Source organism: Erinaceus europaeus, chromosome 2 (assembly GCF_950295315.1).
Source record: "Erinaceus europaeus chromosome 2, mEriEur2.1, whole genome shotgun sequence".
Taxonomy (NCBI): domain Eukaryota; kingdom Metazoa; phylum Chordata; class Mammalia; order Eulipotyphla; family Erinaceidae; genus Erinaceus; species Erinaceus europaeus.
Genome location: NC_080163.1, coordinates 108,480,905 through 108,552,106, shown reverse-complemented (window position 1 = coordinate 108,552,106; position 71,202 = coordinate 108,480,905). Strand labels below are relative to the sequence as shown.

At 45.7% G+C, this 71,202-nt stretch overlaps 1 protein-coding gene and 1 long non-coding RNA gene across 5 annotated transcripts; one reads left to right on the top strand and one right to left on the bottom strand.

Moving 5' to 3' along the window:
- Positions 1-29,097: 29,097 nt before the first annotated feature.
- Positions 29,098-64,911, bottom strand: SCARA3 (scavenger receptor class A member 3). 3 transcript variants are annotated; one of them, XM_060184880.1, is made up of 7 exons: positions 64,586-64,911; positions 56,137-56,355; positions 47,885-47,983; positions 45,480-45,599; positions 40,005-40,103; positions 36,334-37,377; positions 29,098-30,828 (listed from the first exon to the last, which is right to left on the bottom strand). In XM_060184880.1, the coding sequence occupies exons 3-7, from the start codon at positions 47,910-47,912 to the stop codon at positions 30,389-30,391; spliced, it is 1,731 nt and encodes a 576-aa protein (XP_060040863.1). In that variant the 5' UTR covers positions 47,913-47,983; positions 56,137-56,355; positions 64,586-64,911; the 3' UTR covers positions 29,098-30,388. The 3 variants fall into 3 exon arrangements, with proteins under 3 accessions (XP_060040863.1, XP_060040864.1, XP_016041115.1); XM_060184881.1 differs by having other exon boundaries at positions 56,137-56,291; XM_016185629.2 differs by lacking the exon at positions 56,137-56,355.
- LOC132536720 (uncharacterized) lies at positions 43,239-70,037 on the top strand. 2 transcript variants are annotated; one of them, XR_009548207.1, is made up of 3 exons: positions 43,239-43,475; positions 63,937-64,041; positions 69,708-70,037. It is a non-coding gene; the product is annotated as an uncharacterized LOC132536720 (long non-coding RNA). The 2 variants fall into 2 exon arrangements; XR_009548208.1 differs by lacking the exon at positions 43,239-43,475 and adding an exon at positions 48,962-49,072.
- Positions 70,038-71,202: the final 1,165 nt, after the last annotated feature.

The window sequence follows — 71,202 nt, the reverse complement described above, 5'->3', positions numbered from 1 at the left end:
GCCCTTGTTTTATTTTTATTGCTGTAGTTATTGTTGTTGTAACTGATGTCGTCGTTGTTAAGACAGAGAGAGATGGAGAGAAGAGGGGAAGACAGAGAGGGGGAGAGAAAGATAAACACCTGCAGACCTGCTTCACCGCCTGTGAAGCGACTCCCCTGCAGGTGGGGAGCCGAGGGCTCAAACCAGCATCCTTACACGGTCCTTGTGCTTTGTGCCATCTGCACTTAACCCACTGTGCTACCGCCCCCAACTCACAGGCTGTCTTTGTTCTTAAATAAATGTAGATAATTCTTTTAAAAGATTGAAAAAAGTTACAGAGGACATTGGAAAGAAGAAAGGGTTCAGTTAGGGAGGTTTTCTGACTGGCACAGTAAATAAAGGCCTAGAGATTGAAGTGTATCTATCTATCTATCTATCTATCTATCTATCTATCTATCTATCTATCTATCATCTATCTCTATCTCTCCATAGAGACACAGGAAGATCTCTATCTCTCCATAGAAACAGAGGAAGAGAGAGAGTGAAAGAGACCACAACACCAAAGCTTCCTTCCATGTGTTGGGAGCCAGGCTTGAACCTGTGCAATATCCAAGTGAGCTATTTTACTGACCCAAAGTGCTGCCTTTGATCAGATCTTCCCTGGGAGATGCCCCTAGCAGAGAAGTTTACAGGTAAGTATCTTTCAAAGCTTACCTTCAGGGACCCTGCCATGAAATCAGCCTTTTGCGAAAGACGTATTTAAGGGTGGTAGAGATTTTTCCTCCCCTACATAAACAAGTTATTCAAGGTCACCCAACTGCGATCTGCATGAAGTCCCTCTGGCTCCAAAGCTGAAGAGTTTCTGGCTAATAGTCTGTCATCTCTCAAGCTGCAATTACTTTCCTAGCCCCTGACCTTGGCTCAGAGATGGTGACCTTGGCTCCTCTGACAACCAGGGGATTAAATTTCTAGGGCCCCGGGGATGGCTTTGTCATCAGCATTAATGCTCAGCTGCTCCTGCTTGGGTGTGCCAGGGCTGGGCAGTGGGTTTTTACAGCCAAAACCTGGAATCAAAAACACTGACCCAGAGTGAGCTGAGTGGAGGTGTCCCTACCTCCTATTCAATTCCTGGGATAAGACCCTCTTTCCCCTGAGAAACTCTGAGGTTTTCCTAGGGGGACTATGGTTGGGGAGTGAGAGGGAAGTAGCTTGTTGTGCTCCTGTTAAATGACTCCTAATGAGCAGGGGTGTCAATTTCCCTTTGGCCAAGTTCACAGGATGCTGTCATCTGGGGAGCATCCAGGACCAAGAGTTCAGATGATGTTACAGCCTTTAAAGCAAACATCTACTCAGGAAACATGATGTCAACAAGGAGGGTGTGGCTACTTGGTGGGGTGCTGGTGGCAAAGCTCTGCTCCCATGTCTAGCTGATCCTCTTTGCAGAGAGGCAGGAAGATCACTGTTTTCTAAGTGAGAATGATGCTTCTGATGGGGCTGACCCAGTATCATCGTGTGTGTGTGTGTGTGTGTGTGTGTGTGTAAGAGAGACAGAGCTAGAGTGAAGGGTGAGTGAGAAGAAGGAAACAAACAGCAGAGAGAGAGAAAAGTAAAGGAGAAAAGAGCATAGAGTAGAGAAATAGGAGGGAGGGAGGAAGGGAGAGAGACAGAGATAAATAGCACAAAGTGTGGAGATGTGGCCTGGGAGGTGGCATAGCATAGTAGAACACAGGACTTGCAAACACATATAAATGCTTCTGTTAATTTTAACCATAGCTAGTTCAGGAAACTTCCCTCTTGTCCAGCCCCACCCAAAGTCTTTCTTTCTGACCTCAAAGAAACCATGGGGCAGACAGCTGGCAGATCCTTGAGCTCCAGGAGTTATAAGGGGAACACTGACTGCATGTCTGTTCGTCCTTTCCAATTTCTCTCCTATTCTTTATTGCCATTCCTTCCTCTTCAGTATTCCTCTTCCTTCTCTTTCCTCCTCCTTCTCTTCTCACCTTAAACTAGTAACTCCCAGCCTTTATCCATGATTGGAGGCTGGTTCCTTCATTTGCTTAAAACACCTAATGAATCATTTAATCAAAATTCCATTTTTCCTTTTAATGTTTCACATCAAGATTTCCTAGAGAGAGAGAGAGGGAGGGATGGATGGAGGGAGGAAGAATGAGAAAGAGAGAGAAAGAGAGAGAGGTGGTGAGAGAGGGAGGGAGAGGGAGAGGGAGAAGAAGAGGATCAGCCTGGCAAGATAGCTCACTTGGGAGGTTCCCTGCTTTGTGAAGCACATGACCCAGATTCAAGCCCAGCCCCACTGCACTGGAAGAAAATTTTTATTATTGTTGTTGTTATTGATGTAGTCGTTGTTGGATAGGACAGAGAGAAATGGAGAGAGGAGGGGAAGACAGAGGGGGAGAGAAAGAGAGACACCTGCAGACCTGCTTCACCACTTGTGAAGCGACTCCCCTGTAGGTGAGGAGCTGGGGGCTTGAACCGGGATCCTTGTGCAGGTCCTTGGGCTTTGCGCCACGTGTGCTTAACCTGTTGTGCTATCACCCTACTCCCTGGAAGAAATTTTATTGCTATGGCATCAATCCCACTTTCTCTCCGTCTCACTTGCTCTCTGTGTTGGCCCTGAGTGGTGAGTAAAAGATAGCACATGTGATTAAAAGCACAAACCAATAACAAAGTTAAAGTCTCACTTTAACTTTAGTTAAAGTCTCACTGCAGACATGGATGTATGTTTGCATAGATATCTCTGTGACAAGAAGCCCTTCAGAATTTCCTAGGAGATTCTTGCCAGGGCAGTAGCCCTGACAGTTTGGAGCTGTGGCTCAACCTCAACCAATAGCAACCTCAGTTTTCTCCAAGATTAAGAGCAATTTGCACCTGCAAGTTGACCACACCCAGCCTTCTCCCCCCAAAAGCCCCCCAACTTGGTGCTTTCTGCCTCTCTTTCCACATAAGGTCTGACTGATTTTTGACCCAGCCACCACACCCTCTTCCTATTCCCTTGGGCCTCACCACTGACTTCTCAACTTTCTGTTTTTCTGCTAACACCTTGGAAATTGCTTTTCTCCTTTCCTCTCCACCTGCACTAACACACAAAGTGCTGCCCCAAGCACTGTGCCTGTCTTCTGGGTATCCACTGCCAGACACAGGTGCTGTGGAGTGGCTGAAGGGTCTCCTCTTTCCACTGACACACTGCTGTTCAGGAGGCTCCTTTTCTGCGTGGCTCAGGGCTCTTTCTTCCCCTAGAGCCTCCAGGCCAAATTTCCACAGTTCTGTGTTCAGGGCCCCAGGGCCAGGCTGTGGGTGTGGGCAGTTTTGAGTTCCATGTGGGTTCTCCGAAGGAAGGCCTTTCATGTGGGTGCCAGCTGGACTCCTGGGCCCTGGCAGGGCATGGGGGGGGGAGCGCTGCAGGGCGAGCATGAAAAACACTCTGTGTTTGGGAGCTGGTGGGTGGAGAGGGAGGGCAGGTCTTTCGCATTTGTCCTGGCTAAGAGGACAGACCACCTTCTCCCTGTAGAAATAAGACAAGAGAATGCCTTTTTCCACACAAGCGGGGGCCTTGGCAGTGAGGTGGGGAGGAAGGGTTTGTTGGGCAGTGATGGAAAGAACAGTTTGTAGAGTCTGCCTCTGTTCCTTGCCTCTGCCCAGGCTCCCAGCAGCTCCCAGCAGCAGTATCATTTAGTGCCCAGCCCTCTGCCAGCTCCTCATTGAGTTCTGAGGAAGGAGGCCCTGAGGGGACTGACCTGAGAGGGTAGAGGCCAGGTCTGGGAGGTCACTCACTCACCTTCACTCCTCCCTCCCATGGCTTATTTTTCTGCCTGAGGGGAAAACAAGTTAGGCCTCTGGAAAACCTGAAGGCTGTTTTTTGTTTACCTAAAGGCATTTTTCCAGCAAACTACTCCCTGAAAGGTCAGGCTCTAACAGGTTTAGGAGGGAGGCTTGGGAAGAGAGCAAGTGAGGGCCACTGGGGGCACATGACATCACCAAGTAGAACAGGAAGTGTTACAGGGAGGGGAGCTTCCTGGAGAAGGGGATCTGAGGGGCATACCTCAGAAATAACTTTGTATCTGCCTTCCAGAATATCTAGCGGCATGTACCAAGCCCACTACCAAAGGCAGGATACCCATGAGTGTGGGCCTCTGAGCTATTCTCTCTGCCATCACCTCTCCAGGCTGCCAATGTAGAAGGGCCTGGAGATCCCTGTTACCTCTATATTCTAGGCTTTCAGCAAACATTAGAGCATCTAGGTTGGAGCTCTGGTCCCTACCTGCTGCAAAGGAGAAGCTTCATGAGCAGTGGAGCAGTGCTGTAGATGTCTCTCCTATTTCTCTGTCTCCATCTCTCTTTCTATCTCTTTCTGCCCCTCTATCAAAAAGAAAGAAAAATAAAAGAGGTCACTGGGAACAATGGAGTTGTGCAGGTGCCAAATCCCACTGATATCCAAATCAACTGAAGTAAAGTATACACCGGCTGGAATAAACAGCACATTAACAATGGGAAAAAAAGTGAACTTGAAGAGGAGCATGAGGAGGAGAAAAGAAAGGCTAGTATAAGGGTCAACAGAATTTTAATGAAGAACTAAATTGAAGGGCTTATATTTCTTTTTTCTTTTTTATTATCTTTATTTATTTATTGGATAGAGACAGCCAGAAATTGAGAGGAAAGGGAGTGTTAGAGAGGTAGACGGAGAGACACCTGCAACACTGCTTCACTACTCTCAAAGCAGGTGGGGACTGGGGGCTCAAACCCAGGTCCTTGCACATTGTAATGTGCGCTCAACCAGGTGCACCACCACCTGGGCCCTGAGCTTATATTTCTTGATTTCAAAACTTACTCTAAAAGTCTTAAGGTAACAGTAATCCAAACAGGATTATGATATCCATATGCCATTGTATAACCCTAGCAGACCACTTGTCACATATTATTCAGCTGTTGTTTCCAGATCATAAGCTTCTAAAAGTCTGAGACTGGCATGGCCAACCATCCAGATTTTCAGTCCTAAAACTGGGAGATACTGGAGAGATTGCTGAGCCATAGAGTACAGGACTTGCATGTGTGAAGTCTCAATTTCAATCATTAGCAGAAATGAGTGATGCTCTGATCTCTGTACTCTTTCATTAAGATAAAAGAAATATGGAGGTAATAATGCTGTCATGAGTGGCTTTAAGGTGAAGAGAGGATTAGATTAGGGAGAAAAGGGGGCAATTATGTATAAATGTGATCAAATAGTTGCAGAGATGATGGTTGGCCCATGTCTACAACCTTAGGGGGAACTGTGGTGGATTGCAGTGGGGAGACTGAAGATTCAGAACTCTGGTGGTGGGAGAGGTATGGATTTAAACCCCTGTTGACATATTTTGTAAAATAAAAAAAATAATAAAGGAAAAGGAGAGAGAAGGAGAGAGAAAGAGAGACACCTGCAGACCTGCTTCACTGCTTGTGAAGCCTCCCCTGTGCAGGTGGGGAGCCGGGAACTTGAACCCAGATCCTTGTACTAGTCCTTGAGCTTCATACTCTGTTCACTTAACCCGGTGTACCTCTACCCAGCCCCCCCAAGATGATGATTTTTTCAAAATAAAGATTTAAATAAGAAAAAAATGATAAAATAAATAAAAACAAGAGGGCTAGAGAGATAATCCATTGGGCAGGGTATGTCTCCTGGCATTCATGTGGTCCAGGTTTTAGTTCCAACACCACATAGGAGTGCCACAGTAACACCAGGAGAAGCTCTGCTGCTGGGGTGTCTCTCCCTCCCTCTGTCCCTTAACATGTATACTCTACCAGGTACATCACCATCTGGGTATCCTCTCTGTTTCTTTTTTTTTTTTAATATTTTATTTATTTATTAATGAGAAACATAGGAGGAGAGAGAAAGAGCCAGACATCACTCTGGTACATGTGCTGCCGGGATTGAACTCAGGACCTCATGCCTGAGAGTCCAATGCTTTACCCACTGCGCCACCTCCCGGACCACTCTCTTTGTTTCTTATCTGAATGAAAAAAGCCAGGCTGGGAGCAATGAAATACCATAGTGCAGAGTCCAATAAATAAATAAGCAAACAAATAAATCACTGTGATACCCAGAAAACTGATTCATATTATCTGGGGCCTTGGGTGCTATCAGTCCCACAGTATCTTCTCTTTTATCTTTCAAGCAAACCTTCTAAGTTTCCCAATTTTCAGTTTAAAATTTTCCATTTATTCTTTTTTATTGTTTTAATTTCTCAACTAAGATTTTCTTTTTATTTTTTTAAATAGTTTATTTATTAATGAGAAAGATAGGAGGAGAGAAAGAATCAGACATCATTTTGGTACATATGCTACTGGAGATTGAACTCGGGACCTCAGGCTTGAGAGTTCAACACTTTATCCACTGCACCACCTCCTGTACCACTCTACTAAGATTTTCTACCTTGTCACTCATTATGGCTTTATTTTCCTTTAGTTCTGTGAATACATCTTTTATTACATTGTTAGTCTTTAATAACATTTGGATCACCTCTCAGTTTCTGTTTCCTGTATTTGTCTTGACAATGGGTCAGTTAGAGGAGGAGTTTTGTTCCTTTGGAGAAGGGAGAGAATTAGCTAGCAATTTTTTATTCTCCATTAGACCTTGCCAATGATGCATATTAAAGACTATAGAATCTCAGGAGTCAGGCGGTAGTGCAGTAGATTAAGCACACATGGTGCAAAGTGCAAGGACTGGTATAAGGATCCCGGTTTGAGCCCCGGGCTCCCCATCTGCAGGGGAGTCACTTCACAGGTGGTGAAGCAGGTCTGCAGGTGTCTATCTTTCTCTCCTCCTCTCTGTCTTCCCCACCTCTCCCCATTTCTCTCTGTCCTATCCAACAATGACGACAACAAGAATAACTACAACAAAAAGAAACAAGGGCAACAAAAGAGAATAAATAAATAAATAAATAAATAAATAATGATAGAATCTGTTCTATTTCTTTGAAGAATGTTTATTTTTGTTCTAGCAAGTAGTTTAATCACTATTTAACCTTCTTGAATTTGTATTAACTTGTTTTAATGCTTCACTACAGCAAATCTATAAAAAAAAAATCCAAGTTATTTTCTAAGCCCTTTGACTTCATGGGACTCCATGCCTTTTTAAAAAGTTTCACTCATTCATTAATGTGTGTGTGAGAGAGAGATAAAGAGAGAGAGAAAATAGAGAAATCACCAGAATATTACTCAAACACAGGCAATACCAGAGATTGAACACAGGACCATATGAATCCAAGTTCAGTGCTCTCGCCACTGCACCACTGCCTGGACTGCACATACTGTTTGTTAGGGTGCATCTACAGACGTAGAATACAATCCTTCCCCGCTGGACATGGGCATTGGCAGGTCAATCCATACTACCAGTCAGTCTCTCCCTAGTGAGGAGGGGCTCTGGGGAGGTGAGGCTCCAGGACACAACAAGACCTTTCACCTTCTGCACCCGATAATGACCCTGGGTCCATACTCCCAGAGGGTTAAAGAATAGGAAAGCTATCAGGGGAGGGGATGGGATTCGGAGTTCTGGTGGTGGGTATTGTGTGGAGTTGTACTCCTCTTATCCTATGGTTTTGTCAGTGTTTCCTTTTTATAAAAAAAAATAAAAAAAAAATACAGTCCTTATTCTTCAGTTGAAGTTTTCCTGATGTTTATGTTGAAAATATTAACAAAGTATTAATAACCTTCATCCCTTGTTTCCTTCCTTTGTCTCTCTCTCTCTCTCTCTTTCTCCTTTTTCTTTTTGTTTTTTTTTCCCACCACAGTTATTGCTGGAACTTGGTGTCCACACTATAAATCCAGGGCTCCTGGCAGCAATTCCCTCTATCCTCCCTTTTCCCTACTTTTTTTTTTTTTAAAAAACTTGACTGGACAGAGAAAAAAAATTTTTCCTTTATTGGGGGATTAATGTTTTACATTCGACATTAAATACAATAGTTTGCACATACATATAACATTTCTCTGTTTTCCACATAACAATACAATCCCCACTAGGTCCTCAGGACAGAGAAATTAAGAAGGAAGGGGAGATAGAGAGGGAGAGAGAAAGATAGACACCTGCATACCTGCCTCACAGCTTGTGAAATGCCTTCCCTTCTGGTGGAGAATGGAGGCTGGATCCTTGCACATTGTAATATGTGTGCTTAACTAAGTCCACCCACCCGGCTCCCTTAGTGGCATTTCTTTACTCTGGCTGATCTCCAGTATCACCTGAGCTTGACCTTTTATAGCACTGTTCCATTTTCAAGTTATTGAGTTCTTATCAACCTCACAATGTAGTTTTTTTGTTGTTGTTTTGTTTTGCTTTGTTTTGTTTTTGCCTCCAGGGTTATTGCTGGGGCTTGGTTCCAGCACTATGAATCCACTGCTCCAGGAGGCCATTTTTTTCCTTTTTGTTGCCCTTGTTGTTGCGTTTGTTGTAGTTGTTATCGTTGTCACAGCTGTTGTTGTTGTTAGATAGGACAGGGAGAAATCTAGAGAGGAGGGGAAGACAGTGAGGAAGAGAGAAAAATAGATACCTGCAGACCTGCTTCACTGCAGGTAGGGGAGCTGGGGGCTCGAACTGGGATCCTTATGCTGGCCCTTGCGCTATGTACGCTTAACCAGCTGCGCTACCGCCCAGCTCCCTACTGTGTAGTTTTAACCTATACATGAACAGACTTCATGCAAAGCCCCATGGGTAACCCAGACACAACTATTAGACTTTACACCTGCACTACTATCTCTAATTCAGTGCTCAACCCTGCAGATAACAGTTCCTTCAGTAATTCCAAACTCTGAATCCTGACTCCTGAGCTCTACGAGACTACTATGCCTCTCTTGGACTTTAAATCTTTGCCCTGCAGCAACAGAATTCTCCCCAGGCTGTTCAACTTCTTGGTTTTCTTTTTCTCAGGACCCAGAATGATGATTTTTTAAAAAATCATTTTGTACTGCCTATCATCCACTATCTGAAAACTGTTGTGTCTTATACTCTGTCCAGTTTTATGGTAGTTTTTGGTGGGAGCACAGGTCTGGTACCAGTTGCTCTGCTATGTTCAGAAGTGTATTTCAGAGAAGGAACTCTCACAATCACTTCTGTGGTGAGGCATTAATGGAGATTACTTTGGAGACCCTTAACCTATTTTGAAGAGGATAGATTATTTTACCCAGCTCCACCATGTTCCCTTTTTTTTTTTTTTTTTTTTTTAATACCTCTCCAGCACCACTCACCTGGAGAAGCTGTTGTGGATGCCAACTATTGCTTTCTCTCCCTTCCCAAACAAACAGCCCTCCCTTTTCATTCATCACTTTTCCCAGTCATGGTTCTGCCCTCTGGTGATCTGATCCTGCTGGGACCTGAGGTGACACTCAGGTGTATTTAGTTTCACTGGCTCAGTGTCACTTCCCAACAGCCCATATCTGATGGGAGATATGCCTGCATCTGTTAGTGAGAGTTTATGGGTCAGAGTTTCTGTGGCATGAAATTGACAAACTGAGGCTGGAGAGCATCCAAAGGGAGAGAGCATGGCATTTATTAGGTATTGACTCTGAGTCAAGCACTAAAATGTCAGTACCCTTTCCATACAAATTTTATTTACACCTCATTGCTTCTCTGTGAAGGAAGGATTCTGACACTTTTTTCAAAAGAAAGCTGGTGCTCAATAAGGTGAGAGTCCCTCATCCAAAACACTGCTGGTAAGCAACAGAGCAAGGGTTTAAATCAGCTTCTCTTGGGCTCAGATCTGGACTCTTTAATAGATAATCTCTTAGCAAAGGGGTGTCTAATGATAAAGGTGCTCAGTGTGTACATAATTAATTCCCTGACTCAAAAGGTTATAATGGAGGGTAGAAGTTACAGTGGGAAGTAAACCCATGGGTTAGCCAAAGCCTTGATGGGAAATGTCAGACTGTGAATCCTCAGTCCAGGAGGTTAGAGATTGAAGTCACTTAAAAATTGCAGGAAGGACTCACAAGGAAATTTACTCAAGATATAAGAGGAGGAGGGATTGAGGGTGAGGTCAGGAAGAGAAATTGAACCCTCAGGTGACAAGAGGGTCATTCAATCTGAAACTTACAGGAATCAACGGGGCACGGAATTAACAGAGCAGAGAGCCTTCCTAGAAGTCACTGACGTGAAGATGCAGGAACATGGTGAGTGCAGTCATCTTTCCCTTATCTCAGCAGGGGCCTGCTAACACTACTTCTGACCAAGAAGAAATGAGTGCTCGTGCTATGAACGTGTATTAAAATATTAGCATGATGTCACAAGTGCAAGAAGAAGGACAGGAGTCTTTGGGAAAGAAAGTAAAGGGAGGTGAGAATCTCTGGAAGATTCTATCACTCTGGCTAAAGGAGAGAGATGGAGTTGGGAGATTACAAATGTGGTCTCTGATGTGAAGGCGGCACAGGCTTATATGCAAAAGACTTTCATGCCTGAGGTTCTGAGGTCCCAGGTTCAATCTCTGACACCTCCATAAGTCAGAGCTGAGCAGTACTCTGATAAAACAGACAAACAAATAAACAACAACTAAAGAAAAAGTGGTCCCCAGGGAACTGGGAGATAGCTTAACCAGTGGAGTACACACTTTCCATGCTTGAGGACCTGAGTTCAAGCCCCTGGATACCACATGAGAACACTGCCAAAGGAGAAGTTTCATGAGTAGTGGAGTAATGCTATTGTGGTTCTCCTCTCTCTGTCTCTCCTCCTCTCTCTGGGGGGAAAAATGAAATTGTGTATGTGGAATTGTGTACACAAAGCCCCAATGAAGCCCATGTATCACAAATGAGATAAAAAGGGGGCTCCTAGAAAGCTATATCCTCTGATGAGTATTGATGATTTGCTAAATTTGCATTAGCCTATATTAAATGTAAATATTCTTGTTTTGGAAAGACATCTTCTTATATTTTAATGTAAAACAGTTTTGAAGCCAAGAGATAATTCATGTGATAGAATGTATACCCTGCTGTGCATGAGGCCACATGGAAGTATGGTGGACAACACTCAGGGACTCCACAGGTGGTGAAACAATAGTGTGGTGTCTCTCCTCTCACTCTTTTTCTCTGTCTTCCTTGCTAAGCTTTTCTCTCTCAAATGAATGGAGTGGGAGGCAGGGAGACCACTCAGCCATATTGTACATGCACAAGGCATGGGTTCATCCCTGGGGTTACACAAAAAATAACCAATTAAAATAAATAAAACAATTACTAACATATTCTCAGAAGGTGCAAAAGAATTTCAAGTTCAGTCCCTAGCACCACCATAAGTCAGAGTTGAGCAGTACTCTGATAAGAAAAGAAAAAAAAAAAAAAAAGCCAACATAGAAGGTGAAAGGGTATTGCACCAACGTAAAAGACACTGAGGTGGTGGGTGGGGAGGGTTCAGGTTCTGGACCATGATGGCACAGGAGGACCTAGAGGAGGTTGAATTGTTATGGGGAAAACTGAGAAATATCACACATGTTCAAACTATTGTATTTTACTGTTGACTGCAAACCATTAATCCCCCCAATAAAGAAGAAGAAGAAAAAGAAAAAAAAAAGACGGTGAGAGGGGCTGGGAAGTGGTGCACCTGGTTAAGTACACATATTACCAGGCACAAGGAACTGGGTTCAAGCTCCCAATCTCCACCTGCAGGGGAAAGCTTCACGAGTGGTGAAGCAAAGATACAGGTTACCCCCTCCCTCTCTCTCTTTCTCCCTCCCTCCTCCACTTCCCTCTCAATTTCTCTCTGTCCTATCAAATTAAATACATAAAATAAGAGACAGAGAAATATGGACACCACAGCACTGCTCCACTGCATGTGAAGCTTCTCCTCCCCCCTGCATGGAGCTCCCATGTAGTGACAGGGGCTCAGGCACAGTTCCTCATGCATAGCAAAATGTGCACTCTACGAGGTGAGCCAACTCTGGGTCTCTCTGCCTTCTTAAATTTTAATAGTCATATAACTTTTTTGTATTTATTTATTTATTCGTTCCCTTTTGTTGCCCTTGTTGTTTTATTGTTGTAGTTATTATTGTTGTTGTTACTGATGTTATTGTTGTTGGATAGGACAGAGAGAAATGGAGAGAAGAGGGGAAGACAGAGAGGGGGAGAGAAAGGCAGACACTCGCAGACCTGCTTCACCACCTGTGAAGCAACTACCCTGCTGGTGGGGAGCCGGGGGCTCGAACCGGGATCCTTCCGCTGGTTCTTGCACTTTGTGCTACATGCGTTTAACATAACCTTTTATCTTATCTATTGACCCTTTGTATCTTCAACTTCTGCATCCAGGATTCATCCAACCTGGATGAAAAATGTAATGAACAGACATGGTTTTTGTCATTATTTCCAAGTAATACAGTATGCCAACTATTTACATTGCACTTGATGATATGGTGTTGTGATCAACTTGACAAGATTTAAAGAGTATGGGAGAGGCACCTGCAAGGTGGCACAGTAGATAAGGCTTTGGCAGTTCAAGCCTCAGGTCTAGAGTTGGATCCCCAATAGCACATGTGGCAGAGTGATGCTCTGGTTCTCCTCTCTCTCTCTCAGAAATAAATAAAAGCTTTAAAAAATAAAGTGGACATGAGAAAGTGTGTGTGCTACATGCAAACACTGTACCACTGTACGTAGAGGCCTCTGATTCTCCAGGAACTGCTGTGGACACGTCATGATTTAGTTAGTCTGTGAGTAGTGATTTAGGTGATTTTCCAATCTGTTACTGTTGCTTACTGATAACAAACATCCTTGAGCATACATTGTCATTCTAAGTATTTGGGTGTGAGAGGAAAGAGGACCCTACCCTTTTGGGGATATGGGGAATTGCCCTCTCCCTCCCCTCATGCTGCAGCTCCTTTGTGGATAGGAAAGGTTGCTTGCAGACTCTCTGATGGGGTGGGGAGGGGAGTGGGGAGCTGGGGGAGAGGACATCAGTCAGAGTTATTTCACATGCTGCCTGTTTGCCAATCGGGCTGTGAAGCATGGAAGCAAATCACTTCAACATTTGCCAAAGACAGTCAAGTGCAACAAGGGGCTGGTCATTCCTAAGTAAATGGGCAACCTCTGGTGGGTTTCTTGGGTGCTCTAATCCTGAGAAAGTTTTTAATCTCTCTGGTAAAGGGTAGAGATACTAGATTTCTTTTTTTTTTAATTATTTTATCTTTATTTATTTATTGGATAGAGACAGCCAGAAATCAAGAGGGAAGGGGGGGAGGGATAGAGAGGAAGAGAGACATGGGCAGCACTGCCTCATCACTAGTGAAGCTTTCCTCCTATAGGTGGGGATCTGGGACTTGAATCTGGGTCCTTGCACATTGTAACATGTGCGCTCAACCAGGTGCGCCACCACCCAGCCCCAGAGGTATCTTTCATGATACATAACATACCTCACATTCTGGTCACACTTGGTCTTTAGGATAGGCCCTGGATCCTCTGGATTTTTTTTTTTTTACCACATTTGAATGTGGTAATAAATATATGTGTGACTTGGAGAAGAAGAGAAAATGGGATCATGGGGGGGGGGCAAATATACATAACTACAGACAGATAGTTGTAGAAATAATAGTTAACCCATATCTGCAACCTTAAGAGAACTACTGTAACTTACAATGGAGGGGCTGGGGATTCAGAATTCTGGTGGTAGGAACAGTGCGGTGGTGTACTTCTGCTCTCTTGTAACTTTATAAATCAATATTAAATCACTAATAAAAATTAAAAAAATAAACATGTGTACTCAACCAGGTATGTCACTGTCTGGTCTATTTATTTACTTTTAATAAAGAGAGAGAAATGCCGGGGGGGGGGTGTCTTAGTTACTTGCAGTACTGCTCCACTTGTTGTAAAACTTCCTGCAGATGGGAACTGGAGGCTTGAACCTGGGTCCTTGCACATGGTGATGTGTGCACTCTACCATGTGTACCATTGCCCAGCTCCTGCATCCTCTGTTTGAACAGAGGTCAGAGCACACACCTGGACCTGCCTCCACCCTACCAGTTACTGGAAAGTCCCATGGTCCTGAGATGACCAGGCATGGCCATATCCAAACACAAAAGAACTTTGTTCCCAAAGACAAGACCTTGGGTAACCTCCTCGGTCCAGCTGGGCCCCTCTGTGGCGTGGGAAGATTATGAGGTATCAGGGAGACACAGGCCCAGTTCATTATTAGCATCGTGCTGGCCATTTGGAACAGGCACAAAACAATCATGCTCTTGATCAAGAGCTCCTATTTTACTTCCTCATTTTAGGGAGTTTCCACCCCCAGCCTGGCTGAATGCCCATTCCCTCTTTTCTTTCCAGAGTCTGAGGAAATAAAACCTGTCCTGCCCCCACACACCAAGTCAACCCTTTTGTTAGAATCCAGGAGTCTGCAGACACCCAGACCCAGAGAACAGTTCTCCTGACACTTTCTGAATTAGTTGGTCAAATTCTCTCTAAGGATCCTCTAGGTTATCTGGATAGACTGCTTTGAGGCCTTGCTTCAGAATTTGTTGTTGTTGTTTTTTGTTTTTGCTTTTTTTGGTAGAGGTGAGACAGAGATGGATGGAGTATGAGAAACCAATAGTACGTAGTACTGTTTCACCTACTTCACTGAAGCTTTTTCTCTGCAGGTGGGCATGTGTACTCAACTGGTCATGGTACCACCTGGTATCTCAGGCCTTTTCTGATGCTGGGGTGATCATAAATATTTTCATAATATTCCTGATGGAACTCCATTTCTAAGGAGGTGTCTCTTTAGTCACAGAGTTGCCAACACCACTCCCTTAAAAAATATGGACTATGTTATCCAAGAATGTACATATATGCACAGTTGAATAATGATCATATAACCTATACCCATGTTGACATTACCTGGTCAAGAAGTACAATATTGCCAGTACCATAGAAGCCTACTCTGTGGTCTTCCCTAATCTATTTTTAAGACTTAATTGTGAAAGAGAGAGAACAGTTGCTAATCACTCCAACAAATGTGATGCCAGGGACTGAGCTCAAGATCTTATGTCTGTCAGTCCTGCACTTTGCCCCTGTTCCAAGTCCCTACTCTGTTTTATCAAATAAAAATCAGAGGAGATTCATACTCCTAAGCAAATCTAAAGAATACTTAGTAATGGTCCTTTCTTAATACCCTGACATACATAATCAGTGCTTCATCATACATATTGACTCCTTTCAGATATGTGAAACTGGATTTAAAAAAATATTTATGTATTTTATTTTTTCCCTTTTGTTGCCCTTGTTGTTTTATTGTTGTAGTTATTATTGTTGTTATTGATGTCATCGCTGTTGGGTAAGAGAGAGAGAAATGAAGAGAGATGGGGAAGACAGAGAGGGGGAGAGAAAGATAGACACCTGCAGACCTGCTTCACCACCTGTGAAGCGATTCCCTTGCAGGTGGGACTGATAAAGGTCCAGAGTTTCTAGCGCGAAGTGCAAGGACCAGTGTAAGGATCCTAGTTCGAGCCCTGGCTCCCCACCTGCAGGGGAGTCACTTCACAGGCAGTGAAGCAGGTGTCTTTCTCTCCCGCTCTCTGTCTGGGGAGCCTTCCCACAAAGTGTCTTATCTAAGTACCAGTAATCCATTAGGGTTCTGTTTTTAGTTCCACTTCACAGATGAGAAAATGAATTTTGGATAGTCACCTGGTTGTAGGAGCTGGGAACAACTCTGGAACTTAGGTAAGTGCTTTTTCCATGCCTCATTTCCCCCACATGCTGCAGCCTTGATCATCCAGTCGGAGAGATATAAGCAAAGAAAAATCTCAAGGAATGTCAGTAAAGGGGCAGTGATAAAATCAAGGGCATAGGCAGGCCGATCCATAATCCCAGCCTGTCCCTATCTTTCCCTACTGGTACAGGTCTCTGGAGAGGTGGAGGTCCAGGGTACATTGGTGAGGTCCTCTGTCCGGGGAAGTCAGGTTAGCATTATGCTAGCATCTTGGTAGCTGAAAAAGCATTAAGATATAAAGAAGAACAAATTGTTTAATAGTCAGGAACCTAAAAGGCAAGAATATAGCAGATGAGTTTTGGGATCTCTGTTTTGGAAAAAGCTAGTGGGTCTATTTTAGGTATATTCCAAGGGGTCCATAACTTTACTAATTTTTGCCTGAGCACAACAGCTAACATGCAGGTGGACCAAAGGTAAGGGATAGTCTGAGAAAATTATGTCAGAGTTGGAAATAGGACTAGAAAGCTGGATCAGGGCAGAGAATAGCTCCCATATATGGGAAAAGTATATAAGTATCATTTTACAGTGTCTTTTTTTCTGGTCTTTCTACTTGCCTGCTATTTTGGGCCACCACAAACTTGGGCACTTTATATGTGTATAAAGATGTGTATTGTCCCCTAACTTATGGGTACATGTGCACATGTGTTCTGTCTCATGGGCCCTGATCTATATCTAGGTTCTGTGGCTGTGTTAGGAGGTGCACCACCTGATAGGGAATTGAGGAGTCTTATGAGCTAGAAACAGTCTCACCAGAGTGCTGGAGCTGAAGAAACACCATGCTTGGTGTTTCTGAACACAATCCGAAGTGAAACATATTGAAGTGGTACTGGTTGCACTGATTTGGTTGAACTCAGCAGATGCAATGTTAAATGGCTCCCCACCTGCAGGGAAGTCACTTCACAGGCAGTGAAGCCGGTCTGCAGGTGTCTGTCTTTCTCTCCCTCTCTCTGTCTTCCCCTCCTCTCTCCATTTTTCTCTGTCCTATACAACAAACCACATCAACAATAACAATAATAACTACAACAAGGCTACAACAACAAGGGCAACAAAAGGGGGAAAATGGCCTCTAGGAGCAATGGATTCATTGTGCAGGCACTGAGCACCAGCAATAACCCTGAAGGCAAAAAAAAAAAAAAATGGGAAAAGAAAGAAAAAAAAAGGTAAAATCAAGGGCATAGACTGGACTAGCCCAATGTTGTTAAAAATGCTGGATGAAAAGGTCTCAGATACCATCTACTCATACCACTTATTATCATGTCAGCCTGTGATGCTTTTTATTATTTCTTTCTTCTTAATTTACTGAAATGTACCGGACCAGTTCAGTGTTGGATACAAATGGTGATACAAATGGTGTCACCTTCTTGCTGATCCTTGAGAGTATGTTCCCAGACACAGAACTCTGGTGGTGGGAACTGTATGGAGTTGTATCCCTGTTATCTTCTAATCTTGATAATCATTAGGTTTTCTTTTTCCTTCTTCTTTTTCTTCTTTTTAACCAGAGCACTGCTAAGCTCTGGCTGATGGTGGTACAGGAGATTGAACCTGGCTCTTTGGAGCTTCAGGGATGAGAGTCTCTTTGCATAATCATTATGTTATCTACCCTTGCCCTTGTTACTCATTATTAAATCACTTAAGGAACCAGGTGGTGGTGCACCGGGTTGAGTGCACATGTTACAATGCGCAAGGACCCAGGTTTGAGTCCCTGGTCCTACCTGTAAGGGGAAAGCTTCTCAAGTGGTGAGGCAGTGCTACACCTGTTTCTCTTTCTCTCTCCTTCTCTATCTCTCTCCTACCCTTTTCATTTATGGCTCTCACTAATAAATAAAGATAATTAAAAATAATTAAAAAACCAAGTCACTTAAAAATCTAAAAATGGAAATACCAAATGATCTTGCAATATCACTCCTAGGCACTTACCCATGAATATGAAAACACGAATTTGAAAGGATATCTGCACCTGTCTATTCATAGCAACAGTATCCACAATAGCCAAGACATGGAAACAACCTAAGTGTCCATCATGGATGACTGCCTGGAGAAACTGTGGGAGACAGACTAAATGGAATACTACTCTCTCATTAAAGTGATGAGGTCATTCCTTTTGGGACATGGATGGGAACTGAGGTAATAATGCTAACTGAAATAAGGAACTTATAGGTATCTCAGCTATGGAACATAAATAAAGCATGCCATCACCAAAATAATCCTTATAGATTTGATGAGAAATTTGGTGGATACTGAGAAGGAGGGAAAGACAATGGAAGGAAAGGAAGGAAAGGATAGCAATGTTAGTAATGATGTCACAGAAGTTTGGTGGTGAGTACAGCAAAACTTATATACAGAGGTATGAAACTTGTACTCCCAAAATTTTATAGAATTGTAAACCAACAGTAGGGCTAGTGAAATAGCTCACCTTGGAGGGTACCTGCTTTGCCATGTATACAACCCAGGTTTGAGCCTGGCCTGGTGCTATTCTTTCTCTCTTTCTCTCTCTAAAAAAAAAAAGTCACCTGGAACAATGAAGCCCCAGAGCCATCAAAAATAAAGAGAATTTTAAACAAATGATGAATCAGTAAAAATTTTATTGAAATAAGGTCCCTCCTACTCCCTTTCTCCCTCCTGCTCCCCCTCCTCCTATCTCTCCCTTTCCTCCCCCCCCTCCCCTCCCTGTTGCCCATCTCTCTTTCCCCTTCCCCTTCTCCCTCTCCCTCCTCCTTCCCTCTCTCTCTTTCCCTCCTCTTTCCCCCCCCTTTCCCCTCCCCTCCTGCTCTCCCTCCCATTCCCCTCCCCTTCCCTCTCTTCCTCCCCCTCCCCTTTCCCCTCTTCTTCTCCCTCTCCCTCTCCCTCTCCTACCTCTGGAAAATGAAGGGAATTGGTTTCAGGGGAGGGAATGTGACCATTCAGTAGCAATAATATTGTCACTGGGCTTTAAAGTCTCTGCTTTCTGGATAGTGGATTCTTCCTTTAACAGGAACTTCTCCCACTTTTAGGCAAATGGACACAGCAATGCCAGGCTTTCAGGCTTACGATAATGAATCTATCCCTCCCTGAAAGAGGACATGCCTCTATCCTAGTATTTCCAACAAGAGGCTGGGGCTGATGCTCATCCTGTCACCTAGTTTCATGCCCATTCTGCTGTCACTGTGGCCACAGTGATGTGTTCTCATTGGCCACAGCTGAGTCAGGAAGATAGAAACCTCTGAACCACATGAAGTGATGTCAGGTGTTTATCAGAGGAAAGTGGTGTTGGCACCTGAAGAAGAGAGAGTAAACTAACCAACAGTCACCTGTTGCAAAAAAAAAAAAAAAATATATATATATGTATATATATATATTATATATATATAATATATATATACATACTGGGTTTGCAGGAGAGATAAACAGGAAAAGCATTCTGGGAGAAAGAAATGAGGAGGTTCAGCCAGGGAAGAGAGGGCTGGACAGAGCTGGGCACAGGCTGATGCACTTGGTAACATGGAGACCCCATGTTACTGAGAAAGGACTTTCATCCTCATTTTGTTAAATGGCATTTGCTAAAGCTTTTATCATCATCATCAACTTTGTTCTTTGTATTTAAAATTTTTATTATGGAAGACTTCCAATGCACCCAAAGATAGAGAATAAATAATGAACCTCCAAGTACCCACCCACCCCCACCACCCAGTTTCACTATTGTCAACAATTTGTCAGTCTTGTTTTATTTATCTTATCCCAGGCCGTATTGTAAAGCATATCCCAACCATTCAAGCATTTCACCCCCTAAATATTTCAGGCATGTGTGTGTAATATGCTGAGGCTTTCTATAAAGCATAATCACAATATAGTATCACAGTTAGTCACCTCTTAATATGGTCTACTAACAATACCACCTTCAAGTTTATATGATTTTCCCCAAACTGTATTAGTAAGGTGGCATGCTTGAAGTCTCCTACATGAAAAGATTTTATCTGAACATTTATTTTAAGTCTCTTTTCATCTAGACAATAATCTCCATTCTTTACTTTTCTCATGCCTTCTATTTGTTGAAGAAACGGAGTCATTCTGAGTTGGACTGACCAACACCTGGAGATCATGAAGATAATGTTAAAAGCTAATGAACTGTCTTCCATTAACTGTCATCCATTAACTGGAGATTAGATCTAAAAATTTGATTAGAACTAAGGCTAAATCTCTTTTTATTTTCTTGCTTTTTATTTTTTTTGAGGTTAAGTTTACCTAATGGGTGGTGCTGTGGGTTTACTATTATATCAAGTCAGAGGTATGTAATGTCTGGTTCTTGTAAGTGGAATCATTTCAGTTTTCATCCTGATTTAAAATGCTTGTTGTGCACTTCTTTGGTAGATGCTATAACTTAGATTTAAATTTAGGTTTAAATGATCTCTTTTATTCCTAATATGATGCTGTTTTTAGTAGTTAAAAGTGAATGCTTAAGTTACAGAAAACTTATTCTACACCTGTATGCCAATTTTCTTTTTAGTTTTGGCAACATTTTCTGTTCTCATAGAGTCAGTTTGGGAATGCTCTGTATTTTTTTTTTGCCATTCTCCAAAAGAGTTTGCATTGGATTGGATTTTTTTTTTCTTCTTTGAATGTTTTAGAAGAATTTGCCTAGCTCTTCTGCATGAGTCTGATGTTTCCTTTGAGAAAGTATTCTGAACTACTGATTCAGTTTTTTTAATGGTTTCAAAATATCCAGGTTTTCAACTTCTTGAATCGTTTTGATGAGTTGCTTTTCCCCATAAATTTGTTTGTTTAAAGTTTTGAAATTTTTTGGCATCAAGTGATCATAATATTTTTTTGTTTAAATTTATATTAGTGATTTAATAGTTGTTTACAAGATCATAAAATTATAGAAGCATGGTTACACACCACACCCACCACCAAAAAAATATTTTTCTATTTTCTTTTTTTTTTTGGCCATGAGAATTTTCAGTGGGGCTTGGATCCCACACAATGACACTACTTTTCTTTCTCTCTCCCTTCCTTCCTCCCTCCCTCTGTTCCTCCATTTCTGCCTTTTCTTATAGAGATATAAATAGAGGCAGGGAGGAGAGGTAGAAAGAGATATACCTGCAGTGCTGCTGCACAGCTTGTGAATCTTCTCCCCTGCAGGTGGGAACTGGGCGCTTGAAGCCAGGTCTTAGTACATGGTGACATGTACATTCTACCCATGTACCATGTACCACTGCCTGGTCCCAATATTTTTCTTTATCGCAACTTGTTTCATGTCTAATGTTATTTCTCTATTATTCTTTTTAATTTTCTTAGTTAATATAATCTTGCTTCATGGGTTGTATTAGTCTTTTTTAAAGAGACAACTCTTTATTCTTTCTCTTTTCTATGTTAAGACTTTTCTCTTTTCTCTATTTCATTTGTTCCTTGATTATATATATATATATATATATATATATATATATATATATATATATATATATATATGTATTACTTTTTTTTTTTGCCTCCAGGTTTATCACTGGAGCTCAGTGCCAGCACTACAGATCCACTGCTCCTGGAGGTTATTTTTCCCATTTTTTTTTTTTGTTGACCTTGTTGTGGTTGTTATTATTGTTATAGCTGTTGTTGTTGTTGGATAGGACAAAAAGAAATCAAGAGAGGAGGGGAAGACAGAGAGGGGAAGGGAAAGATAGACACCTACAGACCCGCTTCATAGCTTGTGAGGCGACGCCCCCTGCAGGTGGGGAGCTGGGGGCTTGAACCGGGATCCTTACACCAGTCCTTGTGCTGGTCCTTGCACTTTGCACCATGTGCACCTAACCTGCTGTGCGACTGCCCAGTCCCCCCCCCATTCTATTTTTCTTTATATGTATTCTGGTAAACTTCAAATGTCTTTAGTTGCACACTTAACTCAGTAACTTTAGCTTTTTTTCCCCTTTTTGATCACTTTACTGAGGAAATGCTGACTTTCAGGGTTGTTGTCATAATATTAGAATACAAGTATGTAAGACTATTGGTTTTTCTCACCAAGTACTGTCATGACTACATTCTTTGACTTTTAAGATTTAGTCTTTACACTGTAAATGGCTTTAAAATATAATCTGATGGGGGGAGTCGGGTGGTGACTCACTTGTTGAGCGGACACGTTATCATGCTCAGGGACCTGGGTTTGAGCTCTCCCCTGCTCTTTACCTGCAGGGGGTGAAGCACATCAACAGGTGTCTCTCTCCCTCTCTGTCTCCCCTTCCCCTCTCAATTTTTCTGCCCTATCTAATAAAAAAAGAAAGGAAAGAAAACAAAAGGGAAAAATTGCCACCAGGAGCTATGGTAGTGCCAGCACCAAGCCCCAGCAATAACCCTGGTGGTAAATAAATACTTTTTGATGACTGGGGAAATAGTTCAACTGGTAGAGTGTTGGGCTATCAAGTCTGATGTCTCCGGTTTGATTCTCAGCACCATATGTACCAAAGTATGCCCTGGCTTCTCTCTCTCTCTTTCTCAATACTTTTTTTTTTTCTAATTAGTGATTTAATAATGAGTGGCAAGATTGTAAGAAAACAGGGGTACAATTCTATACAATTTACACCACCAAAGTTCCATATCCCATCCCCTCTATTGGAAGATTCCCTATTCTTTTTCCTTCTGGGAGTATGAACCAAAGACCTTTATGAGGTGCAGGAGGTGGAAGGTCTGGCTTCTATAATTGCTTCTCTGCTGGACATGGGCATTGACAAGTCAATCCATATCCCCAGCATGTTTCTATCTTTCCCCAGTGGGGTGAGACTCTGGGGAGGCAAGGTTCCAGGACACATTGGTGACGTTGTCTGCCCATGAAAGTCAGGATGGCATCATGATAGTTTTTGCAGTTTGGTGCCTGAAAATCAGTAAGACTTAAAGCAGGACAAACTGTTTAGTAAGCAGGAACCTAAAGGTAAAAATGCAGCAATCTATGGCCATAACATCCTGAATATGCCTGATCTCGTCTGATCTCGGAAGAATATAGCAGATAAAATTTGGAGCCTTCATGTTGGAAGAAGCTAGGAAGTCTATTTTAGGTACATTCCAAGGGGCCCATGATTTAGTAATTTTTGCCTTAGCCCAATAGTTAGCATGCAGGTGGGCTGCAAGTATTGTCTAGGATGATGATGTCAGAGTTAAGAAAATAAATGACCAGAAAGCTGAATCAGGGCAGAGAGTAGTTCCCAAATATGAGAAAAGTATATAAATATCATTAACTGTAAAACTCATTCATGTGATCTAGGGTGGGACCAATTCAATGGGATGCCCACATTTACTAATCAGCTTTTTCATGCTTTTGTGTCTGGAAGAAGAGAGCTCTGGGAAACTGAAATAAGGATGATGGATCTGTGTGTTTCTGACTTGTTTCTGACTAGGTCTAGGAGAAGGCCTGCAATCTCCATTTATGGGGGGAACTGAGCTATTTGTCCTGCCAAAAGCACTGCACCAAGACTTTGCACCAACTACTACATCAGACACAGAGCCTTGCCCTTGGAAGTGGGTATATGAAAACAAAAGGACTGGTCAGGACAAGGTATGGGGAGAAGGACCCCCACCCCCACCTCTGCAGGCCAAGTAGTCCTTGTGAGGCTGCTTGGTGGGCCACCACCTGTGGGTCACTTACCAGCCCGGCCCTGCTGGTTTGTCAGCTCTTCATCCTCCTTTCATGCATCTGTTTTGATGGGTGTATCCAGTGCTGGCACTAGAGCCGTTGCCAGGTCACCAGCTCAGTTCTGGCCAGGGAAAAGGAGTTGGGGGAAGAACTAAGTGTTCTTCCCAACTCCCTACCCCAACTAGAGGGGTAATGAGCTAGAGGGGGAGAAATGGGCTAGGACTTGGAGGTGTTTAGAGAGGCCCAAAGGATATGCCCCAAGCCTGCAGCCCACCAGAAATCTCCTTAATCTCCATAGAGGGAGAGTCAGGAGTCCCAGTCAAGATTTTGCAAAACTGGTGGAGACTGGGAGTCAGGCAATGGAGACTGGGAGTCGGGCAATAGCACAGCGGTTTAAGCGCAGGTGGCAAAAGTGCAAGGACCCGCGTAAGGATCCTGGTTCTTGCCCCTGGCTCTCCATCTCCAGGGGCGTCGCTTCACAAGTGGTGAAGGCAGGTCTGCAGGTGTCTATCTTTCTCTCCCCCTCTGTCTTCCCCTCCTCTTTCCATTTCTCTCTGTCCTATCCAACAACAACGACGACAATAATAACTACAACAATAAAACAAGGGTAACAAAAGGGAATAAATAAATATTTTTAAAAAACTGGTGAAGAGTATATCACCCAGGAGCTGGTTTGTGATTAGAATCCAGTTACTACGGTCTCTTCTCAGCCTGGGCTCAGACTTTACTGCCCCTGTCCTGGTAAGTTCCAGGAAGGCAAGCAAACAAGACGAGAGAAATCTGGTTAGAATTGTAGAACAGAAGTCTCTGTCCCTTTTGGCCTTAGATAGAGTCAGGATTTGGCCACTCTTGTTTGTTTTCTGAAGAAGTGACTGAAGGTCAGAGTGAGGCAGCCCTGTACCAAAGAGTTCCACTTCCACTCCCACACCCTTTAAAGGTGGAGAGCCTGGCCAGGCAAAAACAAACAAGAAAGACCTGCTCAGGTTTTATGTCTGGGGTGGTGGTGAGGGACCCCATCATGGGGCTCCTTCTCCCAGCAGGCTGGACCTGTTTCACCAAATAAATTTGTTCCCAGCTTTATGGCTTTGACAACCCACCCTGCAGAGCCCAGGACTAGCCCTTGAGATTTTCAGTTGCATCTGAAACAGGCTATCTTGCTGAATGGTGACATGGGATGAAAAGTGGAGTGGAGAGAGGGTACTTTCTTCAAAAAATTTGTCCTACCCACCAGGAAGCAGCTGAGGTACAGAGACAGGAGAAACCATTTTGCCCGTGACCTAGAGCTCTTTGTTCCTGTCTTAGATGTGCCACAGCCCCCACACTCTCTCCCCACTGGCAGCCCTTCTCTAAGAATAACCAGAAGCATCACTCTATCACATGCAATGCCAGGGGTCAAGCTTGAGACCTCATGCTTGTAAGCCCAGTATTTCAGTCACTGTGCCACTTCCTGAGCTGCAAGACCTCCCTTATTTGCTCTTCTTATTGCTATTGTTAGACCCTTGATCCTCCACAGCCAACTTCAGACAGGTCTTTACAGAGGCTGAGTCCTGAGGACACATAGACCATGCCTGGACTAGACACACCAGCAAAGTGGGGTTGGGATTTGAAGGGGGCAGAGAAGTGTAGAGGCTCCAGTGATATCCTGGAGCTCTGGCACTAGAGATGGAAGTGTGTCTCTGCAGAACCCCAATCCCCACTGTAACTGGCAATAGGGTCTTACAGGGTAATTAAGGTTAAATGAGGTCATAAGAGTGGTCTAATCTTCAACGAAATAAACCCAGTTACAAAGAAGACTAAATAAAAAATAAACCAATGGAACTACATCAAATTAAAAAGGCTTCTGCACAGCAAAAGAAACCACCACCCAACCAAAAAGACTTTCCAAAGAATGGGACATGCCATATATTGGACAAGAGGCTAATAACCAAAATATATAAAGAGCTCACCAAACTCAGCAACAAGAGAGCAAATTGGGAAGAAGCTATGAAAAAAAATATTCACCCAAGAAGAGATTTGAAAGGCCAACAAACATGAAAAAATGCTCCAAGTCGTTGATTGTCAGAGAAATGCAAATAAAGACAACAATGAGATGCCACTTCACTCCTGTGAGAATGTCATACACCAGAAATGATAGCAGCAACAAGTGCTGAAGAGGTTGTGGGGACAAAGGAACCCTCCTGCACTGCTGGTGGGAATGTCAATTGGTCCAACCCCTGTGGACAGTAGTCTGAAGAACTCTCAGAAGGCTAGAAGTGGACCTACCCTATGATCCTGCAATTCCTCTCCTGGGGATATAGCCTAAGGAACCAAACAAACCCATCCAAAAAAGTTTGTGTATACCTATGTTCATAGAAACACAATTTGTAATAGCCAAAACCTGGAAGAAATCCAGGTGTCCAACAACAGATGAGTGACTGAGCAAGTTGTGGTCTATATGCACAATGAAATACTACTCAGCTATTACAAATGGTGAACTTACCTTCTTCACCCCATCATGGATGGAGTTTGAAGGACTTGCTAAGTGAGATAAGTCAGAAACAAAAGGATGAATATGGACAGTCTAACTTATAGACAGAAGCTGAAAAACAAGATCAGAAGGGAAAACACTAAGCAGAACTTGGACTGGAGTTGGCGTATTGCACCAAAGTAAAAGACACTAGGGTAGGCGGGAGGGTTCATGTCTTTCTCTCTCTCTCTCTCTTTCTCTCTCCTTCCCTTCCTTCCTCCTTCTTTTCTTCTCTATTTTCCCCCTCTTTCTTTTTATCCCCCCCTTTTTTGCCTCCAGGGTTATCACTGAGGCTATCGCTGGGGCTCAGTGCCTACACTAGGAATCCACTGCTCCTAGAGGCTATTTTTCCAATTTTTTTGTTGTCCTGGTTATTGTTATTGTTGTTATTGCTGTTGTTATTGTTGGATAGGACAGACAGAAATGAAGAGAGGAGGAGAAGACAGAGAGGGAGAGAGAAAAATAGACACCTGCAGACCTGTTTCACTACTTGTAAAGCAACCCCCCTGCAGGTGGAGAGCCAGGGGCTAGAAGTGGAATCTTTAGCTGGTCTTTGTGCTTCTTGCCATATGTACTTAATTTAACCCAATGTGTTACCGCCATGCCCCCCCCCAACTTTTTTTTTTTTTTTTTTTTTACTTTTTTGCAATGTCAGGGATCGGATACAGATTCTGATTCATGTACATTACTACTAAGGTGACTCCCTGGCCTACTTTTTGTTCTCTCTCTATTTTTAAGATGTACTTATTGATAGAGAACATTCTAGCATGTACAGTGTCAGTGATTGAACACAGACTCTCAGGCATGCAAGTCCAATGCTCTACCACAGTGAAATCTCTTGAACCATTATTCTTTGTATATTGAGTTATCAGAGAAGTCATGGCATAATTTTCCTGTTTTCCTATGCAAAACTTCATGACTCTTTTGTTCTTCTGACAACCCAATATTTTGCGCGCGCACACACAGACACACACACACACACACACAGAGAGAGAGACAGAGAGAGAAAGAGAGAGAGAGAGAAATACCAAAACACCACTGTTTCATCATTCATGGAGGTCACTTTGGCATTTCCCTGTGGTCCTGGGGATTGGACCCAGGGCCCTGTGCCTGGAAGGCATGCACTCTGCCTGCTGACTTCTCTCTCCAAGCCCACCCTCTCCCCCTTTCCTTTCCTTCTGCCCTCACTTCCCTCACTACCTATCATGTGGGGTCATAGCAAGAAGGTGACCATCTACAAGCAGGAAGAGCTGGCATCTCTATCTCAGACTTCCCAGCCTTCAGCACTCTGAGAAATCAAAAGTCTCCTAGTCTGTGCTGTTTGCTGTGGCAGCCAAAGTCAGCCAGGACTTCCACACCAGGCAACCAGCCAAGAGAGTCACTTTTATCTTCTTAGCAACCAACCTGGCAGGGAAGGAACAGCTGCAATGCCCATTTTGGGATAACAAGGGAGAACACAGAGAGACTAAGCAAAGTGCCCTGGGCTGCATTTCACCAGACACAAAAATAAAAATAACCATTATGTGTGCCTGGGTGGGGGGGTGAGTTAATGAAGATCTCCAAACCTCAACTTTCCCCTCTATAAAATGAGAGCAATGACAGGACATACAGATGTAACACCTAGATTGATGGACAGCTATGTAGATGTAATAACTTTATAAATAGCTGTGAGGGTTCATGGAGCATGTACATATGAAGTACATAGGGCACTGTTTCATTGTGATGCCTCCATTATAATTTTCTTTTTTTAATGATACACAAAGAGAGAATGAGAACCAGAGCACTATTCTAATCCTTGCAATGTTAAGAACTGAACTTGGAACCTCATGCTTACAAGTCCAGAATGCCAGTCACTGTACCACCCCGCCTCCTGGGCTGTACCCCCACCATTCTTTTCTTTTTTATTTTTTTATTATCTTTATTTATTTATGTGATAGAGTCGGTCAGAAATTGAGAGGGAAGGGGAAGAGAGAGAGAGAGAGAAGAAAAAAGAGACACTTGCAACACTGCTTCACCTCTTGTAAAGCTTTCCTCCTGCAGATGGGGACTGGGGGCTCAAACCTGGGTCCTTGTGTATAGTAATATCTGCACTCAACCACGTGCACCACCACCTGGCCTCATTATTTGCTTTTCATATATACATTATATTATTTATTTTATTTTTGAGGGAGACACAGAGATAGAGGAGAGAGAGAGAGACAAAGAGAGACAGAGAGAGAAACACCAGAGCACTGCTCAGCACTGGCTTATGGTAGTGCAGGGGATTGAACCTGGGATTTAGGAGCCTCAGGCATGAGAGTCTGTTTGCATAACCATTATGCTATCTTTCCCTACCCTATTATTTGCTTTTCTTATAGCTGTTGGTAGGCTCCTCTTCCTTCCATTGCCAACCTCAGATTTCACAGCCAGTTCTGCTCATGGCGGCTCTTATGCCTTTAGTTTTCCCATAGGACACCCCTCTCTCTCTGGGGCCACAGTCTCCTGGGTCAGGGTGTCCACCCCAGATTCACTAGGGGGTTAGCAACCAGATTGTTCTCCAAGGACTGCACTGGTGTTGAGCAGGGGCCTTCTGCAGCTGGAAGGTGCTGGTCAAGGGGGAGGGGACAAAAAGAAGCACTGACATTGGGGGGGGGGCTTGGAGGAGAGGTGGGGGCTTCCTACAGACAGTAGCTTGAGATGCCCCAGAGAGTACCCTCCTTCATCATCCTGCCTTCAACTGAGCAGTCTGAGAATAGGGCTATCTCTGAGCTAGGAAAGGGGCTCTCACCAGACATCCCCCAGAAGGGGGAAGCAAAATGTATCTACCAAGCATCAAGACTGCCTCATTTTCCATCTCATTTTACTTAGCCCAAGAGCAATTGAGCTCTGCTGTAAGATTAATAAAGGTCAGGGGCTGGGTTGGTGGTGCACCTGGTTAAGCGCACATGTTACAATACACAAGGACCCGGGTTTGAGTCCTCGGTCCCCACCTGCAGGGGGAAAGCTTTGTGAGTGGAGAAGCAGGGCTGCAGGTGTCTCTCTCTCTCCCTCTCTATCTCTCAAACCTTCTTGATTTCTGGCCATCTCTATCCAATAAATAAAGATAATAATATAAAAGAATAAAAATAATTTTTAAAAAAGATTAATAAAGTTCTCTGTACCTGCTTTCTCACGCATTCCTGACACCAGCAGTCCCACCACAGACCCCCAGGTGAGCTCTGTATTCTGGTAGTGAAGGGGCCAGACTCCACAGTGAGACTGAATATCTAGGGAATATCCCTTTTCCACTGGTTCCCCTCCAGAGGTATCATGCCCCCCAAGTAGAGAAGAAAGGATCAGAAGACACACCCCTCCTAGAAACAACTCTTTACTGGGGTGTTGATACAATGCCATGCATTATCATGGGTGCACAGTCTCTTGGCTATGGGGTAACTCGAGTGAGCAAACCAGTTACACATCCAGTACGAGAAAGGAGGTGGTGGTGGGTCACAGTCTGTTCTCAGGGTCTGGTTGGAAAGCAGAGAGCTCCACGCCTTGCCCAGTGGAGGAGGGGCTGCTGGAACGTAATGGCTGGGCATCTCTATGACAAATTTCACTTCGGAGAGGCCTTGGCCCCGCTGCGAGGAGCTTCCCAGTGCCCACCTCTACCAGCACGCACAGTCAAGGCGGACCTCTGGTGGTTGACGTTCAAGGCCTCCCTCCTCATCTGATTGTGTTGCTGGTTTGGAGAAGTCCCAGGCCCTGTACTGGCACAGTGGGCCCACTGCTGTTCAGTCAGCTGGTGGCTGCAGGCCAGAAAAGAGCCAGCTGAAGGAGGGGAGAACTCTTCTGTAAATCAGAGATCCTCTTTCAGTCTGGTCTACCAGTCATCATAGAGGGGTTACCTCAGGAATGGGTACCTGGATCATAGTACCTTCACATTCCTCCCTGCCTCCCCTCCACTCCCAACTCCTGCAGTTTCTGGCAGGTGTGTCATTTTGTTAGAATCTTCTAGAACCTGGACAGCTTGGAAAGTGACCCTCTGCAAATGCAACAAATTCCTGCTTGGCTTCTTCTGAGAAGCAGAACTGAGGAATTTCTTGGAGATACTGGCACCATGAATGATGTCCCCAGTGGTCCCTCTGTCCTGTGTCGGATGGTACAGCTCCCAGGTTTACAAGCAAAGACACAAAATTGCCAGATTTTTCTTGTCACTGGAATTTGGACCCACTTCCCCTGTAAAGGTTGTTCCAGGTCTTTTTCAAGCTCTGGGAGTCCAGGAAACTGCCAGCTGGGATGGGCGTGAAGATGCTGGAGAGATGAGCTGGTTGCCAATTCAGAGATAGTCAAGACCTTCCTCCCGAGATAGCCACCTCCTCAGCAGGTGCAGTCATAGGAGAGGGGGGATACCCTGCTCTCTCCTCTGGCTCAGCCAGGGACACCCAGTCAGTCCCCCGGCCAGCAGGGGTGTGTGTGTGTGTGTTTCTAGATATAGTCACTACCGGGAAACTGGAAGGTGCAGGGGCAGGCCCTGGGGGAACTCCTATACAAATAAAAGGGCCACAATTGTAGGTGTGGCTTTCAGGGGGACTTACCCTGCCCTGAGCCCTTCCCAACCTCTTGCATGGCACTGTCCAGGACTGGGCCCTTGTCTGAAGCAGCTCTAACTTCCTGGTGGACCTGGTGGCCCAGGGAGTCCAGGGGGACCCTGGATCCCTGGTTCACCCTTAAGGCCCATGGGCCCCCGCTGGCCTGGTGACCCTGTCTTCCCAGCAATCCCTGGTTTTCCCTGAGGCCCTGAAGGCCCTAGAGGACCTGGAGGGCCCTCTGATCCTGGGGACCCCACATCCCCCTTGGGACCTGGCTGTCCTCTTGGGCCTCCAGTCCCAAAGCTTCCCTTTGAGCCTTTGAGGCCTGTGAAGCCTCGTGGGCCCCCTGGCCCCCTTTCCCCCACAGGTCCTGGGTCCCCTGGCTGCCCCTGAGGACCCTGGGGTCCAGGAGGGCCCAAGCTACCAGGATCTCCTTTGGGTCCTCGGCTTCCCACAGGTCCTTTCGTGCCCGAGTCTCCCTTGAGTCCTCTGGGTCCTGGAAGGCCAGGTGCACCTAGGGCAGGAGAGAAAAGTGTGAGAGGTGAGGCATGAGGGGTTGAGAGCACTGCTCAGTTGTGACACACAGACACATCCCAGGGGCAGGACCAGGTCAACTGTAGGCTTCAGGAGTTCAGACCCAGCTTGACTTCTCCAGGCCAGCTTGACTATCCTTGAAGCTGGGATGAGTCACCTGACCCCCCAGACCCATTGTAGGCTGTTGAGTAAATCTGGAGATAAAAACTGTCGACATCAGATGTTAGGTTTAGTGCAGTGAGTGCCAAAAGCCTGACCTGGGGGTTTGTCCAAAGTCTCACACAGGCCCTTGAGCTAGGAACTGAATGTTGGACAGCTTCCAGGAAGGGCCAGTGTCTATCAGTGTCTTCTGCCCTATCTTAGAGGCCCACTTGGCCTTCAGCATTTACTCTTGGCATTTATTTATTTTGAGATAGAGAGAAAGTGAAAGAAACCATAACACTGACGGTTTCTACAATGAGGTGGGGGGGCAGGCTTGAACCTGGGTGGCACACACAGAAAAAAAAAAAAAAAAACCTTTGAACTATCCAAGTGAACTATTTTACTGGCCCCACATTTCATTTTTAACCTCAGCTCTCACCCCTGCTCACTTCCTCCTCACCCTAGGCTTTGCCCACAACTGCTCCAGTGACTGAGACAGAGGTGGAATCAGGGGACACAGAAAAGAAAGCCAAGGAAGTGAGTTTTGAGTCACAGACACCTCCCAGAGTGAGGGAGTGGGGCAGCTCAGAGAAACACAGCTCCTCCAGGAAGCTCACTCACCCTGACCATGCCATCTTCTTCATGAGAGGTTGGGCTCCTGCTTTTGGCATCTGGGGGCAGAATTCTCATGTCACATTCAGCTCTCCAGAGCTCTGATATAACTTCCCCCATGCTACCCCCACCCAAATAGGACAGACTTAGAATTCAAAGGGAGGTAAGATCCAGTTCCATCCCTTCATTTCACAGAGGAGGCAGTTAGAGCCCAGGAAAGTGACTGAAATCCTCAGGAGTTGCTGAACAGAATCCAGAATCGGGGGGTAGGGAGGAGAAGGTGGGGAGAGGGACTTGGAGGAAATGGATGCCAGATATTCCAAGTGGCCATGGTTCAATTCTGAGTGTTGGGGTCCTTTTCCCCTGCTGATGCCACCTCCCCCCACCCGACTCCCTGCATACTTCTAAGCAAAACAGAGTGTTAGTGAATTGCCATCCCACCCGGACACAGCTAGGAGCCCAGACAGCTGGCTCCATCAAATCCAATGAAAACCTTCCGCTGGGGTGGGGACCCTGTGTGGCTCTGCTCATGTGGCCTGCCAACAGTACAGACTGGGATTCCGTCATCAGGCTGGACTGGCAGGGGTGGGGACAGCTGGCAGTGGCAGCTCTGACCTGGCCTCCAGCAGCCCAGAGGCAGGACTTACTCCAACCCCCAGTGTGGCAGTCAGATCCTCCCCCTGGCAGAACTGGCTGGGGACTGGCAGGCCATGCAGCCTGTACCCCAGCTTTGTTCCAGGACCAGCTGAGATGGGGAGAAGCAGCACAGCCATTTAGAGTAGGTGGGTGTTACAGGAACAGTGGCAGATACGGCCCTACCCACTGGGAGCTCAGGTCCTCATCTAAAATGTCTTTTTTCAAAAGATTCGTTTTTCTTTTCTTTCTTTTTTTGATAGGACAGAGAGAGACTGAGAAGAAAGGGTGAAATAGAAAAGGAAAAAGAGAGACACCTGTAGCACTACTTCACCACTCATGAAGCTTCCCCTCTGCAGGTGGGGACCAAGGGCTGGAACCCAGGTCCTTGAGCATGGTAACATGTGTGCTCAAGCAGGAGCACAATCTCCAGGTCCTTAAGATTTAGTTATTTTTTGTGAAAGAGACAGAGAGACCAGAGTACTGCTGAATTTCAGCATGTGCAGCAGCACTGGGGATTGCAACTGGGGCCTAGTTTGTGCAAGTCCTTTGCTTTGCCACTGAGCCACCTCCCTGGCTTCAGTGAAAGCCTTAAGAGGAGTTTTCACCTCATCATTTCCATTCCCTTACACCTAAGCTTGTTTCTACCTCATAGATGGCATCCCTTGAATTCAAAAGCTGTATTTTCTTATCCAGCCAATATGCTAGATCCCCACAGATTGGTCATGGTGGCACGTTGATAGAACACACCTTTCTCTTCTCCTGAGACTAGCCTGGAGAAAGAGAAATTGACACTAGGAGGAGGGGGCAGAGAAAACAGTGAATCAGGACTTTCTCTCTCTCTCTCTCTCTAAGATTTTATTTATTTACTAAAAAGAAAAATAGAAGAAGAGAGAGAAAGAACCAGATGTCACTCTGGTACATGTGCTGCCAGGGATTGAACTTGGGGCCTCATGCTTGAAACTCCAGTGCTTTACCTGCTTCACTGCCTCCTGGACCACAGGACTTTGTTTATATTGCTTTGCCTTTGCCTCCTGGTCAAACCTCAAAACCAACTCTGAAAAAAATAAAATAAAGCTTCTTCTCCCTCTCCATGCAGTCATGATATTTAATCTGTCAAATGATTTCCCCCATTCTTCTTCTTCTTCTTCTTTAATTTATTCACTTCATGACAGAAAGAGCGAGATCATAGCAATGCTCACATCTGACATAAGTGGTGCTGGGAACTGAACCAGAAGCATCATACATGCAAGTCCTATGCTCTGCTGCCAAGCCACACTCCTGGCCACAGCAGTGATACCTAGTTGACACTAATCATCCCACTCCCTAGCATGAGTGGAAGGAGACCGAGGAAAGTGTTACCCCACCCTCCACACCCCGGGCCACCTGACTTTGCTGACTCTACTTCTGAGAACCCCCATCCAGCCCAGGTTGCAGCCTGAATGACCTCACCAGCTCCATCTAACCTCCTGGGCAGCCGACACTCCAGAGAGGCCTTCCTCTCTGCCCGGGACTCAGGGATGATCCCACAATGTGTGTTCAGAGAGCTAGGGGCAGGGAAGTGAGAAGAGGGCCATGGGTAGCTGTTTGCTCACTCTCCGCCTCCTATAATGAGGAGTCATCCCATTTCACAGAAAAGGTACCTTACCAGGCAGTCACAACTCATCTCCTCAGTGAGGCTGGAGGATGAATTGTAAGCCAGGCCTGAAAGGTCCTGAGATTACAACTGCTGAGGCTTTCTCTGCCCAGTCCTCTGTCCTGTTGTCCCCCTGCCAGGGCCTTCTGTTTGATGCTGCCCAAAGGGGCAGGGTCCTAACAGAGAAAGGATGGGGTCTGTATGTAGGTCTGTATGCTTGCGTGAGCAGAGCAAAGCCTGTGGCTCTCAGACCATGAGTCACATATTCCAAGCCAGGAGGGCTTCGGAGACCTGGGTCTGGTCAGAGAAGAAGTCAGCTGGAGTGGTTCAGTGGTTAGCACAGAAGGAAGGGATGTGGACAGAAATTGACCAAGAAACACATCAGGATGGGGAGCCCCCACACAATCCACATCAAGATCTTGGGCTTAGGGGTCCAGGAAGTGGCTCAGTGTTATAGAGAAGGACTTGTCTGCATGAGGTTCCAGGTTAAATCTCTGGTACTTCATATGCTAGGGTTCACATTCTTTCTCTCTCCCTCTGGATAATAAATTTTTAAAAAGATCTTGGCAACTGTGGGAAAAAACAGCAGAGGAGGGGCTATGTAGAGGTACTCCATACAGCCAGCGGACATGTAAGACAAAGGAGGAGAGGTGGGGAGTAGTGGGTGAGGGGCAGGGCTGGGCAGAGGCACAGAGCAACCCCCAAACCCTGAGAAGATGACTCAGGAAGCCAGAGGCTGTAATTAGGCCACCCCAGCCTATTAGGGCAGAGTCACACTGACTACACGTCTGGGATGAGTAGGTGGTCTGCTCCTAGCCTGCAACCGAAACAGGAGACCAAGAGTGAGCAGGAGAATCTAGTCTTTAGACACCCCCACTACCCACCTGGGGAGGGAGGATGGAAAGGGTAGGAGAATCCATCTCACTGTCCATAGAAGCAAAGGGAAGAAGGGCACAGAAGCAGAAGGGATATTGGCCTGAAATTCAGGGGACTTGGATTTGAGTCCCTGCTCTGGTTTTAATCAATTGGTGGTTGGGTAAGTCTTTGTACTCTTTGGATGCTAGGTGTCCCTCCATTCAGTGAGACTATTGGCCTAGGTTAGGCACTCTCAGTCCTCCTGTTTGTCCTCCCCTCCTGTCTATGATGGGCTTGTCTGTAAGAAACTAATTATCTGAAGCCTGGGAGGTATGCAGTGGCAGAGAATAGCACTTACAAATATGGGGACCTGAGTTCCATCCCTGGCACTGCAAATGTCAAAGTGATGCTCTGGTGTTCACACACACACACACACACACACACACACACACACGGGGGGGGGCAGAGAGGCAGAGAGACAGAGAGAAATCAGCCTTTTTAAAAAGAGATACTAGTAATTACACAACCAGAATCATTAGGTTAAATGCCAAAATATTCTTATGAAGACTTTGAAAAGATCAAGAGCCAAAAATTCCAAGGAGAAGCGATTCCTAGAGGAAGCAAGCCTGTACTTGGTCATGTTTTCCTCTCAAGGCATTTGATAATTGGAAAATGGTTTAGGCAGAGCTGATGAGCAGAGGCTCTTGGGCTAAGAGGCTGAGTGGGGTTTCTAGCAGACTCACTAGGACTGGAGTTCGGGGCTACCAAGGACAAGGAAAACATTCAGGACAAAAGGAAATTGTGTGTGTACCTTTGTGGGAAGAACTATAGGACAGAGAAGCTAAGCAGAGTGTTGGATGGTATTCATTTCATCGTCTGGTGCCCGAGGGACAGTAATTGGACGTCAAGGTGAGACAGAGTGGTTGATAGCCTTTGCAAGCAACACAAACCTGCTAATCAGGTTCTGCAGCATGTCCTAAGTGGTGTGAGAATCCAGGTCAGTGCCTCAGACATGACAAGGCACAAGCCTGACCCAATGAGCTCTCTCACCTTTTGAATGTGGCTAAGGTATGAACCAAGGGTCTGGTACAGGTGCAATGTCATCACTGAGTGGCCTCCTCGGGTCAATTCTCTCAGTATTTATTTCTTAGAGAGACAGAGAAAAAGGAGAGAATACAGAGCTCTGTTCCACCACCCCTTGGTGCCATCCATGGTGCTCCCAGGTGGTGCTGGCGCTCTCATCCAGACTCTTTCAGGCTTAATGAGGTGCATACGCTAATTTCTGGGCCTTGAAACATTCTCTCTTTCCCTTTCACCATGTAAACTCCCTGAAAACTTCAGATATAACATGAAGTCAGGGAGTGGGGGGTGGGGGAGGCTATAGGATAAGTCTGCAAACTGAATCACCCTCTGGCTTGCCCTCAGCTGCTCTCACTCACTCCCGAGTTCAATGAGCAAATGTTCCCCGAGTGCCTTCCAGGGACCAGGCAATCAATGAGGGTTTCTAGGGAGGAGTCCATCATCAGGCAGAAGTGATTCAGAGTCAACCCCCGGCAGCAGGGCACCTGTCAGGAACTCTGGCGCAGCACACCCGGACCTAGTTCTTACCTCGGACGATGGTAACATTGCGAAGGATGTCCCCATGCTTCACGTCCACAGCCTTCATCTCTTCCATGACCATGGAGAGGTTGCGCACATCAAAGTCCAGCTGGGCGCTGAGCAGGCCAGAACGCTGCCGGAGCAACTCAGTGGTGCCCAGCATGAGGGACACAGACTTGTTCAGGTAGTAGAGCTCCTCGGCGTGCGTGTGGAAGCCCAGGGTGCACGAGAGCCTCACATCATCCAGATACTTGAGCATGCTGTGCACGTGGCTGTCAGTGGCGTTGATGTTGGTGAAGATGGTGCTGATCTCAATCTCATGTGAGGCCATGCGGCCCTCCAGTGTCTCGAACCTCTCTGCTGTGCGGTTGTGGGCATAGCGGGTGTGGTACTGCAGGTCGTGCATGTTCTCCTCATGGTCGTCCAGGAAGGATGAGACGTTGTCCAGCTGTAGCTGCAGGCCCATCACCTGCAGCACCAAGTCATGCATGCTTTCAGCGTTCTGACTGATGCGCTGCGAGGCGGCGCCCAGGGTGGCCTGGATGCCTTTGACCGCTTCTCCTGTCTTGGCTGAGGTGGAACGCAGGCTGCTGAAGAGCCGACTATAATTTTGCCAGTCGGTGACCATCTTCTGCAGGGTCAGCGTCTCCTCATCCGTCTTCCGCCGGATGCTATGAATCCACTCAGAAGTCTGCCCTGATGTGAAATTGATCTGTTGCAAGGCAGCCTTGACATTGTAGCACTCCTGGGCCAGGTCCTTCAGAGAGAGGTCCAGGCCAGCTGTGGTAGCCTGCCATCCTCTCACCTGGCCCAGGAAGAGCCCTACAGACTGGTTGACCTGATGGATGGAGAAGGAGCAACTGCCCATTTCCTGGGAGATCCGACTGCTGGTGGTGGAGAGCAGTTCGTGAGTTTGAGACGTCTGGTCCAGCTGTACCTCCTGGGACAGAAGCATCTTCTGAATTCCCTCCAGCTCCTCCTGCAGTTTTCTGATCTCTTGCCCAAGCTGCCCAGCCTCGTGACAGAAAGAGCAATTGTCCGGGACTTTCAGATCTTTAGGAGAATGGGGCAACAATTTTGAGTTAACTGCTGAAGGATATAGCTTCTAGCACCTTTTTTTTTTAACTTTTTTTTTGTGGATTAAAAAAAAAAACTTATAAAAAGGAAACACTGACAAAACCATAGGAAAAGAGGGGTGCAACTCTACACAGTCCCCACCACCAGACCTCTGTATCTCATCCCTTCCCCTGATAGCTTTTCCTATTTATTTTTTCTTTTTTATGAATGAAAGAGACGGAGACAGAGTATCACTCTAGCGTTTGCAGTTCCAGGGAATCAAATCCAGGGGCTTAGGCTAGTAAGTTCTATTCTCTATCAATACAGTCACTTCCTGGATCCCAAAGGTTGCTTCCTTTGATAAAATATTTTAGAGCCAAGGAAATAGCACAGTTGGTAAAGCAATAAATTTTCATGCCTATAGCACTGGAGGTCCCAGGCTCAATCCCCAAAACTACTATAAGCCAGAGCTAAGCACCACTCTAGTTCAAAATAAAACAAGGGGTGGCATAAAATATTTCGTAATGTGACAGTTGGGCGATAGCACAGCGGGTTAAGTGTGTGTGGCGTGAAGCACAAGGACCAGAGTAAGGATCCTGGTTCGAGCCGCCAGCTCCCCACCTGCAGGAGGGTCGCTTCACAGGTGGTGAAGCAGGTCTGCAGGTGTCTATCTTTCTCTTCCCCTGTCTTCTCCTCCTCTCTCCATTTCTCTCTGTCCTATCTAACAATGACGACATCAATAACAACAATGATAATAACTACAACAACAATAAAAAACAACAAAGGCAACAAAAGGGAAAATAAATAAATAAATAAATATTAAAAAATTTAAAAAATATTTCGGAATGTAATGAATTGGCAGGTGATCCCTTTTCTTTGCTAAATCCTGCTGTGAAACCCTAAGAGGGAAAGCCTGGCTAGAATCTCTATGAAATTTTGCTTTTGCCAGATGCCTTTACTATGATCCAACATGGAGGGATTAGAACATTCTCTCCATCTCATCACCAAGTTAGGGTGAAAATATCTTTATAACTTTTCTGAAGCAGGAAATATAGACCCAAAAATATAAGCACAAGACTTGTATGTCTGAGGGCCCAGGATCAATCCTCAGCCACCTTCTGGGAGCTTTTTAGTGTGTGTGAATGGTATACTCTGGCTTCTCTCTCATAAACATAAATAAACCTTCAAAACACACACACACACACACACACACACACACCCCAAAAAGCCCCCAAGAGGTGGTTCAACAGGTAGCATACATGCCCCAGCCCTGCATATGACAGAGTGTACGCTGGTCTCTCTCTCTTTAAAAAAAAAATTTTTTTTTTTTAGCTAGTCCCCTGGTAGAACACATTTCTTTTTTTCATTCTATTTATTTATTTATTTATTGGATAGAGACAGCCAGAAATCAAGAGGGAAGGGGGCGATAGAGAGACAGACAGAGAGACACCTGCAGCCCGGCTTTACCACTCACAAACCTGGGTCCTTGTGCACTATATAATGTGTGCGCTCAACAAGGTGCACCACCACCCAGTTTCTTAAAAATTTTTTAAATTATCTTTATTTATTTATTACATGGAGACAGCCAGAAATCAAGAGGGAAGGAGGTGATAGGGAGAGAGACAGAGACACCTGCAGCCCTGCTCCACTACTCAAAAAACTTTCCCCCTGCAGGTGGGGACTGGGGGCTCAAACTTGGGTCCTTGTGCATTGTGACATATGTGCTCAATCAGTTGTGCCACCACCTGCTCCCTCTGGTGTCTCTCAATCTGTCTCACACACATTAAAAAGTATAAATTTAAAAAGAGCAATCCTTATACTTTTTCTGAGATTGTCAAGAACCTCCCATCTATGCATTTAAATTTTTTCCAAGTATCTGTCTATTATCAGATTCAAACCTCTTACAGTGAACTAGTGGAAAAGTTGGTGCAGGGACTGCTCTCTTTCTGTGACCTGTTAGAAAGGAGAATTGGCTTCTCTAGTGTCAATCAGCTATTGGGATGGGGGCTGACTGGGACATCTGCTTTGCATCTGAGCAGACCACCTCTAATTCCTTCTATGATAGCTCCTATGGTTGCCTTCAAAGCAAAGACAGAATGAGACTGTCTTTGTTTAAGCTAGAGGGGAATAGCAGCATGAAGTGCACATGCTTTATAGCAGAGACATTGGAAGGACTTCATTTTACAGTGGGGAAAATAGCATAATGATTATGCAAAGCTTCCAGGTTCAGTCCCTAGTACCACCATGAGCCAGAACTGAGCAGTGCTCTGATAAGAAAAAAAAAAAAAAGTAAATATGCCTTTAAAAATATTTCAGATAAGGAAGGTGATCTGGGAATGGACTGTCTTTGACTCCCTTCTCTCTCTTTAGTTTCTAGATCTAGAATGTGCATAGACCCTACCACCACCACCTCAATCCCCACAGCCCACCCGTACCCAGTCCTGGTGAATCTGACAGTAGTAGCACTAACTGGATGAATGATTCACCTGGACAGGGAGGCAGGACACTGAGGTCAGGGTGCCACAACATGGCAAGTACATGGCATGAGAGGGACCCTTACCCCACCCCCATTAGTGCTGTTCTTTCATCACTGTTAGTACCATACCTGGACACCAGACACGTACCCAGACCCTGGAGATTCTCCTGCATAGACACAAGCTTCTTGTCATACTTGGCCTGGGCCAGGGAGATATCTTCTGAGAGAGAGTCCACTTTCCTGAAAACTACAAAGGCAATGGAGGTGAGAAAGAGGCAGCTCAGACAACAAATACCAGTTGTATGTTGAGAGGCATTTTTATCAGCTTCTCTTACAACCCATAGCATTCACAACTGTTTTTCCCCACCAGGGTTATCACTGGAGCTCAGTGCCTGTATGATAAATCCACTGCTTCTGACAGTCAGTCTGCCTGCCTTCTCTTTCTTTCTTTCTTCCTTCCTTCCTTCCTTTCTTTCTTTCTTTCTTTCTTTCTCTTTTTTCTTCGATAGTGAGAGAGAGAAATTGAAAAAGAAGGGAGGAGAGAGGGAGAGAGAAAGAGAGAAACCTGTAGCACTACTTTGTCACTTGTGAAGCTTCCCCCTGCAGGTGAGGATGGGGGACTTGAACCCGGATCCTTTCACATGGTAATGTGTACCCTTTATTGGATGTGCCACTGCCTCACCCCTCATTCACCCTTCTTATAGGTGGTTCCTGATGTAGTAACAGAAGATGCTTCCTTACAGCCAACTTGTCACATGTTTGTGTGTGTGTGTATGTGTTTGTGTGTGTATCCCTGTCTATGTAGATAGATTTCTAAATATGTCTCCCTAAAGTGTATATTTGTTTCCATATATAGTTTGTACCTATCAATTTTCTTTTCCAACATTTAATTATGAAAGTTTTCAAATAATACTTGGATTTATATAAGTGAATACCCACATGTCTACTGACTAGATACTAGGATTAATATTTTGCTACACTTACTTTATCCTACATCTTATCTTTTTAATCCATCCATCAATACATAAAAAAATTAATGCATTATCAAATTAAATTTTTACTATGGAAGGAGGGACACATGGACTATAGAGCTATACAAAGGGTTGGCAAATTGGGGACTAACCTTAAATCCCAACCATTCTTTTTTTTTTATAATTTTTTAAAATAATATTTATTTATTGGATAGAGACAGCCAGAAATCAAGAGAGAAGAGGGTGTTAGAGAGAAAAAGAGACACCTGCAGTCCTGCTTCACCACTCGCAAAGCTTTCCCCTGCAGGTGAGGACCAGGGGCTTGAACCTGGGTCCTTGTGCACTGTAATGTGTGCGCTCAACCAGGTGCGCCACCAACTGGCCCCCCAAGCACTCTTCAACCCTGCCTGCTTGTTTACATATACTGTCACTAGTTTTGTTATACTATGAAGAGTTAAGTTCTGACAAAGATCGTGTGTGTGTGTGTGTGTGTGTGTGTGTGTGTGTGTGTGTGTATGGGAAGGGGATATGGTAAGATAGCTTACTTGGATAGTGTACTTTCTTTGTAATGAACATAACCAGGTTTAAGCCTGGCTCACTAAGGGAACTTCAGTGTTATAGTCTTTTTCTCTGTCTCTATCTGTCTGCTCTCTATCTGAAAAAGTTGGTGTGGAGTGGTGAAGTATCAGTGATTAAAAAAAAAGAAGGAGGAGAAATAGATCAACTATATCCTGAAAACCTAGATCTTTCTAGAAAAATCTGGTTAACACTGGGGAAACAGCACAATGGTTCTGCAAAAGATTTTCATGACTGAAGCTATGAGGTCCCAGGTTCAGTCTCTAGCATCATCATAAGCCAGAGCTGAGCAGCATTCTCCTCTCTCTCTCTCTCCTTCTTTAATTATAATGAAATAAATAAGTTTTTTTTTTTTCCTCCTCCAGGGTTATTGCTGGGCTCGGTGCCTGCACCATGAATCCACCACTCCTGGAGGCCATTTTTTTTTTCCTCCTTTTGTTGCCCTTGTTGTAGCTTTGTTGTGGTTATTATTATTGCCCTTGTTGACGCAATTCGTTGTTGGATAGGACAGAGAGAAATGGAGAGAGGAGGGGAAGACAGAGAGGAGGAGAGAAAGACAGACACCTGCAGACCTGCTTCACCGCCTGTGAAGCGACTCCCCTGCAGGTGGGGAGCCGGGGGCTCGAACCGAGATCCTTACGCCGGTTCCTGCGCTTTGCGCCACATGCGCTTAACCCACTGCGCCACCGCCCGACGCCCATAAGTTTTTTTTAAAGGAAGAAAACTCTGGCCAGACCAGACTTCCCTGGACAGATGACCCCACCAATGTGTCCTGGAGCTCCGCTTCTCCAGAATCCCACCCCACTAGGGAAAGAGAGAGACAGGCTGGGAGTATGGATCGACCAGTCAACGCCCATTCAGTGGGGAAGCAATTACAGAAGCCATACCTTCCACCTTCTGCATCCCACAATGACCTTGGGTCCATACTCCCAGAGGGTTAAAGAATAGGAAAGCAATCAGGGGAGGGGATGGGATATGGAGATCTGGTGGTGGGAATTGTGTGGAGTTGTACCCCTCTTATCCTATGGTTTTGTCAATGTTTCCTTTTTATAAATAAAAAGTAAATAATAATAATAATAATAAAAACTCTGGACAGATTCTTCTCTTGGTAAGTTCCATGAAGGCAAAGTCTAGAAACAGTTTATACCTGTGCCTAGTGAAGCCACTGACCTATAGTATGCATACAAAAAAATACTCAACTAACAGATTACAGTAGATTTTTCTCTGTCCACTGAGAGCAAGACTGATGTCCTCCATCCCTCTATACTAGTCATCTTACTGATTGCAGAACATTAAAACCACATGCTGAGAATTTTGTAACTGTCCTTTCTAAAGATCTCTGATTCTTACACTCTTCTCTGGACTCATATTTGTAGCTATTGAACTTTATTAATCATCCCATGTGTGCTGGGAGCTGGTTGCTGAAGCCCTGACTAGGCTGACTAGGAACCCATGCCATTCTTCTGCAGCCTCTAAATGTGGTTGCTATAGCTCCCCCCTTCTCTGGCTCGGGATTCTGGCCACTTTCTGAGAAGAACAGTCCTATAAAGTGATTTAGCAGAAGAAAGTGAAGCTGAGCAGGGCTAGGGGCTATGCAAGATTTTGCACTCTTTGGTCTTTAAACTTAGCTGCATTTTAGAGTCACCTGAGAAGAAACAAGAGACAATTAAAACCTGGGTCTGACCCAGTGGTTATGATTCATTCATCTGGAGTCTGGGCTCTGGCAGCAACAGTTTTAAACTCCCTTCCAGAGATTCTAATGTACAGACAAGATTTCAAACCACTCCCTGTGCTGGTAAAGTGTAACTGAGTCATCTCACATGTTCCCAAGACTTGGCACATATTAGCTGTTTGGCTTGTGTTAGATTAGTGAATGCTTTTGAGATCACTGGGAGATGACTGAAGTATTTTCAAATCATGAACATGCTGGCCTCTTGCTTTCAAGTCCAGAAGGATGATTATTATTAGGACCAGGAGACAGCTCACTTGCCTTTCATGAGCAGAGTCCTATGTTCCAGTCCCAGTATCACACGGGAGCATCACGGATAGCGCCAGGGGAAGCTCCACGAATGGTGGGACACTGCTGTGGTTTATTTTCTTATTTTCTTTCTTTCTCTCTCTCCACCCCCATATCTCTCCTCTCTCTCTCTCTCTCTCTCTCTCTCTCTCTCTCTCTCTCTCTTTCCCACCAGGGTTATTGCTAGGGCTTGCTGATTGCACAATGACTCCACTGCTCCTGGGAGACATACCCCCCTTTTTTTCTTTCATTTTATTCAACAGAAAAGAGAGAAAGTGAGGGGGGAGGAGGGGTGGGAAGAGAGGGAGAGAGATAGATACACCTGTACCATAGCCTCACTGTTCATGAACCTTCCCTCCCTACAAGTGGGGAACGCCAAACCCTTGAGCATGGTAATGTGAATGCTCAGTCAGGTGCGCTACCTCCTTACCCTTCTCCTTTTCTTTCTATAAGAAATAAAACATTGGGACCGGGTGGTGGCACACCTGGTTGAGTACACATGTTACAGTGTTCAAGGACCTGGGTTCAAGCCCCGGTCCCCACCTGCAGGGGGAAAGCTTTGCAAGTGGTGAAGCAGGGCTGCAGGTGTCTCTCTCTTTCCCTATCTATCTCCCCTTCCCTCTCATTCTGGTTGTCTCTATGCAATAAATAAAGATAATAAATTTTAAAAAATATATAGAAAAAAAAGGAAAAAAACGTTGTGACCCAAGAGGAGATGCAATGAATAAAAAAAACATTGGAGTAGCACAGCAGGTTAAGTGCACATGGCACGAAGCGCAAGGACCAGCATAAGGATCCCAGTTCGAGCCCCCGGCTTCCCACCTGCAGGGGAGTCACTTCACAGGCAGTGAAGCAGGTTTGCAGGTGTCTATCTTTCTCTCCCTCTCTCTGTCTCCCCTCCTCTCTCAGTTTTTCTCTGTCCTATCCAACGACAGCAACAACAATAATAATAACCACAACAATGATAAATAAAAAATAGCATTGAATCCTTAAGCATGAGGTCCCGAGTTCAGTCCCTAACACTGAATGTGCTAGAGTGATGCTTTAGTTGTCTCTCCTCCCCTCTCAAATAAATAAATCTTAAAAAGAGAAATAGATAAGCAGTGAAAAATGGGACAGGGAGATGGCCACTCATGCATAAGACCCTGGGTTCATTCCATGATACTACATTTAATAAAAGAGGAAGAGGGAGAGGAGCCTACCTCTGAGGAGGCGGGTAGTTACTGACTAACTAACTATGTTCCTTTCTCCTGGAGTCTGAGAATCAGACTCTCACAAGGTCAGTCAGCAGTGAGTGCATCTCACCTAGGTCCCAATCTTATTGCTAACATTTAATTGATTGAAACAAGCAAACCTACCCGTAGCAATTTGCTAAAATATCTAACTAAATAAATAAATAATTGTCTGGATTTTTGTAATCCAGAGTGGATGAAATTGTAGCAAGAAATCATCAGATCCATTTTCATCAGTTTGTCACCCAGAAGGTAAGAATTTCCTAATTTACTGTCATTTGTGGCAGTTTCCAGTCAAAACCCCCAAACTTCAGCTCCTTGGGCCTTACAGGCAGGATCCTGATTTAGCAGATTTGGGAGAGATCCAGAAATTTGCACATTAACAAATACAGGCCTCCCACTTCTTCCTATGTGCGCTTAACCTGGTGCGCCACCAAAATCACAAGAAGGCGGCTTGGAAATGGCCTGATCCAGTCATGCTAGGCACACTGGATGTACAACAGAGCCATTGGGAGGGCTTAAAGGGAAGGGCCCAACCCCATTGCTGGCAGGCGGCAGTGATTTTAAGCTCCCAGGTGATTCTGGTGTTGGAGTTGAAATATCAGACCTCGCTCCTCATCTACATGGGAAAAAGGAGACCCTGAGAGGGGCCCTGCTGTGGACAAGGCCACACAGCTTATTATTGCTCTCTGTCCAGAAACTAGAAGCTGGTCTTCACTGATGGATCAAGCTTTAAGAGCTAGAAAGGTATGGCTTCTAAGCCCTGAGGTATATTATCTTTGTACGGGCTCAGACTCAGACAACAACCCCCCCCACCCCGTACTAACCTAGAGAGGCCAACACGGCCACGGCCACCAGAAGCAGGGCCAGGAAGAGGTAAAGGATCCTCACGGAGGTGTGCAGGGACAGGTTCTTCTGGCAGCGGCTACAGCGGGGACCCAGCCGGCCTGGCAGGAACAGAAGGAAGGGAGCAAGGACTTAGACCAGTAGCTGAGGCTGTTGTAAAAAGTCAGTTCCATGTTCCAACTCAGTTTTTTAAAATGTCTATTCATTTGTTATTGTTAGAGAGGAGAGAGAGGGAGAACCAGAGCATCACTGGTACATGTGGTGCTAGGGACAGAACTTGAGTTCTCGTGCTTCTAAGTTCAGCACTTTAGTCTCCCAGGCTGCCCAGATCAGTCCTGTGTCATCTTTTCCACATCTTCAATCTTCATCCTATGCTCTATCCCATTGCCTTTCCTGTGAATTAAGAATAGAGGCAGCCACAGGGTTGGGCAGTAGCATACTTGGTTGAGGGCACAAGTTACCATGTGCAAGGAACTCGGTTCAAGCCTCTGCTCCCTACCTAGAAGGGGGAAGCTTCACAAGTGGTGAAGCAGGTCAACAGATGTCTCCTTCTTTCTCCTTCTCTATCTCCCCTCCTCTCTCGATTTCTCTTTGTCCTATCTAATAAAAAAGGGAAGAAAGGGAGAGGAAGAGAAGAGAAAGAAGAGAAGAGAAGAGAAGAGAAGAGAAGAGAAGAGAAGAGAAGAGAAAGGGAGGGGAGGGGAGGGGAGGGGAGGGGAGGGGAGGGGAGGGGAGGGGAGGGGAGGGGAGGAGAGGAGAGGAGAGGAGGGGAGAGGAGGGGAAAGGAGGGGAGGGGAGGGGAGAGGAGAGGAGAGGAGAGGACAGGAGAGGAGAGGACAGGAGAGGAGAGGAGAGGAAAGAAAAAAATGACTGCTAGGAGTAGTGGATTCATAGTGCTGGCACTGAACCCAGCAATAACCCTGGTGGCAAAAAATAAAAAGAAAAAAAAGAATAAAGAGGGTCAGAGTTGGGGCCTTCTGAGAATACTTCTGTCACACCCTGCCTCCTCTTTGTCTCTTAGCCCAGGTATGGGAAGAACCTCCTCCCTCCATGCTGTCCTTCTGATGACCCACAAGTGGGGGAGGCAACTTAATGCTTGTAAAGTCACTGGGAGGCTGAGCCTTCCGGGTTTGCCTGGGTTTTAGTGCTGATAGTCTCATGACATCTAAACTGTGGGTTTGCCAAGATTGTCTACATTTTAAAATGAAAAAATCACATTTCCTGGGAAACTTGAGAAGTCCTGGAAAACTGGAAGGTTGGTCATTGGTTCCCAGAGTCTGCAGTCCTCCTAGAAACCAAGCCTACTAGTTGGATTCCAGGGTGGAGGAGGGGAGGAGCAAGTGCTCCCAGTGGGGCTGCAGAGATACTACTTCTGGTGGTGGAATTGCTAAAGTAGGCTCAACACTAGCTGTGCATTCTGAGTTCCAAGAGCATGCACCTAAAGCATAATGCTCTGAGCCTGATCCCCATATCACATGGGAACACCATGGACAGACCCAGGGGAGCTGCATTGGTCTCCCCATCTTTTTCCCTTCTCTCTGTCTGGCCTCTCTCTCTCTCTCTCTCCCTCTCCCTCTCCCTCTCCCTCTCCCTCTCCCTCTCCCTCTCCTTCTCCCTCTCCCTCTCCCTCCCTCTCCCTCCCTCTCCCTCCCTCTCCCTCTCCCTCTCCCTCTCCCTCTCCTTCTCCCTCTTCTTCTCCCTCTCCCTCTCCTTCTCCCTCTTCTTCTCCCTCTCCCTCACCTCCCCCCTAGCCGCCCTTTCTCTTTCTCTCTCTCTTTCTCCCAATCCCCTCTCTTTCCTTTTCTCTAAGAATGAACAAGCCTGTTCTGGGGGGGGGGCGGGCTGCTCAGTGCCGGTACTTACTGCACATGTATGAGTTGCTAGATTAAGTCCTCAGTGCTGATAATGATAATTTTATCATGCTAAGGCCATACTGCAGATCAAATTAAACCAGAATTTCTGGGTGATGGCAATGTACAGCTGAGGCCAAAAGAACTGCTCTACTGTATCTGGAAACCCACTAAGAGACCCTGCCCCAAGCACCAGTCCAGGTGACCCTGGGTTCTTGGGTTTCCCAAATGCCAAGCTGGGTTCTAAGGGGCCAAGAGGAGATTGGGCCACCTGGGTGGTCTGGGATGTAATGAAAGGGACACTGCTGGACCAGCAGGAATTGGGGTACTGGGACCAATAGTAGAGGTCTCTGGAGACAGAGGGCATTTGTGTCAACTCCAACTTCCTCTGTCCTTTATAAGTCAGGGCCATATAGCTCCACCTCGGCACCATCCAGGGATAGCTAGGACTTCTGAAGCCAGATAGAGAGAAAAGGAGTGGAGGCAGAGATAGACTCTGCTCAAAGGAGAACAGAGACAGCCCTGAGAGCCCTTACCTTCCTGTGTGTATGGGAAAGATGGCATGTCGTCGTCGTCACCAGCCAGCTCCTCTTCTGTAACACAAAGCGCATCTCCATCGCCAGCAGCTGACCTCACTGTGATGGAGCAAGTCCTGTCAAGCCCAGGTTGGGGACTCCCAGCTAGTCCACCCACCTCCAGGTGCCCCAGACAGTCTCCCAACTTCGTCCCAGCTCCCATTCCTGGGTCCAAATCTCATGCTAATGCTCCAGGTAATGTGATGGCGAGTGGAGGGGAAGGGTAGGGCAGAGAAATCCAGGAGGCTGGGGACTAAGAGAACCCAAGGCCTCTGGGGGAAATTCCATCATTTCCCACAAACTCATACGGCCAGCTCAGCTGTCTCTCCTATGTGGACCTTCCTGTAGCCCTGTGGAGAAAATACGGGCACAAAATAAATCCAAAGGGCTATCCCAGGTGACACACCATGACAGCTTCCTGGGAGCAATGTCTGGGGGTTATGCTAGGGACTTCTGGTCCAGCCACTCTCCCCCAGAATATCCCAGAATCTCTTTCTGTCATCTATGTCAGTATGTTAACTGAACAAGTTCCACTTCCTACTTTGATTTGTGGTAAGACTTGGTCCTTGTGGGATTTCCCTTCTTTTCCTTCAACCTTAGCTAAGGTGGTCTGCTTGCAGTTTACCTAGTACTAGAACTTTATTGTCCAAGGGTATTTTAAGTCCGTAATACCACAAGCAGAAGCTCCAACTTTTGTTTTACTTTGGTTCCCTTTTAAACTTTATTTTATTTGCTACTTATGCAATAGCACATCACACACACACACACACAATATCCAGAGCCTGATCCAGAAACATGTGATGTCAGCAATTGAACTGGGAACCTCAGGCATGCAAGTTCAGTGTTCTGTCAGTCTGTCAGTTAAGCCATTTTCCCAACTGCTGGATTTTTTGTTTGTTTCGATGAAGGACTAGGTCTTGCCTGGAGGCTATCTTCAGAAGAATGGGACTAACTTGACAATCCAGAGCATCACTTTTACAGGCAAAAAGACTGAAGCCCATGACTGACTGACACTATGTGCTGAAGCCACCAGGGCTCTGGCAATGACCTGGAAGCACCCTGGTCATTTCCCAAAATTCTGAACTATCTTAATTGCTCTGATCAATCCAGGAGCCAAGATGGAGCAAGTGGAGTGGGAAAGCAGATGGGGTAAGTGGAGGCGGCCCCCAAATAAGCTCAGTGGCAGAGGGGTTGTGGGTCTTGTCACATTAAAAATGTCACCATTGTGGCCCAGGAGCTGGCGGTGTGGATAAAGCACCAGACTCTCAAGCATGAGGTCTTGAGTTCAATCTCTGGCAGCACATGTACCAGAGTAATGTCTGGTTTTCTTTCTTTCTTTTTTTTTAAAATATTTTATTTTATTTATTTATTCCCTTTTGTTGCCCTTGTTGTTTTATTGTTGTAGTTATTATTGTTGTCGTTGTTGGATAGGACAGAGAGAAACGGAGAGAGGAGAGGAAGACCGAGAGGGGAAGAGAAAGATAGACACCTGCAGACCTGCTTCACCGCCTGTGAAGCGACTCCCCTGCAGGTGGGGAGCCGGGGTTCGAACCGGGATCCTTATGCCGGTCCTTGTGCTTTGCGCCACCTGCGCTTAACCCGCTGCGCTACAGCCCGACTCCCTGGTTTTCTTTCTTTCTTTCTCTCTCTCTCTCTTTCTCTCTCTCTCCTCTGATTTCATTAATAAATAAAATACTTAAAAAAGAAATGTCACCACTACCACTTCTTCAGGTCTTCCATGAGCTCCCAGTCTTTATAGTCTTTGTTAGATATCCTTTCACATACTTTCAATTTCCTCCTGCAGAATGCACTACACCTTTCATTCTTTATTCACAGCTCCCCCCCTCAGTCTTTGAGACTGAAGGGCCAGAAATATGTTGTCTGTCCAGTTCTCAGCTTTATCCAAAGCCCCAGTCATAGGATAATACAGAGAAGAGCTCAACCAACACAACTTGAGAGGGATTTTGTGATGAGGGATTTTTGCTTTGTGCTTTGCAGCCATAGGTCTATGGCCAGTGTGGAATGGGGTGCGCGGGAGGGGGGTGGTGGTCAGATATTCTGCATGTACATGGAATGCAGGGAGATCAGGGCTCATGTCCATTATCTCATGGGGTCTGAACAACTAGCCTGACAGGCAGGGCCAGAAAGTATCCTCCTCAGTCTATAAGTGAGAAAACTAGAAGGTGGGGTATGTGTGTATGGGACTGGGGAGGGGGTGATTTTTACCATCTGGCTATAATCCTAGTACTAGTGAGTGACAAATTCTGGTTTAGTTTTCCTCTGTTTAAAAGCAGGGGCAGCAGGCAGTGGTACACCCAATAGAATGCACACATTGCTTTACACAAGGACCCAGGTTTAAGCCCTCAATCCTTACATGCAGGGAAAGAAACTTCACAAGCATTGAAGCAGTGCTACAGATGTCTCTCTTTTCTTTTCTTTCTTTCTTTTTTTTTTCTTGCCTCCAGGGTTATCACTGGAGCTTGGCACCTGTGCTACAAATCCACTGCTCCTGGTGGTCATATATATATTTTTCTTTTTTTGATTTTTTAATATATTTATTTATTTTCCCTTTTGTTGCCCTTGTTGTTGTAGTTGTTATTGATGTTGTTGGATAGGACACAGAGAAATGGAGAGAGGAGGGAAAGACCGGGGGGGGGGGGGGGGGGGAAAGACAGACACCTGCAGAGCTGCTTCACCGCCTTTGAAGTGACTCCTCTACAGGTGGGGAGCCAGGGGCTCGAACCAGGATCCTTACACCGGTCCTTGCACTTCATGCCCCATGTGCTTAACCCGCTGCACTACCGCCTGACTCCCACCATATATATGTATTTTCCATTGTTGTTGTTGTTGCTGTTGTTGTTGCTGTTGTTGTTGTTGTTGTTAGGACAGAGAGAAATTGAGAGAGAAGGCGTCCAGGGGGTGGTGCAGTGAATAAAGCACTGGACTCTCAAGCATGAGGTCCTGAGTTCAATCCCTGGCAGCACATGTACCAGAGTAATGTCTGGTTCTTTCTCTCTCCTCCTATCTTTCTCATTAATAAATATGCAAACAAAATATCTTAAAAATAAAAAAATAAAGGATAGACACCTGCAGACCTCTTCACCCCTCTACCCAGTAGGTGAGGAGCCAGGGGCTCAAACCAGGATCCTGTACTAGTCCCGGAGCTTCGCATTAAGTGCATTTAACCCAGTGCGCTACCTCCCGGCCTCCTCTCTCTTCCTTTCTATCTCCTCTTCCCTATCACTCTCTCTTTATATCTATAAAAAATTAAATTTAAATTTAAAAACGCTGCTGGGAGTAGTGGATTTGTTGTGCAGATACTGAGTCTCAATGATAACCCCATAAGTAAGTAAATAGAAAGTAGATTCCAGCTCAACAAATTGTTTGGCTTCATATGTTAACTCTCTTTTCAATCACCAGGTTCCAGATGCCACCAGGATGCTGGCCAGGCTTCCCTGGATTGAAGACCCCACCAATGTGTCCTGGAGCTCAGCTTCCCCAGAGACACACCCTACTAGGGAAAGAGAGAGGCAGACTGGGAGTATGGACCAACCAGTCAACGCCCATGTTCAGCGGGGAAGCAATTACAGAAGCCAGACCTTCTACCTTCTGCAACCCTCAATGACCCTGGGTCCATGCTCCCAGAGGGCTAGAGAATGGGAAAGCTATCATGGGAGGGGGTGGGTTATGGGAATTGGGTGGTGGGAATTGTGAGGAGTTGTACCCCTCCTACCTTATGTTTTTGTTCATTAATCCTTTCTTAAATAAAAAATTTAAAAAAAAAAAGAAAGTAGATTCCAGGGACCAGGTGGTGGTGCACCTGGTTAAGTGCACACATTACAGTATACAAGGACTCAGGTTCAAGCCCCTGGTCCCCACCTGCAAGGGGAAAGCTTCATGAGTGGTGAAGCAGGGCTGCAGGTGTCTCTCTCTCTGTCTCTTTTCCTCTCTATCTCCCCTTCCCCTCTCAATTTTTCTCTAGCCAACAATAAATAAATAAAAAGATTTAAAAAAAGAAAAGAAAGTAGATTCCAGGTAACATCTCTCTGATAGACTTAGCATGTTGGGGAGTGTGAGTATATGTATGCCTATGCATAAACTTGCACATCTACAAGCTTATGTTGAGGTATACAGGTGTACATTTTAGAGATGGTGGAGAAATGGTAGAAGAGGTCCCTTTCTGTGTCTTTTTTTTTTAACATTTTTTAAAATTATCTTTATTTATTGGATAGAGACAGCCAGAAATCAAGAGGGAAATGGGTGAGAGAGAGGGAGAGAGACAGAGAGACACCTGCAACACTGCTTCACCACTCATGAAGCTTTCCCCTTGCAGGTGGGGACTGGGGGCTTGAACCAAGTCCTTGTGCACTGTAATGTGTGCACTCAACCAGGTGCACCACCACCCAGCCCCCCCCCCCCCCTTTCTGTGTCTTAAAAACTCAGCCTGCTTGGTGGCTTGATCTGCTATTCTTTTTTCACCTGCCACCACTGAGTCAGGACGGGTCTGTCTGTGAGTTCCCAGGGTGACAGTCTCCCCCACAAGCTCCTGTTGTACGTGGCAAATGGGTACCTGGGTGCCTGTAGTGCTCTCTCTTAATGCTTACCTCCCCACCCTTCAGATCTCAGCCAGAACCACACTGAAGACCCCTTGGAGAGGTATTCCTCCCACCTCTTGAAAGAGAAAAAGGCCTTCTAGACCTTCCTGCCTGTGTTTCCCTTGTCCCCACCTCTCATGGACTACTCCCTGTTCTGGCCCCAGGGTCAATTTTGTCACTTGGCTGTTTACAGCCTTTGCAGGGAATCTGGGAAGATTTAAATCAAGCCAGACTGATGCTGACCTTCAACAAAAAACGCTTTCCCAAAGCACCCCAGGGAGGGGCGTTGTCATAATTTGGCTCTCCCATGGGGAATCTGACCCCTCCCCTTCCAAGCAGGCCATCACAAGCAAACAGGGATTAATCAGGGCCTCCTTCCAGTGCTTTGCAGAGCAAGCAGCTCAGGGGAAGGGAAATGACAACTGCCAGCACGGATCCCTGCTCCCCCTAGACAGAGGGGGTTCAGGAGTGTTGAGCTGTATTTATTATGCTGACATCTCAGCTCAGTAACTCACATCCCTTTCTAGTCCCCAAAGAGAGTTTCTTTTCTAATCCTTTCGTCTTCCTGTTCCCCAGCACTCAGCCATGGACCTGGGCAACCCCTAATTTACCTATGTCTGGAATGTTGCAGCCACTCTCTTTGTTCATTTCAATGAGACCTTAATCCAAACCATTTTTAAGTTTTTTTTTTTGTTGTTTTTTTTTTATAAGCCAAGCCCTTTGCAAACTGGGGCTCATTACAGCCACATTACTGCAAGTTAGTTCCGGTGGGAAGATGGATGAAGAAACAGACATACAGAACCAATGAAAGCTTGGCTTGGGGACACAGAAGCTGTAACTGATTAGAAGATGATTGATTAGACAGGAGTCTGTACTCCCCCCACCCCCATCCCTCTGCACTGAGCCAAGAAGGGTTGAAAGAAACAGAAAAGAATTTTCTTTCCCCTCATCACCTCCCAAGCCTAAGTCCCTGCTTTCTGGGATGATCTTACTTCGTTTTGTGTGCACCGACTTTCTAAAATGTTTTCAAAGATTAAGAAGCACAGGTGTGGGAGGAAGAAGGGGACCCATCAAGCCAAATGAGTATTTGTCATGGCACAGAGGATCAAGGGAGGTTCTGGGACCTGGCAACCAGTCAGAGGCTCCTAACTGTTCAGGATAGGAAGCAAGATTCAAGCACACAGAGATTCAGAGAGCTTGTCTACCCACAGTGCTTGGGTAAGCTTGTTCTATCCAGCCTGACATTTGTTTATCTTCCTCCTTGAAGCCAGGACACTTGGCCTCTTCCAGTTCAATGCTGGTTATACTGCATACTCTGTTGTATACTCTTTGGAAGACCTGCATCCTTCATTAATTGCTTACTTCTGTTGTTTTAGTGAAAGGCCTAGGGATGCATTGGATCGACCTTCCCGTGGTGCATCCCGTGAGTACCCATTCATTGGGGAAACTGACGATCCTTCCTAGCCGACTGAATCCACATGGATCCCAGTCACTTTCAAAGCCATTAACTGGCTACGGAAGAAGGGCAAATGCTAGAAGAAGTGAAAGGCCTATTGTTAATTAAAGATGAATGACAAAATGTGGTTTAAAGATGGCTTATGTGGGGAGTTGTGTGGGCCAGGCAGTGTTGGAGAGTGCTGATGTGTTTCTGTCCCATGCAAAGGTATAAGCAACAGAGACTTTAAGTGAACACATAGGGGTTGATGGTTTGAGCTGAAAAGAGATGAAGCAGGAACTGCAGGAATATCAGGACTTTTTCTCCTACTTTTTCAGAAATAGAACAAGGGATATGTTTTTCTTCTCTGAAAGCTAAAAGTTCCTCTTGGTTGTTTTGTCTTTGGGGGGGGAGGTGGGAGGGGGAACTTAAATATCTATTTAAAATTTCTCTTTGCATAGATTTCCCAGTTAGCTACCTTAGAATAGCATTGGCCTTTGCACAGTCCTCTGAAATACCCCTGTATTCGACCTAAATAATCTATGCTGCTAAAGATGTATGACAAGCAGAAAAGTGGGGAACACAAGCATGTTAAACATTTTGGGTTGTCAGGTGTCTGGAATGACTGAAGAAATCACTGTCCTGTAGGCCTGTTAGAAATTCCAGGAGTGCAGAAATAGCCAGTTACCTCCTCTCTGTCTCTCTCTTTCCTTCTTCACACCCTCCCTCTCTTTCTTTCTTCCTTTCTTCCTTCCTTCCTTCCTTCCTTTCCTTCTTTCCTTTTCTTTCTTTCTGTCTCTCTCTCTCTTTTTCCTTCTCATTTTGCTAATTCCAGGATAAAATCTATTGTCACAGACCTGAGTGGACTTGGAATAAGACTGAGAAGATAAAGTCATGTCTAAACTTTTAAGTCCTCGGGAAATTTCCTCTTTGGGGGCAAACTCTAGAGAGTGCACATCTGGTTTCTGCCTTCCAACTTGAGGTTTTAGGGCTTGAGAGCTATCCCCAGGGAAGGTCCTGGCCTGGTAAGAGAGAAGCCAGGCATGCTCCTTTGATACCCAGATTGCAAGCAATGCAGTTTTGAAAACACATCCAAGGACCATCTAAGTAGCTCACATGAACAGTTTGCTGCTTTGCCATGTGCACAGCCCAAGTTCGAGTCTAGACCCTACCACACCAAAGGAAGCTTTGGTGCTGTGGTCTCTTTCACTCACTTTCTTTGGCCCTGTCTCAATCTTAAAAAGTAAAAGAGAAAGAGAAAAACACATTCAGTAGCCTTTGAAGGCCAATGTTGCCAGCTTAGACTCAAAGAGGAGTGGAATTCTAAAAGGGCCTCTATTATTCCCCAAACCTAATGTCAGAATAACAACTCAAACACCAGAAAGAAGGCCATAAATGCAAAAAAAAAAAAAAAAAAAAGTTTTCCTCCCAAAGCCTCTGCTCCTGCAAAACCCAGAAGAGAGATCTCAATGGCAGGTGCAGTGCGGTGCGTATGTTGGCACAGGGCTGGGTGAGACCGCTGACCCTACTAGGGTGGGTCTTAGTCTGTCTCTCCCACCAGAGGCAAAAAGAGCAGCCCAGACCTGTTAGGCCACAATCTCCTCAATTGTGGTCACTCACCCTAACTTGATTTCAGTGGCCCATAACTGTGGCATTTAGTCACCCTCTCTCTCACCTTTCCGGAACTGCAACCAACCCCATCAGAGACAGCAAGGGGGAGGGGAGAGATTCGAGGAACCAAATAGAAGGGCTTTCTTGGGTAATTTCAAGGAACATATTTGGATGATTATCTTCCGCCCAAGTTCACAGAGTGGGTTTTCAAAACAGCCAATTGGGTCGGTAAAAATAAAGATCTCTGACTCTTCCCAGGAGTCCCTGCTATACTTAAAGCTGCAGAAAAGCTGTAGTTGGAAGAGGCTATAATTAAGGTTGCAAGATTGTTTTCATTAGAATCCTCCTGCCATCCCCCTCCCCATAGGCTTCCTTTGTGGCCACAACTATATTTGGATGGGAACCCAATAGCTCTGCTTTTCTCTGGTGGCTCTGGTGCTTGCCTCTTAAGAGTCTGCTGTTCCAAAAGTTGTCTAGACCTAGTTTCCTCTAATACATCCTTTCTGCCCCTTCATCTGATGACCTGGGATGTGCTTCTCCTCTTCACCTGCCACCTCTGTCTGCATACTTACAGTCAGCCCATCATCTTCCTCTGTGTTCCCCAGGGGACCTCAGAGTTTATAGACAAGCCTCTTCGATTTCTCCAGGGCCCTCTTCATCCTAAATGGCTTTCTTCCCCTTCCTTGCTCTTGGTTTTTGGTTTATCCAGCAGGCAGATTCTTGACATCTGGGTGACAGGATTTACATCGCAGACAGGAGCATTCTGACCCTAGACACTCCAGCAGCTCACCCTGTTCATGTGCTAATTCTAAGGAGGCATCACATTCCTGAACTCCTCTGAGGAGACCATAATCCCAAAGGGTTCTGATGTAGCCCTAGAGGTGACTGACCTGACGTTAATAAATTAGATTAGGTGCAAGAGAGTAACTTCAGTACTCTGTCTGCAGTAACAAGAAGCATCATGAAAAGATAGAATGAGGGCTGTGGAGATAGTTTAGCCTGTAAGAGCACAGAACTTGTGGAACAGAGGTCCCAGAAGTCCCAGGTTCAATCCCCTATGCCACTGTTGTTTGTTTTTTCCTTCGACTTCAGAATTATTTTGTTGATGGGATGTTAATTTACAGGACTGTTATTGTCTCAAGGGTACACTTCCACACTTTCCCCAAGATAGGATATTTAATCCTCCACCAAGCCGTCATCTCGCTCTACCATAGGGTCTTTGCTTCCCAACTACCCCTTAGCATTCCTCCCTTCCCTCATCTGAGCCCCTGGATCTGCTGTAATAGAACACAGTACACTGAGCATTCACCCTATATTGTCCTTTCTTTCATTTCTGAGATCCCACCTATGGGCTCCACACTACCTTTTCTTCCCTCCATAATAAGTATATAAGGCAGCCTAGGTAGTGGGACTGTGGGTAAAGCACTGGACTCTCAAGTATAAAGTCCTGACTTTTTTTTTTTTTTGACATTTGTCTTTTATTTTCTTTATTGGGGAGATTAATGGTTTACAGTTGACAGAGAAATACAGTAGTGTAACATGAGTAACATTTTCCAGTTTTCCACTAACACTCTAACCCGCTCACCTAGATCCTCCTCTGCCATTACGTTCTAGGACCCACTGGTTGTGGGAAATGGCTCAGTTGGTAGAGCACTGGACTCAGATGCCTGAGATTCTTGGTCATTCCAGGCACCACATAAACCAGTGGTCCTCTGGCTCTTCTTCTCTCCTCTTGTCTCCTTTCTCCTTCTCCTCCTCCTGCTCCTCTTCCTTCTTTCTCTCTCTCTCTCTCCCCCCTAACTGCCTTCTGAATGACCCCATCCAGATCTTGCTTGTCCTTCAACTTCTCCCTAAAACTTTTCTACACTATCTCAACTGGCAATGCTTTCTTTCATGCAGATCCACAGAATCTGCTTATACGTCAATTATTTATTCATTCACATCATCTCTTTTGAGTATTTGGTTCTCCTCCTTTTAAAACATTTTTATTTTATGCAGCACTGGGGAGTGAATTCAGGGTCTTGCACATGTGCAGAAGCACTGAGCAGTACCCTAGGATGAAGCTTTTTTTTTTTTTTTTTTCATTTAGTGAGAGCAGGGTGAGGAAGGAGAAGACAGAAAGGAGAGATACCTCATTACTACTCCACTACCCATGGAGCTTTGCCTGGTGCTATTCATAGTGTTCCCGGTATAGTGCTAGGGCTTAAACTAAGAGTCTCATGCTTGATAAAGCACATGCTCTACCAGGTGAGCTATCTCCTGATCCTAGTCCCCCCCATCTTCTTTCTTCTTTCTTTTCTTCCTTCTTTCTTTTCTTTCTTCTTTCTTTTCCTTTCTACCTTTCTTTCTTTCTTTCTTTCTTTCTTTCTTTCTTTCTTTCTTTCTTTCTTTCACTTCCAGGGTTATTGCTAATGCCTGCACCATGAATCCACTGCTCCTGGAGGCCACCCTCTCCATTTTGTTGTTGTTGTTATTGTTACTGTTGTTATTGTTGTTATAATTGTTGCTGTTGTTGTCATTGGACAGGACAGAGAGAAATTGAGAGGAGAGGTAGACAGAGAGGGGGAGAGAAAGATAGACATCTGCAGACCTGCTTCACCGATTGTGAAGTGACTCCTCTGCAGGTGGGGAGCCGGAGGCTCGAACTGGGATCTTTGTGCTGGTCCTTGCGTTTTGTGCCATGTGCACTTAACCCAGTGCACTACCGCTTGGTCCCCTTGCTCCCACCTTCTTGACACCAGAACTATAGTTGGGGTTCAGTGCCTGCATGACCACCATTCCCAGTGGCTTTTGTTTTTTTCCCCCTTATTTATTTACTTACTTATATTTTCCCCAGGGTTATCACTGGGCTGGAAGCCTATACAACAAATCCACTGTTCCTAGTGGCCATTTTTCCTTTTACTTGATAGGACAGAAAGAAATTGAGAGGGGAGAGAGAGAGGGTGAGGGGGAGAGTGAGCTCTGAAGACCTAATACAATTGCTCTTGAAGCTTCTCCCCTGTAGGTGGGGGTCAGGGTTTTAAACCTGGGGCCTTGGCATGGTAACATGTGCGTTCTACCGGGTATGCCACAACTAGATCCTATTTTTCTGAAGTGTGAATGTCTTGTCTTAAGAAGGGTCTGCAGGTACCTATGAAGGGTCTGGAATAATTCAACTGTCATTAACCTGATACCATGTATCAAGTCCACAAGACTGAGTGAGGCTAATCAAGGGATGTGATCTTGGTAAGAACCAAGGTTTCCATGACTGAAATGATAGATTCATCCAGAAGAGGAACAGCAAAAGAGGAGAAACACGAAAGGAACCAGCCCTGCCCCAAACTCTCTTCGAACCTCTCTATTAGCTGGTTTGTTTAAATACAGAGAGGCAGAGAGAGAGAGAGAAGAAAGAGACAGTAGCACATCAATGTGGTGAGGCCAGGAGTAAACCTGGGCAAAGCAACACACTATCCAAATGAGTTGTTTTGCCAGTTTCTCCACCCTTACCTACAGTTGTTTTGTTTTGTTTTTTAATGATCTGGGCACACATCTCAAGTGTCCCAGTCAAGCACAAGCTTCTTGGGAGAAAAGACAATGTCTGAGATCTCCTTTGTATCTTTCTCAGTTAACAGAGAGTGAAATGGATGCAGACAAGCCAGCCCTGGCATTTCATAGCAGTTCCAAGAAGTGGCTAGAATCTTTACTGAATAAGCATGCATTTTTAATTCTGTTCTGAGGGTACCATAGTACAGGATACAAATTTCCAACCAGCCGGGAGGTGACACAACAGGCAAAGTGGTGTCTGAGCAGCAGTGCACTGGGTTAAGCGCACATAGTACGAAGCATAAGTAACCACCAAAGGATCCTACTTCCAGACCCTGGCTCCCCACCTGTAGGAGAGTCGTTTCACAAGCAATGAAGCAGGTCTGCAGGTGTTTATCTTTCTTTCTCCCTCTCTATCTCCCCCTCCTCTCTCAATTTCTCTCTGTCCTATCAAAAAAAAAAAAAAATCAAGAAAATGGCTGCAGATGCAGTGGATTTGTAATGCAGGCACCAACCCCCAGTGATGACGCTGGAGACAAAACAAAACAAAACAGGCAAACAAACAAACAAACAAAAAAGTAAAGTGCCAACAAGGGCAACAAAAGGAAATAAATAAATATTTTTTTAAAAAGTAAAGTGCATGACTTACCATGCCCCAGGCATGGTTCAAGGCCCTGAATTGAACTATTTGGGAGTACCATGGACAGCACCAAGAGAGCTCCATGGATGTTGGTGTGTTGCTTTGGTGTCTCTTTATCTTTCTACTTCTCTACTCTCTCCCCCCCCCCCAACAGAGTAGAATACTAACACCAGAATGAACCCCTAAGATCATCCAGTTTATTTGTAGTTGAAAGGACTGAGGGCTAGGGAGTATCCATGACTTCATTATGACTCCATCAGTGTTACACAGTTAGATTGCTAGATTGTTAGATTTGCTAGCGTCAACCCGGCTTTGACCTAGCACGTTATGATTGGGCCCTCCTCAATCTCTATCGAACAGGCCATGGCCGGTGCGCCGCTATGTTCCATCGCTGGGGAGCCAGAGATGACCCGAACTGCCCCTGCGGCTACAGACAGACTATGACCCACATAGTCAACGACTGCCACCTCTCCAGATTCAAAGGAGGTCTCGAAACTTTACATCAGGCTCAACCTGACGCTGTTGACTGGCTACGGAAGAAGGGCAAACACTAGAAGAAGAAGAAGAATTGCTAGAAAAGCAAGGGAGGCAGCCTGACCTCAGGCTTCAGAACTCACAGCATACACATGTGCATGTATACTTTCTCAGTTAAGCATAATCAGGCACAGGCAGTATAAACACAAATGGTACGTGTGTCCTGCCTGTATATTTGCCAGTTCTAACACTCAAGACAGCTGCTTATCCTTCCTAAAAGCTGCCAAGATCTCCACCATTTACCAAGAAGGAAAAGTAGTTTTTTTTTTTTCTCTCTTTCTCCAATTAGTAATTAGTTTTGGAAGTTGACTCTTCAGTTATGAAAAATATCCTGGCCATATGGCAAGGGACACCATAGTATGAGTGTGTGTGGGGGGGGAGTGAGAGAGAGAGAGATGGGGGGCAGGGGGACTTGGGAGTTAATCAACATCTGAGCACCTAGTTTCCTTCCCAGAAAATAGCACTTTTAGTAGCCATGTTTGTTGGTAAATGACTTGTTTGCCTGATTTCCAGCTGATATCATGGTCCCCTGCCTGGCTGAGAGGTGGCCTTTTTCCCAGGGTCTCACTGCTCTTCCTACTCACCCTTTGCCTATTCTATATGGGCACTGCCCTGTGTCCTCAGGGAGAGGTGGTGGTGCCTGCAGTCCTGGGGAACGATGGGTGTAGCCAGGCCCCAACCAGGCAGCTGAGGACAAGTGTCCCTGGGGGCAGTGGAGCTCAGGCAGCTGGCAGTCCAGCTTCCAACCACCTCTCGAGCAAGTCGCTTTCGCTCCCCAAGTGACACTCAAGCCAGAGCTTCTGGATTGAGTCAGGGCATCTGAGGAGGACAAGCTTTGGGGACCACCCAGGAGGGGAACATTCTGACCAGAGTCATGAGGCAGTGGGAGAGAGGGGTCAGGACTAGAGCTCAGGACTTGGTCTCTCAGACCAGTCATCTGCACAGAAACCAGGCTATTTCTAGTCCCTCCCCCACCCCCACCCTACCCCATAGCAGCAAGGTCTCTGTCCAGGCACCCTCTCACAGAAATACAGAAACAGAGCCACAGGTGGGCAGTTCCATCATGGCTTATCATCAGAGGGCTGGTGGTCACTGGGGACCTCTCAGTGTGCAAGAAGCTGCACTCAGGGCTAGGTGCCAGCTTGCCTCCAAGGATGCGGCAGCCTGGGAGGCCAGGCCACTGGCGGGCGGGCAGGCAGGAGGGTCAGGGAAAACTTGGTAGAAGTTTTGGTGGGCAGAGCAGGCCTGGCACCAGGTGCTAGTGGTAGCAGTGCTCCTCTCTACACATGTGTTTTCTGCTTTGACATTCCTGCCCCCACCCCAAACATAACCTCACCATGTTTTGCTTTGAGCAGAGAGGGTGAATCTTTGCCAATCAATATTGTTTGTAGATGGGAGGGGGAGGTGAAGGGCCTTGCCAGCTTCCCCTGAGGGTAGGGCTGCTCCTGGGACCCTTCCCCCACTCCCACCCCCCTCCTGGCACTTTACTTTTTCCATGTGGGTGAAAAGAAATCCTGATTCTTCCCATTCCACAAATCCCCAAGAACAAATATTTGCTGTCTATCCTGTGTTTCCATCTCAGGTGGAGGAGCTGCTGGGGGTGGAAGGGGGGAGGGGTGTTGGGAATTAACCCTGGCCTCCCCACAACTTGTTCCCAGGATGCCAAGGGGGCGATAGGAGGAGAACCACCTGACAGTCATGAGAACAGGGTGGCAGGGCTGTTAGTGGAAAGCAGAGAAAAGCTGGTGAAATGGGAAAGCCATGGGGACCCCAGGACCTCATGAAACACTTCCTCTGTCCTTCTAGGGTGCCTGCTTTGGAATTTTCATTTGCACCAGCTCTTTTCTCCTCTGGTCAGGGGAGTGGAGCTACCTCAATGAGTTTCAAGTCAGGTTATATGTTCTTGATGCCTTCCTTCTGGGGAGCTAGAGGTGTCTCATTTCAGAGAGGTTTAGCCTGACCTGTCCACTCCACTATATTTTCTTTTATGATATCTGCTGAGAGCCAAAGTGCTCCAAGAAAGTACAATATCCCACCATCGTCATAAAAGATCAGAACAGTGTGGACCCCAGCCTTTCAGGAGACATGTTCTGAGACTTTCCTGGAGGCTTCTGGGCAATGACCTGGCCCAAGGCTGACAGGGAAGGGTTCAGCTCTAGAGACTTGGTGGCAACTAGCTCCTCAGTGGGTGAGGCTCTTGTATATGTGACCAAGGGAACTCCCTGGGGTTGATTATAACTTGTTAGCTTCCTGCCAGATTTAGTGAGACTTTTGGGGGGTCATGGGGGGGTTCCAGAGGTCAGAGCGACAGAAGCCTAGGAGGTTTGGAAGTGAAGTAGGGATGGAGCAGGGTGTTTTTAGCAAACTTTCTGGCCAGCAAATCAGAAATCAGGGATCTAGAACCCCTGATTAACTGTGACTCTTAAGCATGTCCCTTCTCTTTTCTGAGGGACCAAGAACATAATCTGTGGGATCTTGTGCAAAATGATAGTGTAGATGTCCCGTGTTTAAATAGTATTATGGGGGGGGGGGGTGCTGGCTGGTAGTGCAGCGGGTCAAGTGCACATGGTGCAAAGCACAAGGAGGCTTAAAGATCTCTGTTCAAGCCCCCAGATCCCCACCTGCAGGGGGGTTGCTTTGCAAGTGGTGAAGTAAGTCTGCAAGTGTCTATCTTTCTCTCCTCCTCTCTGTCTTCCCCTCCTCTCTCATTTTCTCTCTGTCCTATCCAACAACAGCTATAACAACAATAACAATAATAACCACAAGGGCAACAAAATGGGAAAAATGACCTCCAGGAGCAGTGGATTCATAGTGTAGGCACCAAGCCCCAGAAATAACCCTGGAGGCAAAAAAGGGGGGGTTATGGGGTGGGGATAGATAACAAAATGGTTATGCAAAAAGACTGTCATGCCTGAGGCTCCAAAGTTCCAGGTTCAATCCTCCACACCACCATAAGCAAGAGCTGATCAGTGCTCTGGTAAAAGGAAAAAAAATAAAAATAATAAGGGGGGAGGGGAGAAAGATTTTGAGTCTTTAAAAAAAAAAAAAGTATTACGTGCCAAGGGAGATAGTATGGTGGTTGTGCAAAAAGACTAATGCCTAAGACTTGGAGAGCTCAGGTTCAATCCCTGGTATCAACACAAGCCAGACTTGAGCAGTGCTTTGGAGGTAAAAATGGAATTCAAAACAGTGACAGTAGAAGATTGAGTCTTCTGAGTCTGGGACCCAGGAGGCATTGTGCCAGCTGTATACTCAGGAAGCCAGTCCTATCTGTTTGGAACTCAGTTTCCCCAATGGAAATGGCACTCAGTGAAAGGTGGCCCTTACATATAAAACAGACCAAGACAATAGCTTCTTAAACACCTGGGAACATAGTTTCAAGTCCCATAGATGATCTGGGAGGTTCTGTTTCATTTTAGCATTTGATGAGTAGAAGAGGTGTGGACTTTTCAGCACTAGGAGCAGGGGCATCTGCCTCAGGTGCTCCAGGCTTACTGAAAGGCACATGCACAGTATTTAAAAATGATTTCTCTGGCTCATAGATGACTCCCAAGTCAGCTTCTTCTCCAATCTCAAAATGAGCTTGAAGACCCAGTGTCTCTCCCAGGGCTCAGGAGAGCCAGTCCAATAAGTTCAGAGCACCAGGCATGAGATCCGTTCTTGTTTCTAGCCCCAGCCCTGGCTGCCAGGGAGCCCAGGAGGACCACCCCAAGGAAGACCTTCAGCCTGGACCTCCAGTCTTTCCTGGCTGTTTTCCTTGTAGGAATTCAAAGAGCAAGAGGTGGGTTATGGAGGTCAGCTGGGATCCAAGGGTTGGGAAGGGCAGGGCCAGGACAATGGTTCTGACTCCACAATAGGACTCTCCTGAAGAAGGAGCCCCAAATTTCTGGGTAAAGAATCCTAGGTTTGGTGATGGGGAGGGGAAACTTGAAGGAAGTCCTGTCATGTTCCCCCATCTCCTCTGGATGTCAGGGACTCACAGCTCTCAGGGCTGCCTGCATAGAGAACAGAACCTTTTCAAGACTTAAAAAGCATTTGGGGAGTGGGACTGAAAGTGGGTGCTCGAGAACTATCCATATTCCTCTCCCCTCCTTCTAGACTTATGGCTCCAAACTGTCCTCCTGTACTTTTGAAAGGCAAGGAGAAGGAAGAATCTCCTGCCCTAGTGGTCCTTCCCATCTTAGCCCCCCACTCCCACCCCACAGGGAGAGACACCCCCACCCTGGTACTGGACAGCTAGTAGTGAGAATTAGAGGGAACCCATGGGATGTCCCCTGGGTGTTCCCCATCCTGGGGACGTTGTTCACGCGAGAAAGGGGGCTTACCTTTCATGGTCCCTTCTGTTTGGGGGCCTGGGGGACCCCTATGGCGGGCGGCTGGAGCTGCGGGGCGCCCTGGGGTGTAGCCGGCGGGTGGTCCTAGGGCGGCACTGGGAGCCTGGGCGTGGGGGCGAGTCAAGCCCAAGTATGGGGCTGTGGGGGTGGCGCGCCGAGGGGGCGGTCCACGGGGTCGCTGCCTGGGGGCGCCCCGCCGCCCATCCTGCCGCCAGCCTGGCCACCCGCTGCCCGCTGGAGGACCGCGAGGTCTGCGGCCGCCCCTCGGCCCGCGCGCTCCCTCCTCCCCCTGCCCGGGTCCCTCCCTCCTTCCCTCCCTCCTTCCCTCCCCGTCACTGCTTGGGCCACAGCCCAGATCAACCTCCCGGGTGTTTTCAAAACTGCCGCGGCCAGGCCCGGCCCCTTTGTGCCGCCAGGGCCCCTGCAGCCACCTCCCCTAGCACCGCTGAGCTGGGAGCGCGCGGCGGCCCGAAGCAACCAGAGCAGTGGTAGCGCTTTGGGGGTTGTCCTCAGGCCGGGCCTCCCCAAGGATTATCCTCCTGGAGCTTTTGGTCCCTTGCCTAAGAAGTCGAGGAAGAAAAGAGACGCGGGTTCCAGCGCCCCCCTCCCTCCCTTCCCCAGCGCGCCAGGGATTGCCCGTTTTTAGTTCTGGAAGTTCTACATCCCTGGAAGCTCTCTGGGTTTTAGACAGACCTAGTTCATCCTAGTTGGGCCAGTTTCTAGGTGAGTAGCTCTGGCAGTCACTCATGTCTCCGAAGTTATATACATATATAAAAGAGAGAACACACCATGGCACACTTGAGTCCAGGATAGAACTCGGGACCCCACACTTGCAAGTCTAATGGCTCTAGCTACTCAACCATTCCCCAGGCCATAGACTATTTTATGAGCCTCAGACATTTCCAAATTGTGTGGGTTTGTTGTAGGAGGGTCCTCTGGTGGAGGAAACACTGAGGGACCATGGATTTACAACTGTTCTCATAGGCTCTCTTCTGCCATCCTCACATGTGGTTCTTCATTGATGGAACTTTTAATGAGCGCCTACTGTGAACCAGGTCTGCCACAGACTCTGGAGATGCCACAGGCTCTTGGCACCATCTGTGTCTCTGTAAGTGTGTGGTCTGGGGAAGAGAGCCAATGATAAGCAAGCAATGGTGCGAGGGTGTTCTAAACTCTGACAGACAAGAGCAGACAGAATAGGGACCAAAGTTGTGGACAATTTGATCTGGTCACACACTGTCACCATGAGTTCCTTTCTATCATCTCCACACTTCATATCTACTCATTTCCCTTTGACTCTTGGAGTAACGTAAACAAGATTCAAAGGGAAAAAAAATTTTTTTTCTCTTAAGTCAGAGCAGATAATGGGTCAAGGACAGACACCTGTGTACAAACTCCAGCAGAGAGAATGTCAAATATCTATCAATTTTAGATGGCTAGTTTTGATTTGCTTTATGCATTCATTCTGCCCATATCCTCAGCAGAGAGGATGACTTTGAGAGGAGGAGGCAGGAACTTAGGTTCTAGGAGGTCTTTCCTTTGAAGTTATCACAGTGGACTCCTACTACCTGGAATTTGACTTCTGCAGTCCTAACATACTGTGTACTCCTGGAATGTGGATTCTGAGTCATTGTGTGAGCCTCAGTCTCCTAGGATTATGAGATAGATTTGTAGAGCTTCTTCTTCTTCTAGCGTTTGCCCTTCTTCCATAGCCAGTCAACAGCGTCAGGTTGAAAGCTGTCAGGAGCTGCTTGTTGCTGGCTTTGAAAGTGACTGGGATCCATGTGGATTCAGTCGGCTAGGAAGGATCGTCAGTTTCCCCAATGAATGGGTACTCATGGGATGCACCACGAGAAGGTCGATCCAATGCATCCCAATTTGTAGAGCTAATTTTTAAACACTAGAGAGATAGCTATATCACAGTCCACTTAGCCTTAGTCTATGCTACTTTTAATATTAACTTGTTTAAATCTCACAGCAGCCCTATGGCTGAAACCATGGCCCCAAAGGGACAAGGCTACTGGGCCTGGTCCTGGAAGAATGAGGTGACCTGAAACTGATAAACTGGATTAGACCAAGAGAATAACTCTTTATCTTCTGCTTAGAGAAACAGTCAAGATCAAAGTCAGAGATCTAGGTATATGACCTTTTCCTGAGCATTGGTAGTCCCCTATATATTACCAAAGTCTCATTTATTTGCTTCTTTCTAGTCAACTCGATGGGCCAGTGAATACATCTTAGAGTTTCCCCCAAACTTACTTCTTCAACCTGATTTGTTTGTTTGTTTCCTCTTCCCCTCCTAGTATGTCTCTCTCAGACATTCTAGCAACTTTAAATCTTCCAGTCTTGACCAGAAAGGCCTGTCTTAATCTGACAGGTTAGCTTTTATGAGTCTCACCTGCTGAAAAGGTTTCCAGTTTTTCCTTCTGCTATAACAAGAAGCAGTAGTTTTGGGGGCTGGACTGTGGTGCACCAGGTCAAGTGCCAACATTACCATGTGCAAGGACTCAGATTCAAACCTCTGCTTCCCACTTGTAAGGGGAAGCTTCAAGAACAGTGAAGCCAGGATGCAGGTGTCTCTTTATCTTCCCCTCCTTCCTCAATTTCTCTCTGTTCTATCAAAATTAAAGAAAGGAAAAAAGGAAAAACAGCCACTGTGAGAGATACATTCATACAGCAGGCACTGAGGCTCCAGTGATAACCCTGGTGGCAATAAAGAATTAAAGATAAAAAAAAAAAGTAGTTGTTCTAGAATCTAGATTGATGGGATCTAGGGGAAAAGTTGCTTTCTTCCCCTCCAGCTCAAATTTCCTGAACTTTTATTTCTCCTTGAAGACCATCCATTACTCAGGTGCTCATCTCTTTTTTTGTACACTTTGCCAAGTGCAAAGAACACATATTCTCACTTTGATTCTTTCCAACAAGTGTCCTGCTATCCTAGATGACATAGTTCATCAAAGGTGTTGCCACTTCATCAGAAAGACTTTTTTTTTTGGATGGGGGTAGATAGCATAATGGTTATGCAAAGAGGTTCTCATGTCTGAGGTTCCAAAGTCCCATATTCAATCTCCCCCACCACCATAATCAAGAACTGACTAGTGCTCTGGGATTAAAAAAATTTATTTTTTCAGCAGCTTGACATCAAATACTCTCACATCCTCTACCCATCTGTGGTGCACCTGGTTGAGCAGTTGATGTTATAATGCTCAAGGACCCAGGTTTGAGCCCCTTGTCTCCACCTGCAGGGGGAAAGCTTTTCTGACTTTCTCTATCTAATAAATAAATAAAGAATTTTTTTTTTTAAAAAAAGACCTTATCACTGGGGCTTGGTGCCTGCACAGTGAATCCACTGTTCCTGACAGCCATTTTTTCTTTTCTTTCTTTCTTTTTTTTTTCTTTATTTGATAGGACAGAGAGAAATAGGGGGGTGGAGGAGATAGGGAGAGAGATGGAGAGAGACAGAAAGACACCTGCAGTACTTTTTCACCACTCATGAGGCTTACCCCTGCAGATGGGGTCTGGGGGCTTGAGCCCAGGTCTCTGTGCACTCACTGTAACGTGTGTGCTCAACCAGATGCACCACAGCTTGGCCGCTCAAGCAGACATTCTTATCTACACTCTGGGTGGAGAACAAGATGGTTTGCTTAGTTCTTTATTTCTCCTGCAAAGCTGAGACCACAGAATTCTGACCAATTGTGACAGCAGCTACAGTACACTGAGAAGATAGAATCAAGAGGAATACATTCAAACTCTTTTTTAAATTTCCCATCAGCTGCACTGGCAAATATGAAGCACAGTAATTAGAGAGAAAAAGATTTAGTTGCTATTTGGCCTTCATAGCTTTTGTCCACTTATTAAACAAATTAATTTTGATTATGTAGCCAGGTGCTTTGCTAGTGAAGATATTATGTTCCTTCTGCTCACAGAAATTACATTTTTGATGCAAATCCAAAATACAGTGAGATTGCAAAAAAGTCAGTGGGATCTTAGATTGCACTAAAGGAGACATAATTCAAATAATTTAACAAGCATTTATTAAATACCTACTGAATGCCAGTTTAACTCTTGGAGAATGAGGAGTACCGAGTTAAGAGGTGAAATTTTGAATTATAATGTTTAGTCAATATTTCTCTAACTTTCCTACTGATAGCAGAGGAGTGACAAACATACCTTTGTAGTTTTTTCTTTCAGATTATTTATTTGGGTAGGCGGTATTTGAACCTAGGGCATTATATATGCAGATCATGTGCCCTACCACTGAGCTACATCCCTGGTCATTTTCTTATATTAAAAAAGCAAACAAATTAGGGAGCCAGGAAAGAGTTCGCATATAAAGTACACACTTTACTATATGCTGGAACCCTGGCTTGACCCTCTGGACATCACATGTGAACCCCATGCAGAGTGGAAGCTTTATAAGCCTTAGAACAGTGTTGTATATGTCTTCTCTCTTTCTGTCTCTTAGCCTCTATCTTAAAAAAATTTCTCCTATAATGGGCCTAGACTTCTAACAGATACCTCTTTCCACTGTCACTGGTCATCTCCATCAGGATCAACATAATGGACCCTTCTGTGGGCCCCTACAGGACCTTGCCTTTAATGTGGATTAACAATGGTATGGAATGTTCCATTCTCCAAAGGGAGATTGGGCAATATACTCTACCACTTGAGGAAAATGTGTCCTGAAATTAGTGCAGCTTGGAATGTTCCTAGCTGTGACCACAGAATGTGAGCTCAGACCTATAGGGATGCAGAGGTTACATAGGCTCTTGTGCTGAATATGGGCCCCAAATCAAACTGATGGGGTTTACAGTTAACAATATTTGTATACTTGTCATATATTTGGGAGTTACTCTCTTCCCTGATAGAGATTTCTAGTCCTGTTTTCAACTATGACACTATCTTCCCAAACAATACCTTGGATCCACCTGTATGTTAGCTGTCAGACTCGGGCAAAAACTAGTGAAGTCATGGGACCCTTGGAATATACCTAAAATAGACCTACTAGCTTTTTCCAAAATGGAGACCCCAATGTTCATCTGCAATATTCTTGCCTTTATGTTCATGATTAGTCAACAACTTGTTTGGCTTTATATGTTAACTCTTTTTTCAGCCACCAGGTTCCAGATGCTCTGATGATGCCAACTGGACTTCCCTGGGCAGACGACCCCACCAGTGTCCTGGAGCCCTGCCTCCCCAGAACCCTGACACACTAGGGAAAGAGAGAGACAGGCTGAGAGTATGGATCCACCTGCCAACACCCACATTTAGTGGGGAAGCAATTACAGAAGCCAAATCTTCCACCTTCTGCACCCCATAATGACCCTGGGTCCATACTCACAGAGGGATAAAGAATAGGAAAGCTTTCAAGGGAGGGGATGGGATATGGAGTTCTGGTGGTGGGAATTATGTGGAATTGTACCCCTCTTATCCTGTGGTCTTGTCAATATTTCATATATATATATATACATATATATATATATATATATATATATATATATATAAGAAAAGTCTGCTATGAGTGTGGAATCATGCAGGTGCAAAGCCCCAGAGAAAGCTCTGCTAACTGAGTAAATAAATACTATATAAAAGTTGTAAGCCATGTCATTGTGAAACAGTACTTGTATAAAAACAATGACTTGGGGGTCAGCTAAATAGTTCATGTGGTAGGCAGCCTGGCTTGCCATGTACAAGGCCCAGGTCCAAGCCCCAAGCACCACACAGAAGTACTACAGTACCAAAAGCTGAATAAGGGCAAGAGACTGGCATACTTTAATGATGAGTCTTTAGTCACTATCAGGCCACCCCATCAGCTGGGGCCCTAATCGGGAAGTCCTGAGATTCCCAAACAGACATGATGGGCCTAGCCTTCAAATAGATCCCTCTCTAATTGTTACCGGTCATCTCTATCGGAGCAACAAAATAGATCCCTTTATGGGCCTCCATAGGACCTTGCCCTCGACGTGGATCAATAGCAGCAGAGAACGTTCCATCCTCTGAAGGGAGGCTGGACAACATACTCTATGTTCCACCCAAGGAAGATGGGTCCTGAAATTGGGGCAGTTTGGAAAGTTCCTACTCATGACCACAGAATGTGAGCTCAGATCTACAGGGATGCAGAGGTCACATAGGCTCCTAAGCTGAATATGGGCCCCAGACCAAATCAAATCAATGGGGTTTATAGACAACAATATTTATACATCTTTCCCATATTTGGGAGCTACAGTCTTCCCTGATCCAGCTTTCTGGTCCTTTTTGCAGCCATGACATCATCTCCCCACACAATAACTTGGATCCACCTGCATATCAGATGTTGGGCTCAGGGAAAAAAACAAACAAAAACTAGTAAGTCATGGGCCCTTTGGAACATAACTGAAATATGCCTACTAGCTATAAAATGGAGGACCCCCCCCAACTCATTACCTGAACTATTCCAGCCTTTAGGTTCATGATTAGTCAACAACTTGTTTGACTTTATATGTTAACTCTCTTTTCAGCCACCAGGTTCCAGATGCTCTGATGATGCCAACCAGACTTCCCTAGGCAGACGACCTCACCAATATGTCCTGGAGCCCACTTCCCCAGAGCCCCACCCCACTAGGGAAAGA

Excerpts from the sequence above, each read along its gene's own strand:
- SCARA3 (XM_016185629.2), bottom strand. Across the intron at positions 37,378-40,004 it reads GGAGAATCTCCAGGGTCTGG|ATCTGAAAGTCCCGGACAAT; the intron begins GTACGTGTCTGG and ends ATTCTCCTAAAG. Across the intron at positions 30,829-36,333 it reads CAATGTTACCATCGTCCGAG|GTGCACCTGGCCTTCCAGGA; the intron begins GTAAGAACTAGG and ends CTCCTGCCCTAG.